Source organism: Dermacentor andersoni, chromosome 11 (assembly GCF_023375885.2).
Source record: "Dermacentor andersoni chromosome 11, qqDerAnde1_hic_scaffold, whole genome shotgun sequence".
Classification (NCBI taxonomy): Eukaryota; Metazoa; Arthropoda; class Arachnida; order Ixodida; family Ixodidae; genus Dermacentor; species Dermacentor andersoni.
This window is the reverse complement of record NC_092824.1, coordinates 101070407-101135006: the sequence shown is the minus strand read 5'-3', so window position 1 is coordinate 101135006 and position 64600 is coordinate 101070407. Positions and strand designations below refer to the sequence as shown.

General features: G+C 44.8%; 1 protein-coding gene and 1 long non-coding RNA gene across 2 annotated transcripts; both read left to right on the top strand.

Annotated features, from left to right (window-relative positions):
• The first annotated feature begins 14962 nt into the window (after positions 1 to 14962).
• On the top strand, positions 14963 to 28219 carry LOC129386907 (membrane metallo-endopeptidase-like 1). Its single transcript, XM_055075315.1, has 8 exons — positions 14963 to 15085; positions 17206 to 17431; positions 19764 to 19862; positions 21139 to 21216; positions 22101 to 22213; positions 22904 to 22962; positions 23440 to 23491; positions 28088 to 28219. The coding sequence occupies exons 1-8, from the start codon at positions 14970 to 14972 to the stop codon at positions 28185 to 28187; spliced, it is 843 nt and encodes a 280-aa protein (XP_054931290.1). The 5' UTR covers positions 14963 to 14969; the 3' UTR covers positions 28188 to 28219.
• A 5188-nt stretch (positions 28220 to 33407) lies between these two features.
• Positions 33408 to 36377, top strand: LOC129386906 (uncharacterized). The gene is made up of 3 exons (XR_008614212.2): positions 33408 to 33508; positions 33641 to 33717; positions 36125 to 36377. It is a non-coding gene; the product is annotated as an uncharacterized lncRNA (long non-coding RNA).
• Positions 36378 to 64600: the final 28223 nt, after the last annotated feature.

Sequence of the window (64600 nt, the reverse complement as noted above, 5' to 3'; positions counted from 1 at the left end):
GGACGTAGTCCGACGTAACGCGGGCGCACGCCAGGCACTGCGCAGTTACGCTGCACCGGCGCAAAGCGGTACGGTCTTGCGTCATCACACAGCCAGCGTGACTGGCGGCATTCGGTGCGCTTTGACGTGCACAGCGCAAAATGAGAGCACGTCCTATCTCGCGTCAGAGCCGCTATTACAAAAGTACATCACGTGCTAGCTTGGATGGCCGGCCTGCAGGTCGGGTGCAACGTAAAGATAGCGCTGAGCTTGCGCCTCGGCCCAACGAAAAAGAAACGCGCTCGGCTACCTCGCACCTTTGCGCATGCGCTGGGGCGGCTGCTCATCGCCGCACTCATGCGGGCCACGTTCAACGCGGTGAACTATACAGGGGCCAAATTTTCCGCGATCCTGGCGTCACCAGCGTGAAGTATCCGACCTAGGCGGCTGCTGCCTCGCACGCTGCAAACGCCGCATTCTATACGCGCATACTATATGCAGCAATCAGCTGCTGCCTCAGCGCATGCGCACAAGTGTGCGGCTCGGCAAAGGCACAAAGTCGGCACACATTCCTTCAGTGAACTTGAATTGTAGGCCGTTATGCTGTAGCCAAGATAACGTGTGGTCTAGAGCGCGATTTTGTAACGAGTAAAAAAAAAAAAGCTTAAGTACGAGGTTTCACGAGCCAAAACCCTAATCTGATTATGAGGTACGCCGTAGTCGGGTACTCCCGATATTTGAACCACCTGGGGTTCTTCAAGGGGCAACCAAATGTAAGTACACGGGTGTTTTCGCATTTCGCGACCCATTGAAATGCGGCCGCCATGGCGGGGGTTCCATTCCGTGACGTCGTACTTATCACGCCAACACCATAGCCACTAAATAACCATGGCAGGTGATTTTGTAACGATTCTTCGAGCACCTCCAACGTGACGTCAACTGTGCCGCACACCAATTTATATTCGCGCCTTCATAGACTTCGAAGAAATCTTTCTAGAGGAACTTGCTTTTCATCCGCCAATATCAATGGCTATTACGTTATCCTTAAGGCTCACTTCATGTCAACCCGTTAACTGAAATTGTGCCAAAACAAATATATCATTTTGAGCAGGCTTGTACACTATACAGAACAACCGTAACCGATTGCAATTACAATTACTTATAAAAATATAATGCATTACAGCCAACAAATACAGTCCCGTGAAAGTAATCGAGCAATTAGTGAAGAGCAATTGATTATACATAGCTTCCACCCTATAAATATTAACACTGCACAAAACAGAGCAAGCTGGATTAGCGTTTTCAAAGCGTCCTTTGCAGCCCTTCATACGTTGTTGATCTTCACTAAGAGTTGCTTTTTATTATTTTATTCCGTAACGTTGCTTCCTTCCTCTCGTTTCTATCAGCGAGTCTAAAATCTCACTCGATGTGCGCGCTGGTGAAAAAAAAAAACCTGTGTTGCAATGTACATTGGTGAGCAAAAGAACGGAACCCTTGCGAGCGCATGCCGAAGAGCCTGCCAGAGGAACCTGCCGCCAGGTCGCTCAAGCTCGCGGGAAGTCGATCCTGGTCGAGTGCACATCAGCGTTCCTATATTATTAGTCGCCGTGACCGTTCGCTCTGTCCGACATGCTCGAGCTATCAATACGTGATTTCTACGCAAGCCGCCGCTACCTGACAAATGCGTCTGCCGACACAGTTATCCCAGACCAAGGGCCTGCTCGAGGTAATAGTTGTATTGTTATGCACCAAGCATGGGAAACTTAATAGAGAATAATAAGACGCTGATTGTGGGAAGGGGGCAACCCATGTACCGCACGTTTTCATTCCTTTGAATACTGCAGTTCCCACCAGAATTTAAGTGCTCAAAGCTGAAAAATGTAACATGCAATTGGTCAAGGAAAAAACGGTAGTGGAAGTGCAGTGCGTGTTAACGAGGAAACAAAGTAATCAATAAATTAGCAATCGATGTAATTAATCATGTGTAATTTGCTACGTACCAGTCTCATTATGAGGCACAGCGTGCCGGGGACACTTCGGAGTATTTTGACCACCGGGGGGTACTTTAACTTGCACCTAAGTCTATACGCGCGCATCCATGTATTTCGCCCCCATGGAAATGCGGCTGCCACTCCCCTATTTGGAGTTCAGAACGTCGACACTGCTGAACTACAGCAGCGGTAAGCCCGCTAAATAAAATCATCACTGGAAGGAAATGATGTTTGCCACCACCGAAATCACGAGACTGCATTGCAGCATGGCAGGCGTCGAATGTTTGCGGAATGCGTGTTCCGCGAAAAAAAAAGCACATTTTCTACCCAAACTTATCATGCAGCGAGTACAATAGTACAGCGCTATGTTAGTAGCTTAGCAAAAAATATATATATATTATGAAATATGAAATACTCTGCCTTCTTTTTTTACATGCAACTACAGTATACGTCCGACAGCAGACAGCAGCGGCAACTTCAGTCATTAGCTTACACGATACTTATTTGAATGAGTTGGTCTAAGTTGGTGGCATGGTGGCATGTTTGTTTATATCTGTTTCCGCACACCTATCTTCTCACACTTTGGTGATTCGCGCTGCCCTCGCTCTATGACCTTCGGCAATGTCCTTGGCCCATGGACCAGCGCTGCCTGTTGATCTAGGGCGATGAAGGAACTGTGCACATCATTTCATTTTCCATCCTTTTATTCTGGAGTAGCATGATATACGCGTGCCACCAGGCTAATCTCTCCAGGATACATTATGTCTCTCTCTCTTTCTTTCGTTCTCTCTCTGAATATTTCTTTTCCGTCATTCGTTCTTACTGCAGATTTCTGGTTTTCCAGTCAGAAATTGACGCGTAGTGAGAACTGACCAATAACTTGTGATAATTCTAATTAAGAATTCAGGGAAGTGTTCGCGAAGACTTGCACTACGGATGCGATGGTTATTTTCAAGGGGCCGGATTCCTGTAATCCAAGAAACATGACTGTGCATGGGTACATTAAAGACTAAAATAATTCGTGCAGTACCAGACTACCCTTCTGCGATACCAAAAGGAAAAAAATAAAAGAGTCTTTATTACCGTGAGAGTAGGCTTGGCACAAGCTAGACAATCCGCTGGAACAAGAAACTTGTGGTGGCGTTACCTTCATTCCGGTGCCAGCTCGCAGCGACGTAATGAACACTAAGGGCATCCATCTTTTCCAGATTATAGTTAAGGCTTTATCGGTGGAGATTCATTTCAATGTATTCCAAAGCAGCCAAAGACTAATACTCCTGTCAAAGGGACACCCGCAGGCTTATTTTTACCTCCATCGTTTTTATCTCGAAGAAGATGCCAAGGAAAAATACAGATCAGCACAGGGCGGCTAGCGTTGCAGTGGGCGCTGCTTTGTTTAGCGAGCGCACTTTCCTTATTAATGAAATGTATGTCTTTCGCATCAAATAGATTGAAAAGTATTTTTTAGAAGTCACATTCTTTTACTTGTTCAAAAAAAAACCGCTGAATGCGCATCTGGCGGCTACGTTTAAAAACTTGTTATTGGCCATGTGACACGACCACAATTTCCTTGAGGTCGAACTATCCTATACGCCATTCGGACGGGCACTTTCGAAGTCGTTTAAACCAAAGATAACTTTACTTCAAGGGAAGGCACGCGCTGTCACATCGGCGCATCAAAGCAGGCCTAGTTGAAGGGAGCTTTGAGTGAAGAAAGTCCACATTTGTCCTTTGAAATTTCAAAGGAATACTCTTGAGCCTAGGGCGTCCGACACAAGAAGAAAAATCTGTATAGATGCGGATATTCAATTTTCACTTGTATAAAACAAGTTTCACAGTATTGTAGAAGTTTCTAAGCATTAAGCACTTTCGTTACACCTACAATGTCAATGAGGAATGCGCTAGTACAGTAGAGCTGGCATGGCTTGTCGCCATCAGCAGCGTCAACGCAACGTGGGAGCCGTGTGCAATCCGGTTATCGGCTTCTCAGCATCGGAGCGTCTTCGTTAATTTTTTCTCAGTACGTCGTTAGCTTTTCTTCGTTCCTCGTCGCTTTTGCGCTTGAGGATAAGTTGCATTTTTTCTTAAAAAGCTTCAGCGGAGACCACTTGCAGACCGCGTAATAAGGACACATGTCCCTCAAGCTAATGTAAGGTTAACGGTCTGCGACGCCCTTCTCGATGGCTATTCACCGTCGCCAGCGTACGCGCGCCGATCATGGGCGCTTACTTTCTGTGGAAGTTTAACCTTCTCGTCGAGCTTCGCCACTGCCACCTTCGTGACTCCTGAACAAACCTGTCCGTACAAGGTATCACCCCGTCTGCACCACCTCTGCGTCTCGTAGAAGCAAACACCCAGGTACAGAAACCGTGGCCGACCAACCTGCTGAAATTTTTACAGCTGTTCGAACCACCCTCGCCGGATGGTCCAATAGTGCACAACGTCAGGCACCACATTGTGATTAAAGAACCACCAGCATACGCGCGACCTTGCCGCTTAGTCGGATACCGTCTGAAAATTGCAAAGCAAGAATTCGAACACATGCTCGAGTTGGGCTTCCTTCGTCCTTCCGCTAGCCTTTGGTCATCTGCTTTACACGTGGTGCCCAATAACACGGGTGATTGGCTGCCGTGTGGCGATTACCGCGCCTTAAACAGAATGACTATTTCCCATAGGTACCCTACACCCCACATCCACGATTTCACCGCATCGCTTAATGGTTGCTGCATAGTTAACAAGGTGGATGTAGTAAAAGCCTACCACCAGATTTCTGTAGAGCCTTCTGACATTCCTGAAACCACAATCATTGCCCCTTTTGGCATGTTTGAATACGTGCGCATGTCATTCTGCCTCCGTAATGTCGCTCAAACATTTCAGCGGTTTGTCGATCTAATACTCCGTGACCTGACTTGTTGTTTCGTTCATTTAACGACATTCTTGTATTCAGTCGCTCTGCTGTGGAACACGAATCTGACCTACGTAAGGTGTTTGAACGCCTCCGCCAATATGGCCTGGTTGTAAACATCTCGAAGAGTGAGTATGGCGCGGCCTCTCGCGATTTCCTGGGCCATCGAGTGGAAGAGCATGTCACACAACCGGTCTCATCCAGTTTTCCACGTCCGTCTACCACCAAGCAATTACGTGCATTTCTAGGCCTCAACTATTACTATCGCCGTTTCATTCATTATTTTGCTTCAATTTTACAGCCTCTGCACATTCTACTCTCAGGCGAAACACGAGCTAGCACGCCTATATCATGGACTAATGTTGCTGAATTTGCTTTAATCTCTGCCAAGAACGCCCTTGCTACCACTGGTCTCCTGGCGCACTCGCAACCAGACGCTCCAATGTCCTTTATGGTAGACGTTCCTGGCATAGCTGTTGGCGCCGTGTTTCAACAGCTGGAGGGCAAGACATGGCAGCCTATATCTTTCTCTTCAAGGGAGCTGACACCGCAAGAAACCCGCTACAGCACTTTTAGTTGCGAATTGCTGGGACTCTACATCACAGTCGCCACTTCCGTCACAACCTTTAAGGGCATCAGTTCTTTATTACCACCTACCACAAACCACTCGTTTATGCTATTACCTCCAAGAGTGCCTCGCACACTCCCCGCAAAATTCGCCAGCTTGCTTATATCTCCGAATTCCCTACTGATATTCGGCATATCGGTAGTGCCTATAATCCTGTTGCTGACGCGCTGTCACGGATCCATAAAAATGCAAGGCAAATAAATCGTTCCAGCATTGAATTTGTCCGCCTCGCTAGCGCTCAACGCACATACCGTGAACTTCAAGCACTCCGGACTGCCAACGATTTTCTGCCCTTCGGAGATTTCTTACTGCCTGGCTGCAACGTCACAGTGATATGCGACATGTCTACGGGTCGTGCTCTACCGTACGTTCGATAACAATTTCAGCAGAAAGTTTTTGACGCACTACACTCCTTATGGCACCCTGGATTACGCGCCACACAACGTCTCGTCACTTCCCACTATCTGTGGCCGCTTATGAACGCTGACGTCCGTTGCTGGGCTCAGGCATGCATACTATGTCAGCGCGCCAAATTCAGTCGACACACTATGCCCGCGCCTGGTCATTTTCCACCACCAGGCGTTCATTTCGGCCACGTTCACATTAATATCCTTGGTCCGCTACCACCGTCCTCGAGCCAACGATGCATACTCACTTGTATCGACCGCTTCACACGCTGTAGGAAGTAGGCTCGAAGTAGGCTAAGGAAACGGTCCCATATCTAACAACGCTGGCCTGAAGTATTGCCACTCTCTCACATTACTGCAGAGTGTTTAGCTCAGGCCATCTTAAATACCTGGATTTCCCGCTACGGCGAACCACATGCCATAACGACCGACAGAGGAAGACAATTTGACTGGTCCCTCTTTCAATCTCTCTCTCTCGTCTTCTGGGTGTAACGCACTTACGCACGACAGTTTATCACCAAAGTTACAATGGCATTGTAGAACGCTTCCACCGTCAACTGAAAGCAGCAATTCGTTCCCATGACTCCATGATTGCATGGACAGAGCCTGCCTTTGGTTCTACTAGGTGTTCGCACAGCTCTGAAAGGAGATACACTGTGTTCCTTAGCAGAAATCGTTTTCGGCACGACACTCCACGTACCCGATGAGTTCTTTTCCTCGGAACCGTCATCTGCTGACCGACAATCTTACGCCGACCACCGTCGCATTACAATGGCCAATGTTATGCCACCGCCACTTCGTAACGACTGCAGAAATGTTTACATGAGTACATCTTTACTTCATAGCAGTCACGTATTTATGCGTCACCACGCTACTCACGTTCTTTTACAAGCTCCTTACAACGGTCTCTACAATGCCCTCAAGCGTCACGCTAAGTTTTCCACACTTCTTGTCAGCGGACGCGACGAGACAATTTCGATCGACCTCTTGAAGCCAGCTCATCTAGACTCTGGCACTGACATTTCCACAAGTTAAACTGCTCAATGGCTGTGCCTTCATCGTTAGGGGAGGGATGGGGGGAGCCATGTAGTGGACAGTACTCATAGATCCCATCGGTGGAACAAGAAGAGACTGGACTAGCGCCATCAGGCATATATGCTCGACGACGGTAGCTGGGACATCAACGCACTCACCTGATAAATAAATGGCAATTCTTTCTGGACCTTCTGCTCCTACAGAACCATATACGAGGTGGCCCTATGGATATTAGGAAGCAAGAGGCCACACACAGTCACCTGGTTTCCAGCCCACATGGGACACATTGAAGATGCCCGGCCCTACCTCAATGAATCGGCACACAAATCTACGCGAAGGATCATCGTTCGCGTAGCTACCGAGCAACGTGATATTCTGGGTACAGACACTCGGGACTCTGCTTCCTCGTACAACAAACTTACTAAGCACTTTTACTTGGTTTGGAGGATCTAACCCTCCCACATTGTAAACTCAATAGACCTCAGGCTTTAACACTAAGGCTTCTACAGACGGAGGCATACTCGAAACCTCCTACTTCTTCCCAGGATTTGCCCAGAAATTCAGACAACAAATGCATGTGCACTATACAATGACTGAGCGAACTGAGATCCCATGCTCTGGCGGTGTACCGCATTAGGCAGTGATGAAAGTAACAATTCTTCACGCAGGGATGCAGTTCTACGTAGCCAGTTATGGAACAGTAAAGAACATTTACGGGCTGTCCAACGGGCCTGCGACGTGGTGGAGAGGCTCGGCCTGTCTGTCCCGACGTGGGACGGGCCCGCTGCGCGCCATCGTGCGCCCGAAAGGACCATAAGTTCATTCATCCAGTAAGAAATAATAAAATAATAGTAAACAGTAACCAATTAAAAATAAATAAAAGCTTATAATAACTTCTTCAACTTGGGGAAAAGAAAAGAGCGCTCGGTCGGCTTCTGCTTCTGTTTTGGTCGACGTCAACTTGGTGGGCGTTTGCTTGTTTTATCTTCATTATTCTTTCCAAGCAAACAAAATTTCCAAACCAAAGAAAGGCAGAGCTTTTCATGAACATTTTATCAGTCGTAAGAAACGCATTGCTTCTCTTTAAATTATCTTTCGCGGTTCTACACAGAAGGTATTTTTCTTAATGAGGTATTTTATTTGCTCCCTGAAGTGCATACCACAACGCACGATACCCCAATGAGTATTTCACATAATTAATTTCTTTCTGCTTTTTTCATTTCGCAGAAGTTCCGACAAAAGAAGATCAACTCGAAGCTCTGTACAGGATAATGAATGATTCGGGGTTTAGTCAGTGGCCAAGACAGCCTAAAGACAACGAAAGTACTCCCGCTACAGGAAACTGCAGTGAAGTACTTCAGAAAATTCCCATTTCTTCTCTGCTAATAATGTACGTTGATAGAGATGTCCTGGAGCTTAAATCTTACGTAATTCAGGTAAGAAATCTTTAACTGAGACTGGCACCATATGCAACTGTGTTCTTTTGATATGGTACGTAAACGCGCAAACGTTGGCTGTACGGCATAAAACATGAACAAGAAGAAAAAGGCTTTCTATTCGCGTCTATTATCGTCTAAGAGATAGTTCTCAAGTTATCGCAGTACAATGGAACCCTATAACATATGCGGAATGAATTCTTAAATATGTATGAAAATGTACACATATCACAATGCTAGCGCATACTATATATATATATATATATATATATATATATATATATATATAGGCGATTTCGATGAGTGCGATGGTTATGAGTGGCCCAACGTTCACCGCCACATATTACGGTGATTGTGAATCGACATTGCAGCACCTCGGCCAGCACAGACCAGCGGCTTTAACTCGAATTCGCTCTTGGTACTTGCTCCTAATTATGACAGTCAGAAATGGTAAAACAGGTCAACAAATGTTAAGCTAGCTTGAAACACGGGGGACCGAAAGAATGGCGCGGATAGCGCGAGTGCCCAACATGTTGTCCATGTCGTTCTTACCGTCCCGAGTGTTTCGCGCCGGTTTAAATTTTTTTGCGGGCGTACCAGCTACCCTGAACATCTACCTTTCAGGTGAAAGCAGCCATCGCTCAGTCCCCTCTAGCATGGTCGGCAAAAAAGTACAAGCGATGTATTCTCATTATTATTGTGATTAGCGGTCTTGCCGCTGTCACGTCCACGGATTTCAGCCTAGCATATGGCGCTACAGCATTAGCGTTGGTGATTCGTTTGCGGGGCAGAACGCTCTAATACCTTGATTCGACACATGATCATTAATTTGATGGTAGGCTCAAGCACGGTATATACGCAATGATGGTTCCGTGGATAGAAGACGAGTACGCCGCGGGCCTGAAGTATTACGGTAACGTATAACGCAAAGCTAAATCTCTCTACAGTGTAGCGTGTCGAGGACGCTTTGACTTAAGGACAAAGGCTAAAGTTATTATGTACTACTTGTAACCTTGCGCGCGTTAAATTCATTTCTTGCTTATTAGGAGGAGCCAATGATGTCAAGTCACCAGATCGCCCAGTTTAACAAAGTATTGTCGAGAAATATTGGTAAAGCGTGGGTGTTCAGAAATTAAGTTTTGGTAATGAAACGCCAGTAACCTGTTAAGAAGGTTTCCCGATTGCTTGAAAACACGCAAGATGGGCTCAACGGGCTAGCTGTCTATGAAAAACAGGGTACGCAGGCAAATACATATTAATTTGATTTTTTTTTCGTTCTTCAAAAAGTATAATGTTATACGAATGAGCGCTTTATGGGCTTTCAAGTACACGAAGCTATCCATTTAATGAATGAATCTCTTGTCCCATCAACTTCGTTGAATAGGGGTTTAACTGTAAACACTTTGGAATATAGTGCATTAGTTCATAAGTTGGGGGGAGGGGGGGGGGGGGAGTGCTTGAAATTTATGGTTATAACCGGATTGGACTGTATGCTGTCAGAAGGTGCTGAGCAATGCTTTTCACCACTGCAACGTTTTTGTGACTGTTGGCCTTATGCACAGCTTTTGATGAGAACTGCAGTCCTGAACTATCTGGTGCCCACATATTGCATTTCATCAGTATCCTCAGAGCTTAAAATGATCACCATTTTTCAGATATTCTGGATTTTGCAAAAAAAGCCAAGCACCGCGCATGTCAATGAAATAATGAATAAACTCCGGATTTTCAGGTGGACCAATTATATTTCGCAACGGTGGGTAGGAAGCAGCTTATTCAGCCAAATACAACTAGAAACGCGCCGATAATCGCAGCCTATAAAAAGGTTGTTAAGACTGCACTGACACTCGTGAACTCAACGTTACCTGAAGAGGAAGCGTCTAAGCTTGCGGACACACTCGTAGATTTCGAAGGACAGTTAGCCAACGTAAGAACCATTTGCTTTGTTTTGTTTCATCTCTCTCTTTCTTTCTTCTGGGGAGGGAGAGGGGGCACGGGGTGTGTGGTCATCATGCAGAGTTCCATGAAGACATTCTTTTGAAATGTCAACTACATAAGCAGTGCCTTCTACCAGTACTAACGTGTATGACCGAAACTTATAGGGATTTGTGTTTTAAGTTTAAACCGAGAAAAACTAAAAGAAAGCTACACAAGTGCCTCGAAGCACCTTTACGAAAGTAGGTTTCAGTCGAAGAAAGATCAATGATAGCACATTTACCACAGAGTTCAAACTGCGAACAAGGTGAAGCTGCGAGCCTACATGTCCTCTGACTACGCAAGAAAAGCGGAGAGGTCCGCCGGTCGCTTAAGCTATATTTACTTTTATTGCGATACCACTTGTAAAGACACTCCAGACACAGTTGTACCATCGCCGTGGGGTTCCGTATAAAGTCCAACGGCGACGAAATCGCCGCGGTGCGAAAGCGTGCTAGGGTGAGCCGGCGATCACGGCTCAATCTCGCGCACGCAACGAAGGAAAGCGGTGCGGAAGCGCACCGTCTTCCGTCACGCGCAAGTGAGCGGGCGTCTTCTACTCCGGGCGGCCCGGGCGGCGGCGCGCGCCCCCGTGGGCCGCTGTATCTTGAAAGCCGTCTGCGGCGGAGACAGAGTCCGCCGCGCGCTGTGTTTTTGTGACTTAGTTCACGTTGATGCGAGATGCAGCACGAAGATGAAGTCGCTCGCTGCTGCTACCGCGCTTTCTCATGCCAGCACTTTGACAGTAAGTGTCCGCTGTCATCGAGTGAGATGTGTTCATGTTTGATTGCGCGCGCGTGACACCATGCTTGTTGAGTTATTAAGCGAATGTTTACAAGTTTACACAGTCGATAAAATAACTATCTGTACTTCGTATAGCTGTCCACTAATTTACTATTGCAATGGATACTTTGCCTTTCGAGCAAAACTGCGACTTTTTTTCACTTATTTACGTCCGTTCTATCTGCTGCTGCTAGGAAAAGTGAGAAGCGGGCAAAAGAAGAGGAAGTGTAGGGTGTATACTCTGTGGTTGGGGAAGTCATGGCACGCGCGGTACGTTGCATTATTTACCTGCGGCCACCGTGACAGATGCATTGTGGGCAAGTTGGAAACATGAGTAGTACCAATACAGCCATTTATTTTCTGCAATATTTGTTGCTGCTTTCTCCCTGTATAAGTCTACAAACAGCCTTACTCCTGAATTCAAGGAAGCGCCTTAACTTGGAGCCACTGCTTGGCTTGGGCAAGTCAAGCTCAATATAATGCCTTACGGGATCGCGTTCAAGAAAGCGCAATCATCACCATGGGCACTTTCACGTAAGGCGTCATGTTGTGCATGATGTCCAAGTCAAGCAGTAGCTTCAAGTTAAGGTGCATTTCTAAATGCGGGTCTTATTCTTCTTGTGTTCGAATATCAAATGTAGTGACTCTTCGTTCCCACATAGTCACATTGCCGTATCGCGTTCTTGTTTCCTTGCTAAACTGGTTCTCCACAACTTTCTTATTGTGTATTCGATGTGACTGGTGCTGAAGAGCGGGATCTGCAATTATATCGGATATTTCTGTGTCAACGAAATTCGCGAACCAGATATTCACCGATGAAGTCCAATGAAAGTTTGTCTGCGAAAATATACTTCCAAATAAAACCACATGTTCCTGCAGAAAACCAATACACTGAACACTAGTTACCAGATTAGAAAGAAACTTGAAGGAGTGCGTAAAGAGGTATAAGAAAAATGACAGGCGTAAGAGGGATAGATCAAAAGTAATGTTGCATGCAAGTGATTGCATTCTGTATACTAAACCAGTGTGTATATTTTTTATCTATACAATTCCTAGCATTTAAAATAGGTCCTCTGAATTGATAAGCATGGACCCGACTTCCACTGTACTTACAGTTGACGGCCCCTCCGGAAGAAAGGTTCGATATCATGGAACTCTACCACAGAACCACCGTCGGCGAACTACAAAAAAATTTCACACAGGTAGGCAAATCGTTATCTTTTGTATTCACAGAGAGGCGCAATATGTTTTGCACTGCATTAAGTGTTCTGAATGGAGGAGTCTAAAGTAAAAGCCGCATTTCTGGTCGATCGCTTCTGGGGATACTGTCCCTTTTACGTGACGCAACGTCCAGCCTGACGCTTTATTGGGAACGTGGGTAGGATCTTCGCTGTCTTATCCAATGAGTGCGCGTGGAAAATATTGCCTCCAAAAGCTATCAACTGAGAGTGAGCCCCCAGGCTAAATCATGCATTAACTAGAAACGTGTAACTTATCATTAGAGAGTTTTAGCGTGTACATTAATGTAATGCCGTTTGGGAATACCGGGTTCCCGGCGAGGTGTACGGCAGCAACAGCGCTGGTAGCAACATCTGGTGGCGCCGTGTCTACCGATTTTGTGGTTCTGGCTGAGTCGGCAGCAGACCTACAGGACCTCCTAGATATCTGCTCCCCAGTTGCGGCTGAGGACTACCTCAAGTTCAACGAAGAAAAATCGCAATGGATGAGCTTAAACACAAAAGCTGAAGGATTTACATTAACGCTTGAAGGAAATTCTATAACAAAGACAGCAACTTATAAGTATCTTGGAATTGAAATATCATACAAAAAAGGACTACCTCGAAAAACAAACTGATTCTTTTATAAAAAAATCGAACCGTCAAAAAGGTCAAGTATGGCACCTATCCCGACACTCGTACAACCCTACTATGGAAAACACTCGCAGTCCCAGCAACCACATACGCAACTGACACACTAACGTACTCGACACAGACACTAAGATGCCTAAACCGGCACCAGAACGAACTTTCACGATGGCTGCTGGGAGGAAATATCTTCGCAGCTAATGCCGCAATAACAGGTGAAATGGGCTGGTCACCGTTTGAAATTCGAGAAGCAAGTGTTGTATCCTTCTTTATTGTTTCAGTTTCGTTTGTGTCAGTGTACATATCGTCATCGGCATTCAATATGTTTTGCTATATAAATGGCTTTACTGTGACGAATAAAGGGGAATGTACATACTGCGCTTGCGTAGTCCAGTGTCATGCGTCTGGTCTGAGTCGGACACCACATATTGGCGACGAGGATCAGTATCACAGCCATGCCACTCGGGTGTTTTCCAGCACCGCCCCCTTTCTTGCCTACACCAGGTGACCCGGCTGTGCCTTCGCCGCAGTGGAAACGCCTATAACTGAATTTCCTGGGGGCCATTGGTGGCGATGAACTGCAGCAGAGCGATTCTGCTAAACTCGCTCTGTGTTGAAGGCCGTGGCTTAGCTGTGGTTAAATTGAAATTGCTTGGTTAAATTGGTTAGTTGTTGTTAAAATTGAAATAGAGTAAATACTTTCCTAAAAGTGCACGTGTAAGTGACGCCATGGGACAAAGAAAGGATGTTCCACATCCGCCCACAATGGATATGAGTGGCGCTGGCTAACACTCACAGGGCCAGATCTAGTCAACATAAATACCCAAGCTAGTGAGTGAATTGATAGCCGTCGCAGTGGCTCAATTGATAATGCACGCGTAATGAGGAGGTTGTGGGTAGGTTACTCACCGGCGGCCAGTTATCTTTTCGTACACGTTCATTACCCTTTGCATTATTATTTTCTGCATTTCACTTTCAACCACAACTAATTTCCTGGATGCTTCCCTTGGCGTCATTGTATTTTAAGTTTATATGCCCATGTGCACATAGCACATAGAATGAATTTTGAAACTAGAACCGGTCTTGAGATAAGCGCAGTCAACCTTGCCGTAAGAATGCACTTTTGTTTCAGTTTATTTAACAAAATCCTTTTGATGCATTGAAGCACCAAAGTTACTGGAACAGCTATGCATTTCGTCGCAAATCTTGAACACGCATATCTCGAAACTGGTGTCATGTGGATATGACTTTAAAAGTCACCGGCTACAGTCCGCATACTGCAGTATGTGGTGTAAAGTGACTAGGTTGAAGGGTAATCTCAAAGTGCTTGTTAATTAGTGAAATATGCATTTTCATTTCTTGTGTTAATAATCTGTACCTCTTAGGGCCTTTAAAAATTTAGTCACTGATAAAATAAGAAAACTGATATATATGCATACCACCTGGCTGGCTTCCCACACTTCACGCACATACAATTCTATTTTCACTTTGAAACTCCTACTGCAAAAGCACTGAAACGAAAAAGAAAGACCGAAGCTGCTTGATTGTCCCTCCTTCTAAATACCCTTCACGAGTACTTCAGCTTCTGTTGTATTGTCGAAACAGCGTTGAAGAAGTGTGGCAATCACTATTCTTTATACTCAACATAAATATCATGAAACGTATTTGTTGTTCCTTATATAAGATCTTCATAAAAACGCACAACTGTAACCATCTCTCCAGATGTCCATTTCTGACAACACTGGCCGTACTGCTCATCCGTTATCTTTTTGAGCACATTACCTCGTCGAAACTAATAATATTGCTTCATAAACAATAATTAAATTTGAGACTTGTGAAAAGGCCTAATTTTACAAAATGCCCATTTTTACTGAGTCAAAATTCTCCAGACCATAGCTGTATTTGCAAGCTGCTAAGGAGTGCAAGCGATTCTAAATCTTCTCGCTTTCCTCAGATTCCACTGCTTGATATGCTGAATAAACAGTTTTCACTGGTTAACATTACGCTAACGGAAAACCAGACGATAGAGTTCCTTGCTGAGGAATACTACAGTAATTTGGACAAATTTCTTAAGTCCGTTCACTGGTGAGTAAAAACAAAATCTTCAACGATTTTATTCTGTAGGGTTACACGATTGTAATTGTGCGATTTCGGAAAGTAAAAGGACGTTCTCGTCGCACAATTTTGCCAACCGAGTATTGCGAATGCAACTTCAGTCGAAGCATGCGACACTTTATCGACAGAAACACCTTTACCAGGCCTACGTGTGACAGCGCGATTATTTAACAAGTGCTCAAGCCGGATAACGACAGAAAACAAGCTAAATTGCGGCAAGCCTTGAAAACAGCACATGCACTTTGCGCTAATGTAAACGGAGCGGTATTGTTCGCTGCCCTCTATAGTAACATAGTATATTTCGAGCATATAGCTCAATGACTATAACGTATTCTAATAGGCGAATACAATTTCGTGAATAATTTCAAATGCGAATTCGCAGTGCTCCAACGAATTTGTTTTCATATCCCGATGCAATAGCCCAGGGACCACTGCGTTGTGATCTTTAGCAAGAGGTCACATGTTCGAGCCCACTCGGGGAGGACTCATTCTAACGGAGGTGGAGCGCAAAAAAACGTTCGTGTTCGTACACCCCGCATGCATTGGGTGCCCGATAAGGAATCCACGGTGGTAAAATTAATCCGGACTCTCCCACTATTGCAAGCCTCAGAACCACATCATGGTTTTGGCTCGTAAGCCACCAGGATTTATTTACGTTAATTTCTTTCCATAGAGAGAACTCTAGTGGTTGTAGGTTGCCAAATTTCAATAAAAACGCGTAGGATCTGTAAGTGAACCACGTCACTCAGCTCTTGCTCGAAGAAGTCTCGAAATGATAGTCCATTTTAGACATAAAGCGAGCATGTCATTCAGCGGTAAGATAGAGCGGTGGTTCCTTAAGAGATACAGTGCTCAGGCGTACCGCCACTCTCGACTACGACCTCCTCGACCATTACGCAATCTCGCAAGGGCTGTAGCGCTTCGCTCACCTGATGAGCTCGCACAGACGCGTTATCGCTGTCTCCCATGGTTTGGACGCATCACTTCATTAGACACGCTTTCTCGGTAAAATCAATGGCCAAGACTATTCCCTTCAATTCATCACCGTCACTTTGGACTATTCATTGACTATCTTGCATGCATTCACGATGGAGCATGTTTCAAGCGTGTCTGAAGGCAGTAACATCGCTTTGTACGAGGGTACAGTCAGGTGGCACTTCTTCAGTTCTCTGGCTTCTTGGTTGAAGCTCAGAAAATGTTAAACAGTTGTGTTCATGTATGAAAATGATTAAGTTTTGATGTACCTGAATAAGTCCGACCACCTAACCGTCGAATGTCCTTATTGAAATAAAGAGATTAAAATGTGCTAATTATTGCGCCGCAATTGGCCAGTCAGGCTTATAGTAAAAAAATAGACTCACTTGTCGAGTAGGACACTGAGTGAACAATAGAGGTGCGGGTGCGCTCTCGCAACATGCCACTTATATGTTTCTTTTTTTTATGCACAAGTTAAGTAGCGCTCGGCTCTTTAGCCCTCATTTTCCCTCACTTTTCGCGCTAAGTACCATCATGCTAGTGAAAACGCTCAGTATATCTACTTATCTGCGTAATCAAATGCAGCCCCTCTTGTAGTTTGAGCGCATAAGTGTAGGCGGTGTAGGGGAATATTACCAGTTTTTTAAAGATTTACATTTGACGGGATACATTTCTCTACGCAATTATCCGTGAGAATCGTAATACCTTTTTAATTAGGCGGAATGTTCGTAGACATGTGTTAATACAGATCACAGCGCAAAATCGAAACCTTTTATAAAAGTAATAAATAACGAACTGTCTTTTTAATCCTACTGCTTCCTAGAGGAGGAGGGCAGGGAGGGCTAGGAGGGGATGTAGCCTTGCAGAGGCATGCCGGTGGCGGCTTGGCCCGTGATTCTTAGACGTGGGTAAATTCAGAGCGTTAACTACTAGGACAGAGGCTAAGGCACAATAAAATACAGGACACGGGGCTACTCGCAACTTAAAGTCTTATTCGAAATTTTAAAGACATGGTTAAAGCCAGGCTTCCATACCAACTCGCCCATTTTTCACTTTTCATCATTATACACTTGAGCATGTAAAATCAATCGCCACGTTCAAATTTCTATTTCTAGCGACACCCTATTCAACTTCGCCGGATTACGACGGGTTCTGAGTTGGGCTGCGCAAGCATCCCAGAAATTCCGGAATGTTTCGTTCGAGCTGAAAAATGCCTCTTCGGGAATCAAGGCCCAGAAGCCCCGATGGGAAACGTGCGTCAGTGCAATCAACAACAAAATGCCTGAGATCGCCGGCTACCTCTACGTCCAGCACAAGTTCAGCGGAAGAGCCAAGGAGGAGGTAACCACGCACACGCTCGTTAAAGATTGCTTTTTCTTTTCGCTACAACGTTTTTAAACCCTCATTCATCAGCGACAGGTGGTGTTAAGAACGTGGCTGCCATGGTGTGTTTCTGGCTCGTGCAATCACCTCTGGCGCCTGCAGTACACAAAAACTTGGCCTTCGATCGAACGTGGCCTTCTTTTGTTTATGTGTCAAATTTAGACTCCCGATCACAACCTAACATATTGCTGTAATTGTTGTACTGATTTGTGGACTATTTGCCAGATTTTATCAGCCAACCGATGAGTGTGTACACACCTGCATTTTTTTTTTTGTTGTTCTTGTGTTCTCCAAGATTGCACCATACTTTTTTTAATTGCGATAGCAGTTATATGGATCATGCAAGCGCATTTCCGCCGTCGGCGTCACCGTTAGGTTTCGTAAAAAGTCCAAGGGTGATAAGACCGTCGCCGTGCACCCTACGTGGACGTGCGGTGCGAGCGCAGGCGTGCGACGGGATCCGACGATCGCGGCTCAATCTCGTTCGCACGAAGGAGTCGAAAGCGGTAAAACCCCTTAAACTTCGTAAAGTAGCGACACTTTCTTCCTCCGCCTTCACTCTTTCTCGTTTCTCCTAAACTCGACCGTGGCGCCGCCTACACTGTTCGAGCGTAGCAACGGCGCCAACATGAGCTCCTCGCCACTACATAGACGCTTCTCGAGCGAAAATGGCGCTGAAGCATGGCGCGAGGGCCCACGTGATGACATTAGGCCAATAGCGACGCGGCGTCGGCCTCGGCCAGAGCGCGCGAGGAGGACGTGACATTCTTCAAAGCGTGGTGCTACTTTACGAATTTTAAGGAGCTTTAGAAAGCGGGGAGGAAGCGCGCCGTCTTGCATTCTGCGCGAGGCACCCAACCTTGTGAAGCACCGGGCAAAGGGGAGAGAGGGGCGGGTTAACTTCAGCTGCAACTGCGCATGTGGTCGCTGCACGCGGTCGCGCGGCCGTATCTTGAGAGCGATCTGCATTGGGGGCAGAGCCCGGGTGCGTCGGTGGCTCGTAACTTTGTACGGGCTCTGTCTTCTCGGCGCTCACTTTGCGTTGAGGCGGTAGAGAGAACGAATGTCACTTCGCTCTCAGCTGCTGCCGCGTTTCCTCATGCCAGCGTTTTGACAGCGAGTTTCCGCGGTTATTTAGTCGGATGTGTCCATGTTTGCTTGTGCGCGCGTAACAGCATGCTTGTTAATTTAGTTAGTGTGCCTACGTTTAAAAGTTTATGCGACCGATAACACTGGTATCCCTACATCGTACAGGTGTCCTATAATTTGCAATCGCAATCTATGCTTCACCTTTTGGGCAAAACTGCGGCTTTCTTTTTAATTTGCTCCCTTTCACTCAGTATGCCCCTTCCTCTACTGTTCTTCACTCGCTATTTTTTCTATGTACCTATACGTTCATAGAGCTGGCAGGCGTCATACTACTTGTAACACTTGCCCGTTAGCTCTCTTCCTGCTTTGTGTGACTGTTTTATGTTGGCAAATTTAATAATAACATCGTTAATTACTCCAACGTGGTCGTTGCTGAAAGCTGCGATTTGGACACCTCCTAGAGCGTGACCTCCTTGGAGATCATTTTAACCAGTGCAAAAATGTAAGCGAAGCAAGCCAACAAATCAAGCGCTATATACTGCACTAGTAGTTATGACCACGAAACTCTCTGCATTTGGGCAGCAGGAAAAAAAATACTTATTGGTAGAGGCAATGAAATATGACTCGGAATTATAGCTTAATATCATGACTTCAGGCATTCCATCTTTATCGAACCAAAAACTAGAAATACCTATGGACAGCTGGCATTGAAATGGCAAAGTACTCATATCCAATATACTTCCCTGCAAATGCTAACCTTAATAACGCAATATTTTGCTATTTTTTTTAATGTTAACCTTTATGGAGCAATCGACAGATTGCCTTGACCGGAGCATTCTCTTGACAGCTAGCGTCTAGTTCTCTTTTACATCTTTTCTTTTTTTTTTGAATTTATTCGCGGATGGTCATGTTTCATTGTGTATCAAATAACGAAGTAGTGTTTCGTTTGTATTTTCTTCTTGTTTGATCTATTCAGCTTTCCTCTTCCTCGTGAGTACATACCGCAACTTCTTTCTTCATTGAAAATGCATTGAAACGTGTTTGTTTCTGTATTGTAAAGCAATCAGCAGTACAACGTTGCGTTCTTATGTCTCATACGAGATAGCTTGCCAAACAACGTTCTGCAATCAGAGAAGATTAGTTTTGCTCAACCATCGAGATCACTGCCAACGAAACTATGACGAACGCTGTGCTATCGTAGGTGGAGGACCTCGTCCGCAGGCTGACGGCAATATTCAACGAAACGATTCAGAACAGCACCTGGATGGACAATCAAACTAAGTCTGTTGCAGAGGAAAAGGTACAGTGGTATAGTGTTCGCTATTGTCTAAAAATAATCCTAACGAGCAAGATCCTCTTATTCATTTCGGTGACTTTCTTTTTAGGCTTCCGTGAGGCACACTTAAATGTTTGCACCCTTGGGGGCTTATCTTGCCCCAAAACAACAACCCTCATCTATGTTGCGTTATTTTCCTTTCTTTATCGCTGCGCCATCCATACTTCAAATTCATTTATTTACCACATAAATGGAGTTTCACATAAGTGGTTGGGACGAGGGAAAAAAAGTTGCATTAAAAACAGCTTGACCCGCCCATCGTCCCCGGTTCACGAAGGAAGCATGGCAGTAAAAGAAAAATACAGTTCAACGTCGGTGTCAAATAAAAAAAAAACATGATATCAAGAGAAAACACATTTTGCAAAAAGTGAAATTTAACTATGAACATATTTAGCACAACATGCTCAAAACAGAAGTGTAAGAGAGTGTGCGAACGTTTTCGTACGAAATCTTTAATTTATTTAATGCCTCCAGGAAGCAATAACTTAATGCTTGAAAGCCATAGTTTGTGCGCGTCCGTGGCGCCTAGCATTCTTCCGAGTGTTCGAGTGTCTGTTTAGGCGCGAAGAAGGATTTAGTTGCAAGTTAGCTACACTGTCTATATAACCACGATTTCTTACAGTATCCGGTCTGAAGGAAAGCAGTAAAGTGTATTCACATAGCACGTTTAATTTAATTACATTACATTTAACGAATAGTTCTGAAGTATGTGCATTAAATGGTATGTTTTCAACAGAACGTAGGGCCTTTTTTTGTAGGATAACAAGATTATTTATGGATTGCTTTGTTCCGTCGCTTCCCGATTAAGAACGGCATGTGCGGTATGTAGGAATGTAGCAAGCGCAGAGTTTTTTTTTTAAAAAAAGAAAGCAATCAAGACAGATTATGAATACTGCTTATGGACAACACATGTCCAAGAGGTGTAGTTTTTTTTTAGAGCATCTTACCCTAGCTTTTCTTCACATCTTTTTTATTATTATTAGGGACGACGTTCAGTGGCATAGTTATACATAATTATCTTGCAAGCCGCATTTGGTGGCACGCAAAAAATATAAACCACACACGCGGAACGCTCAGCTTCCACGTTCTATGTAGCATGTGTCTCGTTCTGACGTCGTTGTCTGTATTGTTTTCGCAATTTACAAAAATAATAGTCTGGCCCAAATTCGGTTCAGTTAATATTTGAACAAGCGTTTTCCTACGCTTGTACTGTTATTGTCTGTTCCTTTTCATTTTTCAGTTGGCAAACATGATTACGAAAATTGGATATCCAAGCAGGATATTAAACAAGACATATCTTGAGCAGCTCTATCCATATGTAAGTCCGCATTCATTTGTCTAAAGAATTAGCACCATTAACAAGCATTTACTGTTATTACTAAATAGTACTCGGCAAAGCTTACAAGTAAATCACGTAAATACCTGGATAAAATGCAAATATTCTTACTACGAAAACTCACTGTGATTACTCTCGAACCAAACTTAGGAAGAGGTCTAACAGAGGAGGACCTTTGACTATGGGTCTTCCCTCTGTAACTACATACCTGTATTATGACCAAACTTTTAATTATAAATTGCAGTTCTGATTCAGAAGTGAAAGTTTCACTGAAGGAACTTTGCACACAGTGCTGTGACCTTTTCCTTTACTGCAGGGATGGTATCCACTATTTCTTTGTCGCCATTGGCTCTATTTATTAAGTATGGCATTGCAAATGGTGGAAAAAAAATATAATGCCAGATTTTGCACAACCTTATAAGTTTGCTAACGTTACATAATGTTATATTTTAAATTGAAACATAATGTAGCGTCAAGTGATTCTTTAAAACCATTGGGAATTTCGCTACCACACCCGGCGCAATCATTCGCAAAAGCAAATCACTGAAAAAAAAGAAATAGAACACTTTCCATATATAATCCAATATATGCAAAGAAGAAAATGGTAATATAATGTGCACGTATACAGAGAAGCACCTTTCAACAAGTGAATTTTCCTCTAAGATGCGAAGATATGTGAACAGAACAACTGCAGCCTTTTTTTTTCTTATCCGTTCTCTGGGGACCTGGTGTAAATTATCAGGAACTCTATGGGCGGGAGGCCGTCATGTTGCAAAGTGTTTGGTTCCAGTATAGTTCCTATATCACGACTACAATCAGTCCGTAGTCTCTCAAGAGACATTCATCGGCATACTTAAACGTTGCAGGTGCCTAACCTAAATTTGAGCAGCCCCTATTTGGAGATGTCTTACTACATAAGCCAAAACAACTGGAAGCGAGAACTGCTGATGTTGGGAAAGCCATATGACAAGAATTCTGTGTAAGACATGAACCAAAATTTTTTTGCCTGTCATCATTGTCAACATTTCAGAAAATATTGAAGTGCGCTGCGTGGCGGATATCTCACCTGAAGATATTCAATAAGTGCTGTTCTGGATTGACGAAACCAACGCAAACTTATTTTCTGATTTTTCACACGTATCCAAATAGATTAGGATTTCGGAACCATCAATAAATATGCCACGAAAGAAAGAAACATACTTTATTGCGAAAACTTCACGATAGAAATGAAATCCTACGTAATGTAGACATATCAAAGGGAACTCGCAATTATCGATATGCGAAATGAACATGTCAAAGCAACAGACAGTCATTAAGTGTTCCATTTCCTGGTTAATTCATCGAGAATGGAAATGTTACCGCAAAATAAAAATTCACTCATAATTGCTCCTCCCATTCAATTATGAAATCCCCATACCTACCTTTATGCCTTACATGGCTCTATGAGTTGCCATAAGAGATCGAGCCCCTCGGTTCCCCTCATTTCGCTCTTGGACTGACGTCAAACTTCGGAGGTCTGTTACTAAAAGCGCCCCTCTAACGCGTTTTATGAAGTGTTGAAAATTTCTTACACACCAGTATTTGCTGCTTTCGGCTTTGTGGGAACTACATTTTAACAACAAACGTTAACATTGACGTTGCCCTCATTTGCTTCAATTTTCCATTGCAGTTGGTTGGTGGGCCCCACGGCTGTGAATGCTTTTTACAATCTAGCTGGCAACGAAATGCGTAAGACAAAGTATTTACGGCTACAGTCGTTGCAAACTTGGCATACAATCTTTTTTTAACATATTGAGGTCACAACATACTTTTGCATCTGTCTGAATATTTCTTACTCAACAAATTAGACTTTACTATTATATATTCCTGAACAATGCATTTCAGATCAACAATTATGCAGCCATCTTATTAATCCAAAAGCTTGTTACACGTTATGCTGTTCGACTGATTAATCTCATCAATACTGTGTCACTGTTTATGAGTAATAACTACTTCCATGAATTGTACAAAAAAGCAAAGCTTCGCGCACCCGGTTAGCAGTGGCAATCTCAAAAGGTAATGTTAAAAGTAGCTAATCTTAAGAATTATTAGTAGTCAGAAATTCTCGCGCCATTTTTAAACAAGAATTTCTTCGCTAGGTTCTTTTAAAATTTGTTAATCCTACGTTCAGAATCAATCGTTCGGGCATTATCATTTCTTTTATAGTGTTTCCATCCGCTATACTGCAAGGCGTGTTCTACCAGCACGGTCTTCCACGGTAAGTAACATAACGCCGCGGAACGTTTTTGAAAGTAGACAGGCGTACTTTCACATGCGTATGAGCTCTATACGCGCAAAGATCTTGTGTGATCGAAATGCGCACGTGCTAAACACTGACAGAATTTTCGCGTCTCGGGTAAGCACGCTAAAAAAAAAAAATTTGCACGTCCACACAGATATTCCTTTGCGGAATACAGAGTTATCCGACATTTACCAGACGTCTTTGCATGGCAGCTGCGTTGGTGGCGCCATATTTCGACCTAAACTTTAACCAGATAAGTCATGGGTTATTATTGCATTAACCTACCGTACTGCGCCTTACTGCTGTTGTAAAGCGTCGGTAAAATTGGTAAAATTAAGTTGTTTTTTTCTTTTCTGCTTTGATTCGACCAGAACACTCACGCAACAAACAAACATTTTAAACGTATTGTAGTTGGACAAAGTGTGACAAGATGCCACTGCTAGCGTTGCCCTACTGCCGTTCCAGGCTCCGGCAACCTTCACGAACCCCGAATGGCCGAGTTCGATATGGCGTCGCGCGCGCCCGCCGCCGCGTACGTTGAGAGGCAGGACGCGCGCATCGAGGCACCGTAGAGTTCTTGGAGAGGGGGGGGGGGGGGGGGGAGCAGCTTAATGATGGGTCGCTCAGGAGCGAGCCGAATCGTCTGAGCCGCTCCTTCTAAAGAACCAGTGAGCCGGGGTTTTGGGAAAGTGAGCGGCGGTGCTTTTGGAGAGAGCCCTTACAAAATCTTTTAAAGAAAATCTATAGACTTCTATAAACATTTATTTAGACTAGTCTATAGACAAATGACCTTACATTTTTTATAGACTAGTCTCGAAAAAAGTCTGGTTCTGTAAACTGTCTATAGATTAACGAAAATTCACGTTTGCTGACAATTCTCTGCAGAATGTCTATAGACAAAAGTGTATAGGCTTATACAGTTCTACTTTTGTAGACTGAAGTCTATGAATGTGTATAGACAAATGTCTATAGACTAGGCTATTCCTATAGACAACCTATGGATTTATGACCTCAGACTTTTTGGCGGCTGTAATTGGTATAGCTCGCCGTCCCTCCGGTGGCTGCCTCGAAGCAATACCTGCAAAAGCCAGATCTCGAAGTCAACGCTTTTGTGTTATGCAAGCGCTGGAAGCAAATCCAGAAGCTGAAGGCATATCATAGTGGCCTATGGCCTTTTTCATTTATCGACCCGGGCTGTCCAGGACTGCTCGAGACGATTCATACACAACCCTTGGCCGAAATCACCGCTTCAGGCAGTCGGGAACTATAGGGGGCGGATAATTGCAGCAGCTCTTTCTGAGTAGCTGAAAATAATTAATCTCCAAGACTGCTTTCGCGTGCTGCGGTCGCCAGAAGCAATAGGTGATGTCCTGAACCCACCCCCAGCAGATCCGCTATCGAGCAACCTCGATAGCGAATCTCGAAGACCATGCTTCTTGGCGCCAGAAGTGACTGCAACAACCGAAAACGTGGCATGGCAGGGATTGCATTACAGGTACCAGTGTCTATGCGAGACTCATAGAGGTGCTTGCGACTGCGGCCAGGGAGAGTAGAATGTGTGTGACGTTATCCAGTTTGCATGGGAACGGTGGAAGAGTACTCATAGTGGTGTGAGGACAGCGTGCAGCGAGTTTATTATGCTAAAATTGTGAAAGAACTTCAGTCAGTCATTATTGTCAATTACGATATAATAATACGTGATAACATTTTTGTTCTGTTATTCTCATTTGCCATTAGTGCAGCGGAAAACTACAGGTCTTTTTCGCCTTCTTTCTTATCGGGTTAGAGTTTGACAGTTCTTAATTTATAGCAACGGGGCGGGGCTACTTTTCTGGCAATCACATAAAGTTTTCAGCCAGAGTTGGTGACTTCTTTGGCTGCTTTCCAGAAATTTTCGACGACTTTTTCTCACCTATGACCTGGCAGCCCTGGCGGGACGCTGTATATCGGAGTGTCTGAAGGTGTACTCCAGCGTAGCGTGGACGCGCGGCTACACTGGCGAAAAGTGGATGTTCATGAAGCGTAGTGTTTGGCGCAGTCAGACTAACCGGCGATGTTCAGAGCGCTCTGCGCAGCCGGTGCGGAAACAGCAGTAATAGAACATGTCGTGTTTCACGCCCAAGCCGCTAGACCCGAGTGCATCGCCCGCTAGCTTGGCTGACTGGCAGTATGCTACCGCATCGAAGGAAAACTGTCGACGCTGAAGAGAGGAAACAAGCGCACCAAAGATGTGTGCGTTTGAGGGCCAGAGAGAGTACCGACGCGCGTTAAAAGCACGCGCCAACCATGCGAAGACGGCCGAAGCTCGCAAAGCCAGTCTCACCCGAATGCGTGATTTGTATCGTGCCCCCGAAGAGCCACAGGACGTCGCACAGTTCTTTTGGGACCCTAGCGGAGGAGATTCGTCCAGGACCAACGCGTGGCTACCGAGGCTTCCGAAAAAAATACAACGCGTGTCCTTTCCAGGACCGCTAAGGAGACCCGATGGGCTTCATCGTAATTGCGCGTGAAGCACGCCACAATTTGAATGCGAATTAAGTGAATAACAAACATGACAAAGAGATACAATTGAGACATACCGTCCACCTTTAATCATGGATTCCTTTGAACAACATGTGCGTCCACATTGTCTTCTTCACCGCCGCCACTAGGTTAACACTTTTTGTTAATGTTCTACTTCACCAGCAGCGAAGCAAAATACACGTGGCTACTGCAGAATTAGCTCTGGGTTTGTCTCACGGAACTTTGCGCCACTGGGGGGAGCCACCAATTCGGCCGCTCACGTTTACGTCTTTGCTCATCAGCCAATTCGCCCCCCAATGTACCTTTGCCTTTCCTAAACAGCGTGACGTCACTGGCCCTCCGCAAAGCGAAGTGCGAGATGCGTGCAAAAAAGCTTATGGGCAAAACATTTTCTTCGCTCAATTGCACCTGCTGCGTTGGAATGGTGCGACCCGCCACGGTAGCTTACCGGCTATGGCGTTATGCTGCTAGCACGAGATAGCAGGATTGCTGGTACGTAAAGTAGAGAACGTATTAGTACTTACGCAGAGATGAATGTCTGCTCGTTGACGTTGTGCCTATAGAGGGTGAACACTAATCCGGTGAGACTCAGAAGTTATGAAAGCGGAGGAGACACAAAGTACTGCACATTGAAGTAAATTTGAGCAAATCGATGTTAATGCTGAACGCGGCGTTTAGATTAATAAAAAGGCTCAAACAGACCGGACATACTGAAACGTTTCAAGCTATTTCTCTTGGGCATGCATTTTCCGCAGCGTCTTTCGAAAGAAGCGTCTTAAAGGGGCCCTGAATCACATTTTATCGATGCGAAGAAATGCATTTGAAAGTAAAATAGGCTATTTCAGAAATACATTGCCGCAAGAAGTACTTCACTGCGTTCCGCAGAAGCGGAGTTTTCGGCAATGAAACACGCCCTGGCGATTCTTCCGCTCCGTCTTCGGCTACGGCGGAGCGGAACGTGCCCACAGCGCTCCGCCTACTGAAAGTCACCATGGCGCGCAGTTCAACTTTGGTTTTCCGCACACGCAGAGCCATCTTGCGGCAAACACAGAAGACCCCCTCCTCTCAATGTACGGCACTGCCCCGACAGGTGGCGCGCCACGCGCACATTGGGGCTGTGCGGGGACCGGTGCGAGGCGCGTCGCGGCCCCGACTCCCTCTCCCCTGATGACGCATCGCCGTGCTCTCTCACGGGTTGCAGGATCAAGCGTCCTTCCTTTCTTTCTTTCCTTCTACTTTCATTCCCTACCCCCTGTGCAGCGCGGTTGAGGTGTCCTCTGCTGAGAGACAGTTACTGCTATGCACTTTACCCCAACCTTTCCTTCCCATCAACAAGAATCTCCTTCTCTCTCCTTTCTTTCTTTAGATCACTATCTATATATCTCTCTGCCCGTGCCGATCACGACGTTTGGCTGGCGTAGATCGTTTCCCCCTCCGAGACACCGAGTTCTTTGGTTCGTTCCGCTTGCGCAGGCGCACGTTCTGTTGCCGCGCCGAATGCTGCGTTGCTCGACGTCCATCGCGTGATTGGTGTGTGCTAAGTCCGATGCGGGGCGCCTCGTAAGTGATCGCTGCGCCGTAGCACATTGTCTTACACCCCTTGGCAGGTCGACGGAAACGCTGTCGCGTTTCACTCTTGAAGGCGAAGCGTTGTCAACGTAGGCGCCACTACTTCCGACTGCTACGTGGTGTGGACTGGCTTTGTCCTTCACAAGCTTGTCCAACGGATAGTAACCACATCCGACTTGGGCATTTTGAAGCGCTATCAATAAATCTACCAAGGCGTCTAACTAGCCGCGGCCAGGAGTCAGCGCGCTCTGGCAACCGTGCTTATGACGCACTACTTTAATTTGTTCTAAGTCGAAGTGTTATTTTGTAACTTTTTCTGTGCTTTGCAACTAAGTTGAATATTCACACTTCCCTACCAACCATCATCAAACGCTTATCCCCAAGCCGAAACGCGACCGCCACTCTGTCCATCTACGTCAAACGTGCTGCTTTACTAAAACTCTACTGGAATTTAATTCGAATTCCACTTTTCATCTGCAGTTCTCTTAACTTTGGAGCTATTGGAATGGTAGTTGGACATGAAATGACACACGGCTTTGACAACACAGGTGAATATATTCGGAAAAGTATCCTTGTATAATTAAGAAACCATTATGCAACCTTTGTCATTGAGAGCATGGCGTATCCGTCAAATATAGTCAAAGCGCAAATCGTCTCTTCTGCAGTATCAAACTCAAAAGTGTGGCATAATGAAAGACAGGCTATTTTTTATTGTTCGTTTGTTGCTCTTAATCAAGACGGTATTCGCACTTGTTGAACGATGTTTATCAAACAAAAGTTGTGATGCACACCGTTCTTAGAATATTGCAGAGCCAACAGAAAGCGGTAGCATCGCATTCACATAAATGTAGCTTTACTGAGCGTTCTTAACTCCCCAACGCGCTACGTAGAGACAACACTTGCCATTCTATACACACGTACCTCGTCGTCTTAGAATTTTTATATTGTCTCACCTAATACGCCTTCTTGTTTGTCTGCCTTCTTTTTTCTTTGTCTGCGAAGGAAGTCAGTTTGACGCAAATGGCACATTGAATCCATGGTGGACAAATGAAACTCGTACTAAATTCGACGAAAAGGCTGCCTGCTTGATTTATCAGTACGGAAACATCACCGATGAGGAAGCCAACATGACGGTGATATTCCCACCTGCTCTTAAATCACATTCCTATATATATATATATATATATATATATATATATATATATATATATATATATATATATATATATAGTAAGCGAGACGAAAGGGAACCGAGGGGTCCGATTTGTAACAATCATATCAATCCCTAGGGGCGCGCTAAAAAGATTTACATAGCACGGTGCAAAATGCGTTCGTATGTAACACAGCTTGGACTTGTGGGACCCGCAGCAGCTGGCTCGCGTTTGTTTTCTTTAAGTTAAATGAAGTTATTTCCGCCTCCTGCTCCTACTCTTTTATGATCATGGACACTTATAAAGCCACAATAACAAAGCATCGAAGCTTGTTAAGTATTCCCACAGCCGAGCTTCAAATGATGTTTCTCGAGAACGACTTCAAGGTGCAACTGCAGATGAATGTTGCATCGATATGAAACGCTTGTAGTTCACACCCAGGATTGTGGTCTGGAACTTCCATGTCTGTCGACATGGAAGTTCCAGGCCACAATCCTGGGTGTGATCAGGAACAAGTCGCAGAAACCCATTTTGGGGTTTTGCGACTTGCTTCTGACTTGCTTTTTTTTTTGCCTACATTAAATGAAGTATGATAACTTATTTACTGAGACCACGAATAATTATAGCTATTAAAAACTTTTTATTACCCAATCGACAAATCCCCTTTTAAATCTCGATGATCGCGTTCATTTCCGATTCCCAGAAGTCAGAGATTTCGGCGTCGATTACAGTTAACTAATGTACACATCATACTAGAGTAAAATAATTATTAAGCTATCATATAAGGATAGACACATTAACACCGAAAAGCCATAGAATCTAACTATGGTAGAGATTAACACTTTTTGCACGAAGTGGTCATTACATGTTTCTGCACAAAATTTAATGACCCACAAATTCATACGCCATCCCCTATTTAGGAATTACTTCTAAGCACACATTGGGCCCTCTGCATTTGAACTAATGGTAGATGATTCGCAAGGCTTCTTTAACACACCGTTCAATCTCTTGTAGCAACTGACCCTATTTTTGTTCAATCTAATCAATTGTAAAGGAAACTGAGAATGAATGAAGAAATTGGCTTTGCAGTTCGGCTACCAATACGCACGAATACCACAGTGAAGTCTTGCCGCGCGATCATAATTCTGTTCTTATCCCCATAAGCAGAAAGAAAAACACATTTTCCTTAGGACGAGCTTCTTGTAATGCGCATTCCTAATATATCACCTGTTATATAAAACTAGTTTGACATGTCGCAGCAAATTAGCCAATTATGTTTTATACTTTCAACATTCAACAAACTTTCAACATTCGTTCATGTCACTGATGGTCTATTTTTCTTTCTTTTTTATACAGATCGATGGGAAAAACACACTGGATGAAAACATCGCCGACAACGGCGGCTTGCGAATAGCATTCAAGGTGTGTTCAACACATACCCGAAAGTGTTGTCGGTGTCCAAAATTGTATTTCGAAGCCGGTTAATGTTTTCAAACCGCGCCTTTCCTCGTTGCATTTCGTTCAACGCGCGTCCAATGCACCCTTTCTCGACTGTGCTTCTCCCTCCTGGTGCGTGCCATAACATACTCTTTGGCGTTCGTCTTGCTTGCCACCACGCGCGGAGTTTAGACGATTAAGTTCTGCCACAAGTTGCTTGACGGCTGAACATTACTAAAAAAAAAATAAGAGAAAGCTACCCTGAAAGTGTTAACGTTAAGCCTGAATGCAACGTTCACCATTCGTTGAACTTGTAAATATTTGTTGTATCACATTGCTAAGTTTTCCCCAGTAACCAACCATTGTGATGCGTGCTCTAACGCAAAATGGTATTCCTGATGCAGGGTCACAAGTTTGCGCGCGTAGCACAAACGTTCAAAGTAGTGGCGGAACCGCGAGTAAGGCACGACAGCTGCGCGATATTTCTTTCGCGCATGTGCTCTCGGAATTAGTTTAGCTTGAGGAATCAATGATACGAACGGCATCCAGAAGCCAGCACTGTTCCGAGTTCGCTTTCTTATGGACAGAAAGGGGGTCTGAGAAACCGGTATCATGAAATTGAGCACTTTCATGATGACACTCGTCTATCGCAGGCGCTTTCGCTCCGGGACACTCGACCACGGGCTCACGCTTTCCTTTTGCACATAGAAAATCTGGCTACTTCGTCGACATTTTACGGTTCTACCCCTTCGTCAACATCTGAGTCCATGTAGGACTCCTTGCTGCGCGCATGCCTAAATTCCACTTTTCCTTTAAAAAAACTGTTGATGACGTCGAACGCGCACAGGCGCGGGTGAACGCACGAAAAGGCACGCGGTTGGCGGGGTGACGCTGCATAGCGCGGTAACGCTGGTACATGTGCATATGCTATACAGGGGGCACTAGGTAACGCCAGCCGATGGTGGTGCTGCAACTGTGGTTCGTGCAGTGTAATTAAAAGTGCAAATAGACAAAGAGTAGTCATCAAAAGGAAAGTGAGAGAAACAGGGACTGGAAATTGGATGCAAAGGGTGGAAACAAAAAACTACCAGGGGGATTTACAAACCCGGCAAGAAAGAAATCAAAAGGGACGATGTGTAAGATAACAAGAAGGGCAGTGCGTTGCTATTTAAGGTTCGAGCTGGCTGCCGGAGGAGAGCATCATACCGGAGCGAATATTTGAAACAAGATGAGACATGCGTGTGCTGCAGCGAAATTCCGAAAATGACTCGGCACACTCTAATGGAATGCCAAGAGATTCACCCAGCCACGCGAATAGGATACGTGCACCTTCCAGGGACTCTGGTAATCATAAGGGGATGGAAGCATTTAACCGGTCAGCAGTCGAGATAAGCGCGATAAGTTTAGAGTATTGTTGGAATAATAGCCGCGTTGTGATTTATAGAAGCGGAGTCATTGCCGGCATAAGGGTCAGTACAACATAGAGATAGTGGTTACAATATAGGCTAAAGAGAGAAACAACAGATCAAGGAAAGATAGGCAATATGCTAGACTGCGATAGAGTCGTAAAACCGGATTAGCTCAAGCAGGCTGGGTTACTCTTGGTCGCCACCCCGTCTCAAAGTGAATGCCGATCATAATGATCATCTCCATCACCATCGTGTCGCACGCTCACTATGTACGACGATAGTTTGTGATGAGGTTCTCGCACAACCGCGCATTCCACAGTCGTAGTTTCGCATGGCGGCGAGGTGAAGCCCTGCAATACACACACGAAACGACGGCCCTTCTGCTACAGATAGTAAACGAAAAGAACGTATACAGGAGCGTAGTATGGTAAAAACATTGCAGAAGTTTTGCTTACTTTGTCGAACATCTTCGATGTTATCTTAACAGGTTTTCTTTTCTTTCTTTTTTTCTGATGTCAAGCATTTTAGAGGTCAAAGCAAATAAAGCACCACTCGAAGAGGCCATTGATGACATTTGGCTTCTAAATATGGGGGCCCATGCTTTAGGCCCATTCAGAGTGACCATCTTCATCATTCCGGGGCCATCACGCCTTTTTGTCATGAGAAAGACTCTCTCGTTCTTTCGCGCATTCTATGCGGCCACACGCGTAGACTCCCCAATATTTACTTTTCCGGAATATTTAAATATCGCCTCTGGTATGTGACTTAGTTCTTGTCGTTGAGCTGGACTATTCGAGCAGTCGAAGATCACTGGCCCGAGAAGTCTAAACACATATTGTGCTCATTAAAGAAAGTTTACCAATGAACTTCTTCATTAATCACCTTGTGGTACATATTGCAATTTAAGAACTGTATCCGGTAAGCTTGCGAGACATATCCACTTAAAATGAATTTCCAAGGTTAAGCCAGCTTTAAGATATTATTTTCCGAAGTGTGGGACAAAATGCATGGACACTTCAGATGATTTTGCGCTTCAATGCATAAAAAGAACGTTTTGTTGAGGAAGTAAGTGAGCCAACAATACAGTTTTACGGCGAGTTTGATGACGCATATCTCCAAACAGGTGTCATTGAGGAAATTGCTTCCAAGTGGATACGCCTTACAAACTCATCGGCTACAATTTCATACATTGCCAGTGCGCCGTAAAGTAAATAACTAAGAAGTTATTTAGTGAATTTATCTTAATTTGTTGAATGTGTGTTTCCGTTTCTCGTACGAGTAACGTCCGCCTCTCTGAATAATCCACCTCAAGGACTAGAATTACGTTCTCTGCAACAGGCAAGCTTCAGAAATTCCGTAGAACATAAAGGTTGACGCTATTTTCTGCAGCCCTTGCGGGAGCATGGCTCAGCGAACCACTCCATCTCGAGGAAGAAGAGAGCACCGGTCCCCCTCCCCCTCCCCCATGGAGCACCCCTTTTCTGCCGCAAGGCTTCGCCTATTAAACACAGAAATAAAGACGTATTAAAAAAAAAACGTGATCATCTCGTATAACGCGTAGCATCCATGCGGCGAAGAACAAAGAATAGCACTTAAGAAGGTACACTTTCACCCGCCTGCTTGAGTCGTCGATACCTTTCAAAAATGGTTCGCCTGACATCCGTAATCATCAAGGATGCTGTCTGCATTAATTTTTCTTTCTTTCATTGTAACATATTACAATGTTCTAAGAAGCGTGTTGTACGGTATATATCGTCAAGCACTGCGTACGTAAAAATCAGAATTCATTTACGTTGCAGGCGTATGAAAAACTGTTAGAAGACGAATGCTATGGTGAGGACACTCGACTACCAAACCTGACAGACCTGTCGGGAAAGCAGCTGTTCTTCATCGCAGATGCAATGGTATGATCTCTGGTGCCCCTTAAGTTACTTGGGCCAGAAAAATACGTTACCTTGCCCTCATGTCATCTGGAAACTAACGTATGTGAAGAGATGCAAAGACACTAGACTGACATACGTGTTCTTTTTCCGTAGGTATGGTGCAGTAAAATGCGTGCAGCGAAGCGGCGCTCTCTGATGCAGTACGACACGCACAGCCCCGAGAAATATAGGTATGTACCGAGTCACATCACTTTTATGGACATAAATGTAACCCAAACTGTAGGCAGTATACTATACGAATTCTGTCATCATGGCTACGCGAGCATAATCACTATGTACAAAAAAAATTGTTGCCACACAACAAAAAATGAAATCTGTTTTGAGGTCGACAACAATAGCTACAATTTTTTGATACGGGCTTCGTATCCGTCATATTCTCATTTCCGAGGTTTGTTGTGTTAGCGAACGCTGCCCGAGGAGCAGAAAAATTGCTGTCCTATGATTTTTTCAAATCGTTATCACAACGCACTGTGGCCAAGGTGTCTTAAAGGTGTCTGTGTCCAAGGCCAAGGTGTATTAAAGGGAAATGGGCCTCAAAGTCGGTCTAGTTCACATTTCAATGCACTCGTCTTGCATAATTTCTTTCCTTTAAGAGTTGCTTGTTTCTTGCTGTTTCCTCTTTTGCGAGGCGAACTTATATGTCAATATGGCAAGTTTTGACTGTTTTAACGCGGTGTATCAAAAAAGTCAAAGAAACAATATCCCTTAGTGGTAGGCCGCCCTTAACCACAGGTAAATCTAAAAATCTAGGATCTGGTTGCAATAACTACTATAACAATTAACTCTCACGAACATGAAAATCTTGGAAATAGTGCTTTAACACATAGTTTAAGCTATCACATAGGCAGCGACGCACAATTTTTCCTGCACCGCGCGCGTCATGCGGAAGTCATGGGTTCGGTACCCACCGGTGCGAAGTTCTATTCCACTTGCATTCCGGTTTTACTCATCAGAGTAATGTAACTATCGCAAATTTGCCTTGCTGATCAACTACTTTGTCAATTTAAATATTTATTTTCCATGTGTTTTATCTGCTTCATGTGCTTGCATCGTATTTTCTTTCTTTTTTACTATTATTACGAGGCACTCATCATGTGTGTCATTGAAGTCATGTGTATACCAGTGTATTGTGTACCAATGTATTTGAAACATTTTACCCGTCTTGTGTTGAGCCAGAGAATGCGATTGGTAATATTAAATAATAATTTATGAAAACTAATAATTTACAATTATTTACTACTAAATAGTCAATACCTGAATAAATGAATAAATAGAAATAAATAAGAACATAATAGTTAAAAAAAAATATGCAAACCGGCACACAACAAGGTAAAGCTAACAACGAAGCAGTCAGACTTGAAGTCAGGGGACATAAATGCACGATAGACCGCCCACAGCCGAGGTCGAATAAAAGACACGGGTACGTAAAGATATCTCAAGTAAACAAAGAAAAGGCAACTCACAAAATATTTCACATGATACAGTCTAGACCGTAAAATAAGCTCACACACATCATTACTCGTAATATAACTCGGGCGCTGCAAGTCGCTCTAAGGAGGCTTCATTATTGCATAGCCCTTAGTGTTAAACTGACGAAAAAAACTAAGAGACGAACATGAAGGAACAAAACGTGGGCGTAGGTGGCGCAGAATACTAACTCATTTAATACTCGCAGTACAATCATGAACGTTGACGAACTGCATTACTAAAGGAGGCCTCATGCTTTGCGCGGCTCTCAACCCTTCCATAGCCTGGGCCTGGGACTCAGCACCAGCAGGCACTTCGAACTTCTTAAAGTGCTCTGCCTCGGCGTCTGCAGCGGATGCTCACCATCTATTGCGATTATGTCCAGGGATACAGGCCACCGGAGAGAAAGTGCTTCAAGGTGTTTGAGGGGAAGAGATACGGTCACACAAGCCATAGGGCCGCTTTTGCAACGGGCCACTTATGAAGCTTCTTCCCGAAGAAGGACAGCAGGCATTTTAATATGCCGTATGGCTAAGGGTGCGATTAATAAGAAATACGTAAGGACAGTTCACAACAGAGGTCACGTAAAACAGACGGGAACGTAAAGTTAGCTCACGCATAGACACACTGTACAGAGAAAGCATGAAGCCGCGTAGAAGGAAGACACATGAATTCATGCGCTCAAAAGAACACAAACTGCAATAAATAATTTCCAACTTTCTTGAAAAATGAACGGAGCTTGGTGGTAGCCCTTATTTTTCTTTAGTATATACGATCGGCATTTTAATCACATGTGAGCCGAGGGTTCAGATTTCCTTCCTACGTCTGCACTCTGGCTACACGTAAATTAGGGACACCGTGACCTTCATGAGCAACTCACCTACTGTTCTTCAACCATATTTAAGGGGAAAAATTAATATATTCCTGAATCGTAACACATCTCAATTTTCATAGAACTCTGACATTTCAGGCTCTACAGTTTACAAAAAAAAATTTACAACAGAAAAAAACGCCCTAATTCAGTTTTAGCGCAGTATAGATTCTAGAGCTAATCTACTGTTCATTCTTCAGTCGGCGATCAGGTTTGTTCTCCTTTTCTTCTTTTTTTAGAGTCAACGTACCAATGGAAAACGTGAAAGAATTTTCAGAGGTATTCGAATGCAAAAATGATTCGGCGATGAACCCATCAAACAAGTGCAGGTTGTGGTAAAGCACTTTCATATAGAGTGGGGAAGCAACTCAGCAAGAAAAAGGAGACCATAACCCATTACAGGCGTCAAGAACTGACGTAGACTCTCGAGAGAGCCACTCCCCAAATAAAACAAAAACTTTTTCATAAATAAAACAATCGACATTTTCTAAATTCCAGTGCCTATCCCGCCAAGTAACTTTTTCTAGGCGTACTGAAGAAGTGCCACCAAGGATTGCGTGTGTGAATGCTTGCTTCTGACAATACAACTTTCTCAAAACAGAATTCACCATAGTGATGATGATATCTTACCTAAGACAATAACTTACTGGTGGCCACGGACATCATTAAAATGTTTGATAATCACTGAATATGTGAAATTAATAAACTGCAAATGAGGTAGTACAGACTTATTCTCAAATTAGAAAAGCGTAGAGGAAAATTAGTCTTGATGAAATGTCCGGGAACAGAGCTGAAAGAAAAATGGATGTCTTAAGTGCACAATTATTGTTACTTCAAAAGCAGGGACATGGAATAGAGGAAGAGGTCAAGAAAGTTTGCGACCAAGTACAAGGTATTTGAGAGTGTAAATAGACCACCAGTTGTAATCAAAAAGAAAAAGAGAAACAGAAACAGTCAATTGGATGCAAAATGATGGAAGCAAGAAAGACCACGGAGATTTACGAACGCTGCAAGAAAGAAATTGGGAACCCGCCGTTGTTGCTCAGTGGCCATGATATTAGGCTGCTGAGCACAAGGTCGCGGGATCGAATTCCGGCCACTGCGGCCGCATTTCGATGGGGGTGAAATGCGAAAATACCCGTGTACTTAGATTTAGGTGCACGTTAAAGAACCCCAGGCGGTCGAAATTTCCGGAGTCCACCACTACGGCGTGCCTCACAATCAGACAGTGGTCTTCGCACGTAAAACCCCATAATTTACTTTTTTTTTAGAAATCGAGAGGGAACATCTGCACAGTAGTACAAAGGTTCTGTGCCTTGCTGTTTGAGGCCCGAGCTGACGGTCTGAGGACAATAGCTTACCGCAGCAAAGTTCGAGAGCAGAAACGTGCAGTGATGTTTTTTTTGTCAGTAGACCTGTAGGCACGCTATGAACAATGTCCAGATCATTAGGCGATATGGGACATCCAGCTTTCTCCCCTAGCATTTCCATGATTGCGACGCAGTCCTCCCCTTGGCCGAGACTGATGAATTGCATGTACCCCGAGACATATCGGACAGATATGTGCAGAGTCTGCCGGAGGGAGACCGCAGACTACACACACATCTTGTGGGACTGCATTAAATATCCAGAAGAAGCAAAATCAAGAGTACTCCCATCGCGGCTTGAGGCAGCCGCGAAGAGCTACGACCGAGACGATCAGCTCTGGGCCGTCCAGCAGGCCCTCGAGGCGCTCGAAAGGCACGGACCCAGCGAGCCGGCAACGGCGAGCGGAGACCCGCGCCGAGTAACGGCGACTTCGAGGATGACGTAGGCCCTCGTCGGGGCGCGCGAGCGCCCAACTGCAGGCATAAATAAAGTTGTCTCCAATCCAATTCAATCCCCTTGGAAACAGGGAACGCCCTTGATCTCAACATTGCTGAGGCGTGAATGTTGCTCAAGTTCTTCTACCTTACGAGTGAGTGAAGAGTTTTAAGATTTTAGTTTTTATTCTCATTTACCAATGACGTATTTTTGCCACATAAGTCCTCGACAAGTTGATTCAAGTGTTGTGCACTTGATTGAAGGGACTCAACTTCCTTCTTTAACTCCGCAGCATCAATGCCGGAATCTTTCATTTTTAGCAAGAATCTGCCGAAAACCTTGTCAGAGGTGTCTTTAGCTAAACTGTTAATTTTAGCCTCTAGATCCTCGATTTTTTTAGAGTGCAGCATTAGTTGGCATGGTATAAAAATAAAATACAAACTCGAACACAAGCAGGAGGAGAACACAGTTGGTGGCAGCAGCGGCAGTGGTATGGAAAAAGAAATGAAAAAGAAAAATAAGAGTCGGTAAGAATACCTGCATAAACAATGAACTTTTAAAGATCTTCCTCATGCAATGCCACTCCTGACAGTGAAGGGTGGGCGTCGGTGCGTGCTTATTTAAAGGGAAGGTGCTCCGGGCAGCGACCTCCAGTGGCAGTCTTGTTGATGATGTCAGCAGGCCACGATGAATTCACGCAGTCGCAGCTTCTCCGCGTGGCGATGATTCAGCGTTCGGGAGGGCAGTACGTCGATGTGTCACCACGAAGATCGCCGTTTGAGTCAGATGGGGGTGGGTGAAAAGTGTCTGGTCAGGGTATCTGCGTAAACGATGAACTTTTAAAGATGTTACTCATGCAATGCCACTGCTGCCAGTGAAGGGTGGGCGTCGGTGCGTGCTTACTTAAAGTGAAGGTGCTCCGGGCAGCGACCTCCTGTGGTAGTCTTGTTGATGATGTCAGCAGGCCACGATGAATTCACGCAGTCGCGGCTTCACCGCGTGGCGCTGATTCAGCCTCCGGGAGGGCAGTACGTCGATGTGTCACCACGAAGATCGCCGTTTGAATCAGAGGGGGGTGGGTCAAAAGTGTCCGGTCAGAGTATCTGCGTAAACGATGAACTTTTAAAGATGTTACTCATGCAATGCCACTGCTGCCAGTGAAGGGTGGGCGTCGGTGCGTGCTTACTTAAAGTGAAGGTGCGCCGGGCAGCCACCTCCTGTGGTAGTCTTGTTGATGATGTCAGCAGGCCACGATGAATTCATGCAGTCGCAGCTTCACCGCGTGGCGATGATTCAGCGTCCGGGAGGGCAGTAGGTCGATGTGTCACCACGAACATCGCCGTTTGAGTCAGAGGGGGGTGGGTGAAAAGTGTCCGGTCAGAGTATCTGCGTAAACGATGAACTTTTAAAGATGTTACTCATGCAATGGCACTGCTGCCAGTGAAGGGTGGGTTTCGGTGCGTGCTTACTTAAAGTGAAGGTGCTCCGGGCAGCGACCTCCTATGGTAGCCTTGTTGATGATGTCAGCAGGCCACGATGAATTCACGCAGTCGCAGCTTCACCGCGTGGCGGTGATTCAGCGTCCGGGAGGGCAGTACGTCGATGTGTCACCACGAAGATCGCCGTTTGAGTAAGATGGGGGTGGGTGAAAAGTGTCTGGTCAGGGTATCTGCGTAAGCGATGAACTTTTAAAGATGTTACTCATGCAATGCCACTGCTGCCAGTGAAGGGTGGGCGTCGGTGCGTGCTTACTTAAAGTGAAGGTGCTCCGGGCAGCGACCTCCTGCGGTAGTCTTGTTGATGATGTCAGCAGGCCACGATGAATTCACGCAGTCGCAGCTTCCCCGCGTGGCGATGATTCAGCGTCCGGGAGGGCGGTACGTCGATGTGTCACCACGAAGATCGCCGTTTGAGTCAGAGGGGGGTGGGTGAAAAGTGTCCGGTTAGAGTATCTGCGTAAACGATGAACTTTTAAAGATGTTACTCATGCAATGCCACTGCTGCCAGTGAAGGGTGGGCGTCGGTGCGTGCTTACTTCAAGTGAAGGTGCTCCGGGCAGCGACCTCCTGTGGTAGTCTTGTTGATGATGTCAGCAGGCCACGATGAATTCACGCAGTCGCAGCTTCACCGCGTGGCGGTGATTCAGCGTCCGGGAGGGCAGTACGTCGATGTGTCACCACGAAGATCGCCGTTTGAGTAAGATGGGGGTGGGTGAAAAGTGTCTGGTCAGGGTATCTGCGTAAACGATGAACTTTTAAAGATGTTACTCATGCAATGCCACTGCTGCCAGTGAAGGGTGGGCGTCGGTGCGTGCTTACTTCAAGTGAAGGTGCTCCGGGCAGCGACCTCCTGCGGTAGTCTTGTTGATGATGTCAGCAGGCCACGATGAATTCACGCAGTCGCAGCTTCCCCGCGTGGCGATGATTCAGCGTCCGGGAGGGCGGTACGTCGATGTGTCACCACGAAGATCGCCGTTTGAGTCAGAGGGGGGTGGGTGAAAAGTGTCCGGTTAGAGTATCTGCGTAAACGATGAACTTTTAAAGATGTTACTCATGCAATGCCACTGCTGCCAGTGAAGGGTGGGCGTCGGTGCGTGCTTACTTAAAGTGAAGGTGCTCCGGGCAGCGACCTCCTGCGGTAGTCTTGTTGATGATGTCAGCAGGGCACGATGAATTCACGCAGTCGCAGCTTCCCCGCGTGGCGATGATTCAGCGTCCGGGAGAGCGGTACGTCGATGTGTCACCACGAAGATCGCCGTTTGAGTCAGAGGGGGGTGGGTGAAAAGTGTCCGGTCAGGGTATCTGCGTAAACGATGAACTTTTAAAGATATTGCTCATGCAATGCCATTGCTGATCCAACCTGGATCCAACCGGGATCAAACCTTAAGCCTCCGAGTACCACCAAGACTTCCCCAAAGAGCCGCGACCCCTTTGTGTAGGCTATGGTTGAACGTCGCGTTCACCAATGCCTACGCGTTCCACATAAGAATGGTAGACACCACTGCGATGGGTTTGTGTGACCATCTGTGACAATTAACGCGATTTCTGTAAGACCACACGCGTCAGCGAACTCGACGCAATTTCCTTCTTTCTTTCCCTCCGCTCTCTCCCTGTGATCTTTGTTTTCCCCTTTCCCATTCCCCCGGTGTAGGGTAACCCACCGGACGTTATTCTGGTTAACCTCCCTGCCTTCTACTTTTCTCGTTCCTCCCCCTCCACTGCATGTGGCGATTGGGGTGACACGGAAACAATTCGTCATGTTCTTCGCCAGTGCCCGCCGTACAGTGTGCAGAGACAATCGCTTTCGGTCGTGCTGAACCAGTTGGACGACAAACCTCAGTCGGGAGAAAGAATGTTGAAACATCGACGCGACTCAGCGTCGCATCAGAATGCCGCGCAAGCGCTACTGCGCTTCTTGAGATAGACCGGCCTGTGTGAACGCCTATGATTGGAACGCCTTTTGTGTTACATGTTTTCTTTCTCTTTTCTCGTCTTCATTTTTTCTTGCTCGTTTTTTTTTTCTCCAATCGTTCTTTGTCGTCCTTACGGCTCCTGTATCTCCCAACCCAGCGCAGAGTAGCTAACCGGAAACTCGCCTCATCATAACTTCCCTGCGTTTCTCTGTCTTGAGCCAAAGTTTAAAATGTGAAAACGCTACGTAGCTGAACAGAAGCAAGGCAATGTTTGCTGTCGATTGAAGATACTCAGATTAGTTTTTGCATTCCGCCTAAATAGATAATTAGTCTTGATTAATTAATCAACTTCTCAAGTATTATAATGAGACGAAATCTGTCAGTGATGAAATTGTAGAGCAACATGAGAAACTTCCGACAGAGCTTTACGTGGCCCAATAGGTGCTATATAAAAGTGTTTTTGATGTTCTTTAAGACCGCAGCTGCATTTTCTTACCCTATTATCAAATAAGTTTGACAATTGGGTAAAAAATGCAGCTGCTGTCCTAAAGATCAAAAATTCGAAAATGCAGAATAGGTGTTGTGTACCGGCTCCCGTTAACCTGTGGCAACATGTACATAGGACAAACCGGTCGGTGCATAAACACCCGTCTAAAAGAACATGAACGTTCTCTCGGTAAAGAAAGCTATTCGCACTTGTCGGACCACTGTAATCTATGTCATTGTGATCCGGTATTTTTTGACACTGACACGTTGTTTTCAGATAAAAACAAACACGTGAAATTACAGAAGCGTTTCATATCAAAAAGTGTGCTGAAAAATGCATAAGCCAACCATCAGTTGCAATCACTGACAAGGAATTTGCATCTTTAAATACTGGTTGAACCTTTTTAATCTGTTTTTAATCTGTTTCTGTCTATACTGACGACTCTTGTTGCACATGCTCACTGCGGATAGCTGGGGTATATATGTTCTGTATCTTTTCGAAAATAAACAGTTGTGAGTAAGCGCTCGTGTGTCCGCCTTCACTGTGTCCTTGTCGATTGCGCGCGCTAAATATTTCACTATGAATTTTACTGAGTAGTTAGTTCAATGCAGATGGTGCTTTCTAAAAGTTGCGACGACTTATGTGCCCTAATACTCGAGTGGCATTATTGGCGACGTATTCAATGTGAAGCGCCCATGATAGGTTAGATGTGATATGAATATCCGAGTACTTGGCCTAATTCACAGTTTCAAGGCGTACGTTCTCAAGATAGGATGGTAAAGGGCTGTTATAACTTCTAGGTATGCATGTCTTTACATTTGTTAACAGTTAAAGGGACACTGAAGTCAAAATTATTTCATCTGCATCAGTAAATTACCTTTCTACGACACCAAAACACCACTCTTACCACGATAAGACACTTGGTAAGCCAGAGAAAGCGCACAAACGACAGAAGGGTGACGATGCCTCCTTTAAGTTCCCGCAACCGGCCGCTGTGACGTCATGTATTATAATGGCATCTTCTAGGGCCTACTAATTACACGTAGCGGCAAAGACTGACATATTGTGTTCTAAAGGAACCAAATATTCAACATGGCAAATTTCGGGAACATTTACTCAGCCAAAGCTGTAGAAATGCGAAAACATACTTTGGAAACCCTGTCATCACACTGACGTACCGGCGTCGGGGTTTCAGCGCGAAATTCAAATACTGATACTTCGACCTTCATTTTCTCATCCAATAATCAGACTATTATTTTGAAATGACTGCCTGCAGGGTTCCCACACAATGCTTTATTAGACTAAACTGATTTGCTGTATCGCTTTAGTATCCCTTTAAATCCATTCGCCGTGTACGGCACCAAATAATTATGGCATTTAAGTAAGATTCCAGGCAGGAATGGTCGTTATCATTAGGTATATCGCGAAATGGGACTGAATCGTCCGTAAAAGGTGAATTGAAAGTGAGGTCGTCAATGTAAATTGAATTGATGCAGGACCTTTCAGAAACACAAGGGTAACATATTGTTTTGTAAGGATCGCTACAATTTCAGCTTACTCTTTTGCGTTCGCATGCCATTTCATATCTGACAGAACACTGGCTTGCCTACAAAGAGTATCATTGGCATTTTCAATCATCCTGCGCCATTTTTGTTCCCCAACTAGGGGTGCTATAACGTAAAACTATTCCAAACTTTTTTATTCCATTTCTGAAATCAGCCCTCCGCGATTGGTCAAAATCTTTTTTGGACCACTCCCACTTCACCTATCTGTCACGCGACGTCACGAAAACCGTGATAGCTCCCCGTCTGATATGACGTGCACGCACTGATTACGTAAGATCTCACCGCAAAAGAAAAATAGTTATTTCCGATTCGACACCTATTCGCCGTCAGCCCTCGGCTATTGGTCAAAAGTTTTCGGGCTGCACGCACTTCACCTGCCTGTCACGCGACGTCACGAAACCGCGAAAACTCATCGCGTCAAAGCAACGTGTACGCGTACAACATTCATTAATATGCCGAACAAAACTACATTTTTTTCTGAAAAGCCGCAGGCTGCCCCGTTCCGGAAGAAATAAAAGATGGCTGCCGCGGATCGCTCAGGCGCTGGCTCTCGCCCCTGCCAGAGAGCATGGGCTTATTTGCGTGTAATAAAACTTCTTGCGTGGCGGTGTAACGTTTTCGAGCACTTTCGGCACTTTTACGACCTCGTTCTACCAACTCTTCTTTGCTGAGGATCCGTTTTAGCGTCATTCTTAACCTTCCGTTGCATGCCGCCCCGATTATCGACGAGCCACCGTCAGTTAAGTAAGAGAAAGCGGAGCAATCGCAGACTCCGGCACCACCCTCTTCATCGGGTTATCCATTTTCAGTGCAGTAACTCGGCCCCATAGAATCCCTCTCCACTTCAGCGTGCTCCTCGCCACTTGAGAGCCAATTAGACAAGACAAGCCGCTCAGTGTAGGCAATGTTGTTCGTTTTTCAAGCAAACAAAAGTGACCTCCTATATGAACGAGGAGAGCGTTTGACTGGTCTGTCCAGACAACCCTGCGGATGAACGCCCAATGCTTGCGTCGGCGGTTAAGAAAATTTGACGTCATGACATCGGAATATATACATATTTGAATAGTTTGACGTTATAGGGCCCAGATCATAACGTCCACGATTGTTTTTTTACGTAAGTCTCGGTTGTGCCATTTATGAGACTGCATGCTGATTCAGAATGGCCGTAAAGAAAGTACAGCGAGCTTATGAAACAGCGGCCACTCTCAATAAAGGTCACGATATCCATGCGTCAAAGCATTCTCGAAATGAACGTATATATTAAACATTAAACACCTAGGGGATGCTGTCTCGTACTACGACGCGCTGACGACCTCAGAAGCCTTCAGACTTGTCTGTTTCCTTCGAGAAAGGGTAAGAAAATACATCGACTCAACCGTCACGTAAGTATTTTGCTACGGCTGCTGCTGGCGCAAGCCAGCTTATTATTTCACTTGACTATTCTACTTAAGAAACTTGTTCAAATTTTGAAATCGAAGATCGTCAGTACCGAACATGTTCGTGCTTGGTCGAAATTGCAAATTTAATATCGTCTTCGAGATAGCCGTCATTAAAATATATTGCGAAACATATGCACGAAAATCGAAAGTATTATTTATGATAAGCTGACATCGTTAGCTCAAAATAAAACTCAATTAGCTCAAATAGCTCAAATAGAACATTGTGCAAAGCCCTATTAGCGGCGTTAATACGCTTCAGCGGTACTTCATTTGTAAGTAGTTAAGCAAACCAAATAAATTTCTTGGTTTTTTCTTGTTAAATCAACGATCCGACCATGAGGCACGTCATAGTGGGGGACTCTGGATTAATTTTGACCACCAGGGAATCTTTAGCGTGAGCTCAATGCAGGCCACACGGGTGTTCTTTGAATTTCACCAACAACGAAATGCGGCCACCGTTTCCTGGATTTTATAACGCGACCACGTGCTTAGCAGAACAACGCCATAGCCGCTAAGCCACCACGGTTGTTGTGAAAAACCAGTTATACTGTAGGCAAAAACCACTTATACTGTAGGCAAAATATTTTACCGATATTACATTTCATTCCTCCTTGTAAAAGAAAAGAACGAATGAAAAAAATGTAATGAAATTTTTTACGCCTAGATTACTTTCATGTGGAATGGTACTTGGGCTTCCGATACGTTACGGCAACGCCTGTGTGTCTTTAACATAGTTTGGTGACGGAAAATAGAGAGTGGTGTTAGTGACAAAAACACGGCTGGAACTTCCCAGTATCAACAAGTCTATTAAAGCCAATGTGTAATAACCTAATTAACGTTTTCCTTGCAACGGCACACAAATTATTCATCAACATTTTCTTTCCCGCAGCATTTGTTCTGTTTTCGGCAACCATCTGTTTAGCATTCTTGCGAAACTAGTCATGCAGCAACCATTTATTCATCGAATGTTTGTTCCCAACAAGGCTCTAAAAATTTTGAGAATCTATTAGTGTAGTTTTTCTAATGACAATTCGTTGTCTTGTGTTTAAAGCTTACGCCACGTCCTTGGTAGCTGTTTCGCTTTCTTTTTGCCCTACTCAGCGCAAACATGGTGCCTAATTAAAATAAAACAGCTATTCCTGCTGTAGATACATGTGCCTGCTTTTGACTATTCCATATTGGATGCGTACTCGAAAAAAAAGTTTAGATTCGCCCACCCGTACCAGGAACACCTAACTAAAAATGTGAAATAAAACATTGTTATAAATGTTTCTCGTGTAAACCAGTGTTTCCTAACGGCGATGTTTTGCGTAGCGCACGAAAGTAGGAAAGGAAGGACAGAGACGAGTAAAGAGCGCTTACTCCCAACTGATCTTTATTTGCGAATGAGCATGATATATGTGCGTGGCAAACAGGAAACCGCCGTTATGAACCAGCTCGCCCAAGCCTCTACCGTAATAAGCCGTTGTATTGAGACGCTTGACTCGTTAGGCGCGTCGTACAGAACGTAGGCGCGCATATCTAACGATGATGAGAGAATGTACGGTATACGCGTTACTCTATATGCGAAATTCGCTGAGCGTCTCTTGTACTGTGGTGTCATGGTGCGTGTCGACATGGTCCAGCTCGTCGTGCCTTCTTGTTTAAGCATGTTTTAATGCTGAGTAAAACTTCCGGCATGGTGGCCCAGTCGTGGTGGCTGAGCCACGCATTCGCGACTGAATCCTGCAGCGTGCCATCGCTTTTGCCTTGCTGGATTATGAAATCTTCGCTTTCACCGATTCCCGCACAGTGCTTGAAATCTGAAAAACATTTTTTTTCTGCTAGTAAAAAAATTGTAAATGAAAGGTAGCAAGCATTAATCATTTGCCTTGGTACCATGAAAGCAATTCGGACATATTACGTTCGACTGATTCTAAATAAATTGACATTCACTTAAGTATCCTTACATGATTTCATGAGAGAGCCACTTTAATTCACCTTATTTTACTTTCATCCGCATTTATACACCTTAATCTATCCTAATGGATCTTAATTGACCGTAACCCACCTTAATCCACGTTCATCTACCTTAATCCACTTCGATCTACATTATTCCACATTAATACACTATGATCCACCTTAGTTCACAACAGTTCACTTTAGTATATCTCAATTTCATTTAATCCACCCTAATCTACCTTTATTCACGTTAATCCACCTTCATCCACTCTAGTGCGCCTTAATCAACTTGAATTCATCTTCATTCACTTCACTTTTACTCCACCTTAAGACACTCTGGCTTGTTCTAATGCGAAACCATCCGTGTACTTAGATTTAGGTGCATCTTAAAGAATCCCAGGAGGGTGCCTCGGAATCGGAAAGTGGTTTTGCCTGGGGGGGGGGGGGGGACACTCCGTATACATCCCATTGGCCGTTTTCGAGCAGACGCTCTTTCGACGCTAGCGCCAAGGTCCCCTTCAGTTACGGCCCTAACCAATGGGCGACGCATTAAGCAAAATGGCGGCGCACATGATTGTTTACGTTGTCATGGCAACAGCAACAGCAGCCGCGCGGCACCTCCTCTCCCAAACGTTTTTCTTTCCTTTTTGTTTTTATTATGCTGACCGGCTCCACTCCCTTTCCCCCTTTCCCCCATGCCGCGCGCGCCGCTCACTTTTTTTTTTGTTTTTATCCGTAAGCGGCGCGTTTTTTCTTCTTTTTTATAGCGCGCTTGTTACCGCGCGCCACGCGCCAGCTCGCACACAATGCGCGCGCTACGCCGCGCATTGGCATTGCTTGCGAGCTGGCGCGTGGTGCGCCGTGGGCTATGCGTTGGCACGCACGCAGTCTTGCCCATACTTATATTATACCAGCATGTGCCGGGACATAAAAAAAAATTCCACTTCCAACACAACAGATGTTTAGTCTCGCTTTATTGACTTCGTTTCCGAAAAGAGATTTTTCTTACAACGTGGTGTGATACACGCTCAAAAAATGAGCAAAAGTGAGAGGTGCATGACATATACAAGAGTACTAAAGACAAAAGTTCACAGATGGTGAAATAACAAAAGAAAGTGCTAGAAAACGCGAAGGCCATTTGATGTACACACATATAAAAACAAGATTTTTATATAACGTCCTCAAGACCAAAATGTAGACGAGCTCCTGATATGTGCACTAAGATATTGCACAAAATTGGACGACGTGTATGACATAGTCATGACAACTATAAAAAGGGAAAACTCACTAGTAATGGCCAAAACAATGACACGCAAAATACCTGAAAGATAGAATAAAATGCTAACATTGTTTGATTGAGAGCCATATACCAAAAGAAAACTTACTTATAAATCTGCACGAAAGTATATGAAATGCTTGACATGTTCATTACTGCTGAACAAATTGAAAAAAACATGGCAGAAAAAGATAACATTGTACTAAAAACTGAAACACACATTATCACATTATTTTGCACTTGGCCACAACTTGAGTAACGGAGGCAAGGGGAACAGAAGATAGTCGGCTTTTGCAGCAGCACAGAGAAAACATTCGTAGAAAGGCTTATTCCTCAATCAAAGACCAGGTAAAACAAGCCAACACGACTTTTCTTTCTACCCGAATGCAATGCTTAGCAATAAAATTACGTCACTTAAGGCACTAAGTCGTACCTACTGGGCTCTCCCTTGTATAATAAACACGAACTGCAAAAATCTGCATGTAGGACACTTGCAATGCTCCTGCTTTCCAGAGGAAAAAAAAGCGTATCATGCCTACACATGAAGGTTCTTCGCGCGGTTTTACCATCGGGGGTTACTGAGATAGTACACAAACACTAACAGTAATTTATCAGCTGTTAGTTGGTTTGTAGAACGTGATACACAGAAAAAGCACTGAGGGCGTATGGAAAGCTGGGCAAGTTACTGAAGTTGCAGAATGAGACTTGGCACTGAAAAACACAAGTCACAGACCAGGTGACAATGAGGAGGAACATCTATTTGTCAGCTTTCTCTACCGGGCAGAGGCAAGTGTAGCAAAATCAAGGCGCAACGACGTCCGGAGCCTCATGGAGTACACAAATGGACAGGGCTGTGTTCGTGTACATGCGCCTCCTGATGTCCTTGGGTCTGAGCGCTCACCTGTTGCCTTTAGGCACCCGGAAGAACCTTGCAGGACTTGTTTTTGAGGTATTTGTGCACCACTGCACGATGCACGAACGGTACGAGTCGTGAAACGGGTGAAACATCGCGGAGCACAAGCACACAGCTATCGAGCACCACAGAACTGACGAAACTAGCCACGTCGGTCAACACACAGCAGCGCACGCATCTCGATGACAGTAGATAATAAAAATAAAGCGTTACGTAGCGGACTAAGCAGCAGCCGGGCCGGCGGGGATGGCACGGCGGCGCGGGCGCGTAGACAGTCGAAAGTGAGGGAGTTAAGAGGGTATTACGAGAGAGGGCGTAGGGAGAGGAGTTGAGCGGGGGGAAGGGCTTGGCCACCTGGATCGGCGCGCGTGCGCGCGACGATCTACGAGGCCATGCAAGGGAAACGGATTTTTGCGTCGCCCATTACAGAGATGGCGCCAATTTCCTGTGCCACCGGAACCGGGGAGTGTCCCCCCCCCCCTGGTTTTGCCTCGTAAAACCCCATAATTTAAGAATCCTAGGTGTTCCAAATTTTCGGAGCCACCCACTACGGCGCGCCTCATAATCAGGAAGTGGTTTTCGCGCGTAAAAGTCCATAATTTAATTTTACTTTATAATCTTGGCATACAAACGTTCAAGACGCCGATGATAATTTTTTCATGCCATTCGTGGCGGAAAACGCCGGCTTTTCTGCCTCATAGGACATATGATGCTTTCGCATTAAAAGCGAAATGTGACACGTCACCCATGACTGGCTTACAACGCGCCCTGTTCGTGCCATGCTTTCATTGTAAAAGCCAGGATAAAATGATTTGTCATTATAGTCGGTCATAACAGAATACACGAAGAAATGGGGTAGCAAATTATTGGATCCTGCCTTCCTTGGCAGTATCCAATGATTGAATTTCCGTATATTTGGTCTAACAGAATATACAAAGACATCGAATAGCAAAATTATTGAGTTCTCCTGTATCATCCTAGAGAATGAATGCATTAATCAATTAATACAATAATTAATTCGGTGACGTGTAGCATGTGTGTTCGAATATTATTAGAAAGAATATGAATGCAGCGCAAAAGTATTTCTTCCGCTTGAAAGGGCATCAGTGACGTCCGAAAATGCTTGCTCCACTACATCAAAGGTCATATCGGCCACATTGCTGACGAACGTTTCTTACGCACGTTTTGAGGATTCAACACCGCATTTGTTCTTTCATGTTCTTTTTCATTGGTGTAGAAGACGGAAGAACAGCCATGAATCTCATGACGTTAGCCAGCGTGATGACCTTTCTGTCATCTTCAATCCCAACGACAGCCAAAAACCTACAAGGCAAGTTTCTGACACTATCATTCGTGGTAATGACATTTACTGTACCATTCAAGCGCCCGAGTTTTCAACATGACATTTTTCAGCCATGCACCAACTGCATACAAACTCTTCCAAATGTCCGCTACGATCGCCTCACTAAGTGCTGCGTTTGTAGCCCCACACAAATAACATAAGAATAAAAGCTGCAGTCGTCTCAAAGCAAAGGTCCAATAGCTAAATTTTCCGATATGTATGTCCATCTGCACGAGGCCTACAAATGTACGAGGGACAAGTTGTTCTCTACAGATTTACGCAATAAAATAACACACAGTACCTGGGTGCCCTCATTCCAACACATATAAGCCTTCGAGCCCCTAATTGTCTTACTAAAGCGAAGTTTTCTATGCCTTTTTCTTAGGCGTTTAACACGTCTGCTCGGTCGCCTTCTTGCCGACTAAGGTGGACCTGTAATGGGTGTAGTGCAATATTAAACTGGGTCGATACCGGACATGATCAAATTAAAGATGCGCCGATCTCTGAGGGAGGGTAATCCATGGTAGCGTGCGTAACTTAGATCAATTGGTTGAATCTCTTCATCTAGCCGTCTTATACTGGGTAAGTACACGATCGCGATGCTTCTAAAGGCGCTGGTTGCAGGAGATAAGCAGAGTCGGAGCATTTATTTAGCCCCTTCACATAGATTTCGTAGTGCGCATTGGTTCTTCGTTTGTTTTGTGCGTATCCCCGCAAATTACACTTCCGACGTCCAGAATGGCGTGTCAGCGGACCATCGATATCTCTGCCCAAAGAATAGTTGTCATATCTCGAGCGTGATTTCTAAATGTCTCTTGCTCTCTTGCGCGTGGTCAGCCCCAAAGCATTCAATTTCGAATGAACGTTCCGGTTGCCACTCATTTCTCATGCCTGTCGTCTCTTGTCCTGTTCAAAACCACTCTCTGTTCACCAAATATGTATCACCTGGCCAGAATTAGTCTTCCATTGTATGAAACGATGATGATTATTTGTAGGTTTCTTTTTGCGCAAGGGCCACGCCTAACCAAAGAGCGCCATGAGTATTCTGAATACGTTACAGTGTTACAAAAATCCTAAACAAATAGGCGTACTCAGCAAGGGCCTAAACTGTTGTCCCACGAACAACACAATAAATAAATTCGAGCTTCACAAGGGCCTCTCAGATTTCTCCCGACGAATGCGTATCAGACACTTTTTCGCAGACACACCAGACACCGGGACGACACCACTTACAGCCCAATCCACTTGGGCTCCCGAACCATAACAAGCCATAGAACTTGACATACACTTTAAAACTGTCACTGAAGAAATTATAAGTCTATCCAAGACATCTAAGCGACCTAAAAACATAACTGCGTCGGAGAGTCATATCATTTCAAATCTTAGTTGCCGGAATGACATCGGTATTAAGGAAGCAGATAAGGGTGTAAGTATAGTCATTTGGCCAGTAGAAAAATACAAGCACGAGGCTTACAGACAAATAAACAACCAAGAACATCACCGTAAGCTAGATAATGATCCGACATTATCCTTCACAGTGACAATTACCAACAGCTTGAAATCTCTTTTGGCTGATGAATTGATAACACCGTCAGAATACAAATTTCTTAAACCAAGCATCAAAACTGCTGGGCGTTTTTACCTTCTGCCAAAAATTAATAAAATTCCATCCACTGAACTATACACCGATATTATCCCAGCTCGCCCGATACTATCAAACAACACCCCGACAGAGAGCATCTCCCCATTTCTTAACCACTACCTTGGTGACTTGCCAAAAGCACTTCTGTCATTTGTACATGATATGCCCCGCCTGCTGAGAATTATAGAGGACATTAATACTAAAGGCACACTACCCCAAAACACAATTCTCGCAACACTAGACAACACGGCCCTGTACACCAACATTCCAATCCCTGATGGTTTATCTTCGATAAAACAAACGCTGTCTGAACACAATGCACAACACTCTACTGAAGTCTATTTGGCTCTCCTTGGATTAGTTCTAACACATAACTACTTTGAATTTGAGGAAAATTACTACCTACAGATACATGGTACAAGCATGGGTACGCCTTTTGCACCAACCTACGCGAACATATTTATGGGTGTTCTAGAAACAGTTTTCCTATCGCGCTGCACTGACAAGCCCCACGCACAGTTACGATGCATAAGTGACATACTCATAATATAGCGAAATTATCAAGACAGTCTAGATAAATATGTAGCATTTCTAAACTCTTTTCACCCAACAATAAAATTCAGCTCAGAATCCTCAATTAAGCGCATAAACTTTCTGGACACAATATACATTTACAATGGGGGGCTAAAGACAACGCTGTATAGGAAACCTTTCGAGAAACAACAGTACCTAGAATATACGAGCCACCATACCAGACATTGCAAACAACGCATCTTTAAAGGCCAAGCCACACGACTACGCCGCATTTGCGTTGAAGAACAAGACTACATAGATAGACTCGATCACCTTAAAGAAACCCTATCAAACAGGAACCACCCAAACAGTGACCTTCAAATAGTCTACACCGCTGCAACCAAACTTGATCAAGCCAAGGTCCTCAAGCCCCGCCCGAGGATCACAAGAATAACAACGCCTCTTCTTACTACTAAATTCTCAAACGCACTCCCAAACGTGAATAACATCCTCAGTAAATACTACCCAATTCTCACCAGGATCCAGAAACTTAAGATTTTTCCCGACTCGCGCAGAGTAGCCTACAGACGAAACACTAATTTTAAAGATATTCTTGTGCACGCCAAACTAAAGACAAGGAGGAAGTTGGGAACCAGTGTTCTACATGCAAACATATTCAATCTACTACTACAGTAAAAAACTACAGCGTCGAATTACGCACACAAGGTAACTTCGGCTTTCACCTGGACATCAAGCAACGTAGTCTACTTTCTAGAATGTGCCGCTTGTAGCAAGCAATACATAGGTGAGACTGGACAACAAGTTCATACAAAACTCAACGGTCACCGCGCGGACACAAAATACAATTTACCTAAAGGAGTATCCAGCCGCTTTAATGAACATGGTCATATATTTGACAAAGAAAGGCTTTACATACTACAAACAAATTTCCGTTCACCTCGCGAAAGGAAATATACGGAATCATACCTAATACACAAGTTTAATTGCCTACACCCGACGGTAATTAATTTGGCACGTAGCAACTTAGAATCTTTAAAAGCGGTAACTTAAATCTGATATTCTCATTACATCAATCAAGACACAAAACACCTTATCCCACCAGCTAATCTTAATTCTTAACATCCACCTACTCTTCCATTCCGATAATGTTTTCCTGCCTACTACTCAATTTATTATACCCTTTCAGGTTTTTACGTTTATATGAACTGTACGACCCCCTTTTTCCATGTACAATTGCCCCCGCCAGCTTCTGCGCACGTCACCCTCCTATTTGTTATTCCGGTTTCAGTTCCCCCCTCTCTTTCTCTTATTTTTTAATATATTTCTTGAAACACCCGCTCCAAGATACTCCAAAGTCGCAGACGTCAAATGCCTGTTTCAGCGCCTCAACCAAGGGTATCGCCATATCTCGATGCCGCCGTAACGACACCTGCGTTGAGCGACTGGGGCTAATGCCCCTTGAAAGATGAAATCCGCTGTCTTTCAGTCACCCCATACATTGCACCGCAGACTCCTTGTAGCCATCTTAACTAATTCAGAATTAGTCGACCTATTGCTGCTATGCTACTCAAGTCACTTTTTCAACTCATTTTTCTTTCTTTTTTTTTTGGGGGGGGGGGGGTGTCTTTTGTGTTACTCGCGCACTGACCGCCTGACCAGCTCTTATAATTCTACAAAAACATGCCGCCAATGACACCCCTGAATGCTCCCTAACCTCTCGCTTCCCCAACGCCCTCCCATACCCCCTTCTTTCTTTATATTTTTTCTTTCGTCTTGGTGTCGCCCGGGTTTCTTTTTTTCTTTTCTTTTCTTTTCTCCCCGCCTTACCACTCTCCCGCTCTTGTTCCGTCGTCTTGGGAAGGAAACTCACAGACGTCAGGCGACACATTATCTCTGAAGTCTCTCCCATTACAACCAACCGCCACCGACAACACCCGCACGTGACGTCACTGCACTAACCCTTTAAAACTAAGATGCCGATGATGACGAGGCCACCTTTGACGAAGATAGGTCCTCCTATCGAAACGTTGGCCAGCATTTCTGAGGAACCTTATCCCTGTTTACAAACTTTATACCACAGTGTGCTATTCCATCTGTCAGCCCCTTTCTTGATTTTGGAATCCCGTGTAAGTTTATTTTGCATATACTTGACGAGGACACACCTGCTTAAGAATTCTGCGAATGATGATGGTAAATATGTGGGTATGGTTTGATGATTGCGCGATAGACTTCAGTAAAGATGCTGGTGTGTAGTGCCATAATAAGGACTGATATATAAAGTTACTTAAAATATATGACTATGGCAAGGTGCTCAGAATTAGAAAAGCAATGCTGTCATGCAGCATCCGTCCGTGACTCCTGCTTCAGCAAGATTCATGGAGTAAATTGAGTAAATTGAGTAAACTTGAGTAAATTTCAAGTTCACCTATTATAAACGTGTTTTGAGAACTTATTAGTTTCAATTCGTTATTGCCACCCATTACCAAAATCCAACTTAACACGAAGTGCGAAACCTTCAGGGTGGCTGTTCTATAATATATATTCCTTATGTTGTACCACTCGTGTGAAGCTAATATCCTTCGGAAATGCAATAACTGTATCAGTGGTATATTGTATGAAATAACAAATAAAAGAAATATGCAGATCCAATGGGCACTTTGGCATATATATACGCGAAGCAAAGCTTAAGGAATATGGACGATACATTTTAAAAGTCACTATTGTAGTATCTCTATGAAACGGGCCCTCATGCTGTATCTAATTTCATACTCGTGTCACACCGCGTAGCAACCCAAGCGAGAAAAAGTAACGCGTTTAATTAAATGCTGCACAAGCACAATTTTCTTTCATCGTACGCAACGTGTAATCTAATTAGGTACTTGTTTATCGACCACAAAGGTCCCGCCCTCATTGTCATGCAATTTTACAGCGAAGCTGTATATGGTTAGCCGATTCGTCCGTCCGTCTGTCTACTCTACGCCGAAAACTCCTTTGGTGCAATCCTGTGCGCACGCGCAGGAAAGAAAAAAAGAGGACGAGAGGCGCGCGATTGGCTGCGCCAGTAGTCACGTCATTGCTCTCCGTCGCAGCCGAGCGCGCGTGCAGCAGTTTCTCTCCGGCTCCGAAATGTGTGGGTCACGCGTCACACGTACTCCTAAGGAGCAGGCAGCTTTCGATTAGCAACGCCGCTAGCATAACCGGGAACCAGCTCGTCTACGCCGTGCCGATGCTGCAGCCCAGGCCCAAGAACAGGCTCGTGCAGCCGAGCGCAAGCAGCAACTGCATACCGAGGATTCGGCGGCTTACCAAGCCGTCGTATAATGAACCGTCGGGATTAACCTAGTGATAAAATCCGGGGCCGCACGTTTCAGCTACGCTGTTTAACCATCTGTACGGAGTGCTTGGGCGGTGATTTTTTTTCAGTTGAGGAACTGCATCATTCACAAGCACGCCGAAGTGCAAACTCCAATTCAGGTGAAAGCGCACCATGATACGTATACGAAGCGGCGTCACATTGACAAAGGCGACGTGTGATGCTTATCGAGGCAAGAATCGTGATGACAGGCATATACTGTGAAAAGTACGGCGCGTATCGAGCAAAATTTAAGGATTCTGTGCCTATGTATTGCGTGCCAGTAGGACGTACCCATTCTGCAGAACTGGCCAAGAATGGGCACACCCTGAGTGGCACACCGAATGGCTAAATCAGAGAAAGAAAAGCAAACCGAAGCATCGGTCAATATTATTTACCGTTTAATTAACACGTTGGCCTGGTTTAGTGATGGCTGTGAGCCGACATTATATGTCCGAGTATAGTATAGGAACTTACTTATTTATGCAACAGAGGTGCACTCGTGTAGGTTCGAGATTATTGTTACAGTACACGTGTCATGCAAGCAATCTGGTTAGACCCACCTAACTCTCTGTCGAATTCAAAGCAATGTTCACAAAGCTTCGGGGCCCGCAAGCGTGACTTGAGCTAGAGCAATAATCCGATGCAGCTGCAATCTGGCGCAAGTGGTCACTGGCAAAATGTCATACAATGCACGCGTGGCAATACCAGTTTCTATTACTAATGCTTCTGTTCGTTCTTTTGAATTTCCGATCTAGGAAACTATAATGTCTGTTGTGAAGCCGTCTGTTTCGAACGAGGTAACGTACTTGGCATGCGTCGTAGAAATGTTTTTGTGTTTGTGTTCGTTTGTGCATGTGCATGCGTGTGTATATGCATGCTGAAGGGATTAAATTTAGCTGAAGTCCAACTGAGTCAAAAAGAGCGTTAACCCTAGGCTCATAAAGCTGTGCTGTTCACGTTTTTTTTTTTTTACAAGGTTCCTCGATATTTAACGTACAGTAAACAGTTCCTCGACAAGCTTACTCCCGAATATTAATCACATGGCGAGGCAGACCCATCTGGATGCCCCAACAGGCAACGCCGCAGGGACAAATGATCTATTGGCGTTTCCTTAAATAACTCACTTGCAGCTTTTTGGTGACTGGTTATGTTCGCTGGTATACCGTTCTCGAGCTTTCACCCCCACCTTTCTCGGTTGAAGGCTTCCAAGGTGTCATTATGTGCCTTCTTACTCTCTGGTATGTGTTATTTAAAAAATGTAAGTTCAGTGTACTAAAGAAAACACCCACAAGTACATTGCAGATAATTGCATCTAAAATAAGTCGAGAATGTTTGGAAAGAAAAAAAAAATGCCCTGTACATATCGCACACAGTGAAATCGACTGGCCCCACGGCGAATAATAATAATGTAACCAATCACACACCACTGTTTAATCCTAAAATGCGCGTGAAATATAATATGACTAGAAACACGCCACGCCTAACAGCTATCTCTAAAGCCGCGATGGAGAAGCAGTGACAAGCCACAATAATTCCACGGTAAAGGACCTGAATAATCGCAGCCATGAAACACGGTAATTATTAGACCCATCTGAGATCGAGGTGCCGGGTTCAACTCCAAGACGCGGTATCGCCAATCTGACGATGGGTGAAAATCACAAAAGGGTCTTAGGTGCACTTTAAATAATAAATCAAGCTGTCGAAATTACTCCGTAGTCACCCCCTGCTGCGGTGACTCTCATAGACCTCGGTGTACGTTGAGCCGCTCAACGTCACTTTCTTTTTTACCTAATAAAAAGAATTCGGCAAGCGATTATGCGCGTATTCAGACTGCGTAAATTAACGTTTTGGAACTACTCGCATGTTTGAAAGAATGAAAGTATTTAAAACTCGCAGCGTTCGAACCCAACCACAGATACCTGTGTAAAATTCTAGTGAACGAAATGTAGTGCACCATGTAGGAACGAAATCGAGAGTTCGACGGAAGCCCGTCTGGTCGGGATGAAGCATTGAAGAAATAAAACGAAGGACACCGACGAACATAGAAGGACCAGGACACTTACGTCCGGCTCACTCGGGACCCGACCTTGAAGGTTCAGAGGGACTTCCAGACTCTCCTGGCTGACGTGTTCCGTTTCGTAGCTCCCGAGCGCAAGTCTTTGTATTTCAGGCTTCTCTGTCATAACGGTGCTGCACCTGTACTTTATGGCCTGTCAGAGGTTCATAAGCCTAACGTCCCCCTACGTCCAATCGTCGACTACACTCGCTCCCCTCTCTACAATTTGTCCGCATACCTGCACCAGCTTCTGGCTCCACTCGTCGGGAAGAGCTCCACGCACGTGAGCAACTCCTGTGACTTTATTGAAAAAGTTCATGACGTGTCTCTAGACGACGACGAGGTGATGGTTTCGTTCGACGTGGTACCACTGTTTACCTTAATTCCGACTGACTTGGCTGTGGAAGCATGCACCTCTGCTCTGGAATCTGACAGGACCTTGCCAGACAGGTCGCCCATTGACGTTCCCGACCTCAAGAGGCTCCTTTGTTTTTGCCTTGGAAACACGTACTTCTGTTTCGACAAGGTCTTCTACAGGCAAGTACACGGTACGGCAATGGGTGCATCCGTCTCTGTTACTGCTGCCAATCTTACGATGGAATGTTTGGAAAGGCGTGCTCTCGCGTCCTTCTGCCCTAGGCCAAAAGTTTTTCTGCGCTATGTGGACGACTGTTCCTGTCTGATTCGGCGCAGCGCTTTGGATTCGTTCACTGCGCACCTAAACAGTCAAGAAAAGGCCATCCAATTCACAGTTGAGACAGAGGTCGACAGCCGACTCCCTTTTTTAGATGTACTTGTCACCAGACGCGATGGACGGCTCTCGTTCAGCGTGTACCGTAAGGACACACACACTAGCCGCTACCTGAACTTTCAATCCGTTCATCCAGACACTCACAAAAGGTCGGTTGCTGCCTCACTGCTCAACCGTACGAACCGCATTTGCACCACAGCCGAAAGCCGTTCCACTGACTTGGACCACGTGCGAGGTGATCTCTCGGCAAGCGGCTACCCCACATCCTTTTTGACTGCTGTGGAGCGCCGTCTGTCCAATCCAGCTCGTCCGACCAATCCCCGACCAAGAAAGCGTGCTGCCATACCTTACGTTCCAGGGATAAGCGAAACCTTGTCTCGCGTTCTACGCAGTTATGACGTCGAGGTGGCGCACGTGCCCGTATGTAAGCTGAGGCAAGCGCTCGTCGGCGGTAAGGACAGGCTTCCGAGAGAATCGTTTCCCGGCGTGGTCTATAAGATACCCTGCGCAGATTGCGACTACGCATACATCGGTGAATCCGGCAACTTCAAACAGAGACTGAGGCAGCATCAGAAAGATGTCGAAAAGAAGCGTACAATGTCGAATGCCCTTGCCGAGCACAGGGATGCAACGGGCCACAATATCGACTGGGATCGCTCGAGAATTATCGGCCAAGAAAGAAAACAAAAATCGCGTCTGTATCTGGAATCACTGGAGATACAAAAAACACGTCACACGCTTAATCGAAATGAGGGAACCCTCCCCCCGTCATACACGCGCTGCTTACGTCACGTTCTAAAGCATACATAAGCTTCCATGAACCTTCCGTCATCCCATTGTGAACAAGGCTTCCGTAGCGAAGCCGAAACGTCTTTTAGATTTTTTCATTTTTTAGCACTTCTATGTTGGTCGGTGTCCTTCGTTTTATTTCTACCATGTAGGAACCGACGCATTATATGCGATCGACGTTGTCGCGTGACTCGTGCAAAAATCAAAGAAAGTTGAATGTTCACTTTATCTATGGCTTGTTTCTTAGAACAGAAAAAGCAACGCTACACGACTGGGTTTCAAAACTTGCTCTAACAAAAACATTAACGCCACAATTTGCTTTCCAGCAAAGCTGATAAACGAGTCGCTGAACACGAGCGTCGCGCCTTGCGACGATTTCTACTCGTACGCCTGCGGCGGGTGGATGAAGAACCACGAAATACCAGATGACAGGTCCGGCACCGGGAACTTCTACCTGCTGCGGGATCAACTTCAAGACACTCTGAAAAGTGAGGCAACCGTATACATTGTGCTCTATCTAACGCTAGCCGAGGTCTTGAAAAATAGAATATAGAATATACGAGAACGCAACCAATGGTATTCGGTCAGCAGCGACTTAGGACAACCTTTGTCCTCCTCCTCCATGCCGCATGTGCGTTGCATTGACTCCGCGCTTCACGCGGAAAAGGCAGCTCGCATTTCGCGGTGACCAACAGTAATACCTATGCCTCGACACTTTCCCGCGGCCGCGTGCATGTTGCATGTTGACCAAGACCAAGTGCATGTTGTTTAGAGGTTTGTTAGGAAAACCGCCAGTAATTTTGCATTCCGCTACATTAGATTATTTAAGTAAATATAATTGTCTAACTTTTTTAGTATTTCTAATTGTGAAGATGCAAATTACGCGGCTGTAGAGAATCGTAAGACACGTCAAAATGAGGTGTTTCCACCAATTTGCAGGTCACGTGTCTACTTTTTCCGGCTTGCACTGCTAAGCCCAAGGTCGCGGGGTCAAATCCCGGCCGCGGCGGCGACATTTCGATGGGGGAGAAATACAAAAACGCCCGTGTACCATGCATTGGGAGCACGTTAAATACCCCCTGGTAGCCAAAATTAATTCGGAGACCCTCCCACTACTGCGAACCTCATATTGTAACCACGGTTTTTACGCGTAAAAACTCCAGAATTCTATTATTTTTTTTTGGCAAAAGCGAAAACCTGTGAGATATGAAAAATACCGCGCGAATACGTGCCTGTGCGCATGGAATAGCAGCGCCATCAAGCAGTCTCAGCGGGAGAGAGCAAGCTCTTCAACTCACGCTTACCGTGCTGAGAAGCTCCTTTCCTTGGATCGTGATACGCAAGAATCGCCAGGAGCTATTCCCGCATCGTAGAAAGAACGCGCATGCTGCAGTGTGGTCGCCTCCGCTGGGCCCAGTCACAAGTCACCTATTTCTCCTATTTCGCGGTCTTTCTTTATTTGCACGGTAAAATAAACTGGCGACGTGTACCTCACTGGAAGCGCGTCATTCTTTACGCATCTTACGGTTCTCTACAACTCCTAATTGGCATCTTTACATGAGAACAACGAAAATGGTAGCTAATTCCTTTTATTTACTTAATGAATGACAGTGACTAAACATTACTGGCCGTTTCTTGACAAGACTAAACAACATGCACTTAGTTTTATTCGCGTAGCGCATTTCGTCTCCTTATAAACCTCGACGCGACATTGGCACATTGAAACTGTGCCAGAAATCAGCTTTAGATCAAGTACTAGAACATTCGATAGTAGATCGGAAGCTCAGCTCCCCATGGAAGAAAACAAAATGAGCGCATATCCAACTATTTTAATTTAACTTATGAATCCCCATGCGTTCATTACCTATTGAACTTGCCCATGTTATATATTGGAACATGCTGTTTCTTATATGTAGCGCCCTTAGGTTCATGGATTTTAAGATGTTGAGATTTGTTAGAGGGACGACATCGATGACCTACTTCGCCACTGTCCTCAATTCGAAGCGCAATGACAATGTAGGTCCAACGCATTCAGAAAACTAGACGATCGTGCACTGAATGAACAGACAATACTAGAACACCGTCCCCACCGATCATCGGCTCAGAAGGCAGCGAAGACAGTTTTGTGCTTCCTGAGAACGTCTGGCCTGTGCGAGCACCTTTGGCTCTGTAGGACTTTCCGTGCACGTCACTCTACACTCTCTCTCTCTTTCTCCCTTCTTACTATTATTACGACTCCTGACTGGTTAACATTCCTACCACCCTTTTATCTATCTCTCTCAATTGATGGGGAGGCACCAAACCGAAACATCATAAACCACAAACTTTGTATTAACAAAATGCCCAGCGCGCTCACGTGAAACTGCACATTCAACTCTGACCCAGGGCACATTCACGAGTCGTTCGAGCAAATTTCGCATGTTTATTTGTTTTTTTGCTTCCAGATATATTCGGAAACATGACGCTCGTAGAGCAGGACCAAAATATAACGGACAAGCTTGCTGCTGCCTACAATGCCTGTGTCGGTACGTCGAACGTTCTGATATTAACGTGTTGAAAGGCAACAATTTATTGAAATTGATTGTCTTTTGCACCCCCGATATAATTACTCCCAGAGCAAAAATATACTGAGCAGATATTCCGCTATAAAGATATTTTTTTAATGCGCCTACGAATGCAGCTTGAAGTTGAGTTCTGAATTCCAAAGTTCACATTGTAGTATTTTCAGTGTGCTGGTCAATTTCTGTTTGCGCGTCTGAATAACGAATAATTCAGCATGCCTGCGATCAGAACTCTTCGCTGGTGAGTCTACGTATACTTACTCGCATGCATGCCGTGTGCACCTACGTGCGTACGTACATACGTACGTTCGCGTGCTTCGTGTGTTTACTCTTACGAACTTCCGTACAGCCGCAAAAAAAAAAGAAATTCATCAGCTATGACTAAATTGTGAGTACGAAATTGACGGCAGCCTCCAGCTGAAGACAAGCACAGTCAATGTCGCGAATGGCGATTTTTCGATAATTGCTCTCCATTACTAGAGCTAGCGGAGTTCAGAATAGCTTTCCAGTAACGAGTACGCAGTCACCATTGATAAAGAGGGGCAGACCTGGTCAACTCTAGGCGCTGAAGAATGTGCGACACGCAGAGCTGAATGTCGTGAAGACATTGCAAAACATAAAGGCAGCGCTTTTTTTTTTCAACATAAATTACGAGTACCTTAACAAAAATGTAAAATGTCCGAAACGCATTGTCTTCCGCCTAAGTGGCGTATAGTACCGGCAGCTCAACTACTGTTTCAAATATTAATTTTTTTTTATCTTCATAGAATTTTCATAAATAGTCGGTAGCAGATACCACCAGTATACTCCTTGATGTGTATTACTCTTAGAGTCAAGTAATGCTAGCACGTAAAAGAGGATGGCATAGCTGAATAAATAAAATTTCACTAATAACGCTTTAACTAATCAATCTAGGCTGCATATCGCAATTTACGAATGCGAGACAGCGAATTTGGAACACGCGTTCCCAAATCGTGCAACAAAATGCATTGGTGCTCCACCTGTATCTGTCCTGTGCCACTCAAGAAGGCGTTTCGTTTGCGAACGTAAGTGAAACGATAAGTGCATTTTGCCGCAAGCTGGACGACGATTAAATATCTAAAGAATAACTTGAGTTAATTGGACGTTGACTCTGAATGAACCCGTTTTGAGAACTCGTTGGGTTCAAGTCGTAATTGCTATACGTTTCGTAAGATTGTCAATTTCGGAAGCTAGCTAGCAAAATTTTAGGCACTAGCGAAATGAATTACGGGGAGAAAGCTCGAAGGTCAATCCGCTCGCTGCTGCGGGTGCTGTCATGAAAGCGATCATCTCAGGTGACGGACGGATGGAGGGAAGGGTGAAGGGACGGACGGACAGGTTTCCTCATTGGGTAGGCATAGAAATGCTTAGGCCTTTTAAAAAAACGCATCCTGTTATTGCCGCCGTAGACACAGTAAGAGATGAACTGCTTGCATTCGCACAGAGACGGTTTCATGGCGATGCTGTCCCGTGCGCACTAGGGTGCTTTGATGTCAATGTATCGACGCACCCTATAGTGTGCGCGGGGTCACTGTCGCGTATTATTATTATTCATATTTGGCGTCATTTGTCACTTGACGAAAGAAAGTAGAAACGCTTGAGTAATTTGGTGGAAACATCCCCTCTTAGCGTGTCTACAATTGTCTACAGTAGCTTAATTGAGATTTTTAATGTTAGAACAACAATGTAAAACTCAGGTAACCTTTAATGAAATATTTGGACGTAAGGAATTAAAGAAAAAAACTACTGTCCGTTTCCCTACAAGTCTTTAGGTAGCATTTCTTGGTCTTATACGGGTGGTATATTCCATGTCTTTTTCTTTTTATTGGTTCATAATATCTGGGGCACCCTGTGTACCACAACTGGCGATACTCAAGTCTGCCTAGCAAACCTGTTCTTTTCTGCCTGCTCTCTCAATTTCGCAGAAGTTCCGGCAAAAGAAGATCAACTTGGAGTTCTGTACAAAATAATGAATCGTTCAGGATTTGGTCAGTGGCCTATAAATCCAGCAGACAAAAATATATCTATCATTATAGGAAACTGTACTGCAGTGCTAAAAAACATTCCTATTGAAACCTTGCTGTCATTCTCCGTTGATAGAGATGTCCAGAACCTCACGTCTTACGTGGTTCAGGTAAGAAATCTTTGACGAGAAACCGGTATGAAATGCACCTGCTTTCTTGCTATTTCAATGCACAAACGCGCAAACGGTGGCTATACGTAGGAATAGACACGAAGGACAAGAAAAATCTTTCAACCGGCATTTATTATCACTAAGAGAGTAGTTCTCAGAATATTGCAATACCCTGAAACCCTACTCTAACGAAAATGGGTATATAAATTTACGCTCTAAACCTTACGCGATAAACACGCGTGCATAGAGTAATGCACAATTAATTATTTAAGACGAATCGCAAATTGAACATATCGTAATGCAAGAGAGAGAGAGAGAGAGAGGGAAGAGAGAGAAAGCATTTACTTGGACCATCGAGGTCGCTGCTCTTGAGGTCGAGAGGGTGGTGTCCTCATTCCAGGACTCGACTGGCCACGGCTACTCGACGTATACTTGGTGGACGAGAGCTTGTTGTCCCGCCAGGGTATACCGCCGGTCAGCTTCATAAACCGTCTTCATAAAACCGCCAGCTTACAGCCAGCGTTCAGTGCATTCGCGCGTTTATACCGGTTTTCTTTGTTCCTTGGACTTTTTTGCTGCTGCTGCAGCCTGATGCGGCATGCTGTTCTGCCGAAAAGCTCTAGTGTGGGTCACACTGAAAGTAATGTTGTCGTCGGGCCATTGTCATCCCTGCTGGCTGCTAACAATAAAATTG

Excerpts from the sequence above, each read along its gene's own strand:
- LOC129386907 (XM_055075315.1), top strand. The coding sequence starts at position 14,970 with ATGCTGAATAAACAGTTTTCACTGGTTAACATTACGCTAACGGAAAAC. Across the intron at positions 21,217-22,100 it reads TTGAGCAGCTCTATCCATAT|GTGCCTAACCTAAATTTGAG; the intron begins GTAAGTCCGCAT and ends TAAACGTTGCAG. Across the intron at positions 22,214-22,903 it reads CCATATGACAAGAATTCTGT|TTGGTTGGTGGGCCCCACGG; the intron begins GTAAGACATGAA and ends TTTCCATTGCAG.